This window comes from Tachysurus fulvidraco, chromosome 22 (genome assembly GCF_022655615.1).
Source record: "Tachysurus fulvidraco isolate hzauxx_2018 chromosome 22, HZAU_PFXX_2.0, whole genome shotgun sequence".
NCBI lineage: Eukaryota > Metazoa > Chordata > Actinopteri > Siluriformes > Bagridae > Tachysurus > Tachysurus fulvidraco.
The window spans coordinates 4,506,311-4,570,941 of record NC_062539.1 but is presented as its reverse complement, the minus strand read 5'-3'; the positions used below and the strand labels follow the sequence as shown (position 1 = coordinate 4,570,941).

At 39.8% G+C, this 64,631-nt stretch overlaps 2 protein-coding genes, 1 long non-coding RNA gene and 1 pseudogene across 3 annotated transcripts; 1 reads left to right on the top strand and 3 right to left on the bottom strand.

Moving 5' to 3' along the window:
* Nucleotides 1-5,441: 5,441 nt before the first annotated feature.
* Nucleotides 5,442-22,366, bottom strand: LOC113645241 (midnolin-like). The gene is made up of 7 exons (XM_027150744.2): nt 21,793-22,366; nt 20,029-20,116; nt 19,843-19,905; nt 11,227-11,619; nt 10,898-11,018; nt 10,323-10,628; nt 5,442-7,732 (listed from the first exon to the last, which is right to left on the bottom strand). The coding sequence occupies exons 1-7, from the start codon at nt 22,017-22,019 to the stop codon at nt 7,470-7,472; spliced, it is 1,461 nt and encodes a 486-aa protein (XP_027006545.1). The 5' UTR covers nt 22,020-22,366; the 3' UTR covers nt 5,442-7,469.
* Nucleotides 22,367-35,081: 12,715 nt separating this feature from the next.
* LOC113645336 lies at nt 35,082-40,866 on the bottom strand (annotated as a pseudogene).
* A 33-nt stretch (nt 40,867-40,899) lies between these two features.
* LOC113645323 lies at nt 40,900-42,664 on the bottom strand. The gene is made up of 3 exons (XR_007139122.1): nt 42,249-42,664; nt 42,022-42,155; nt 40,900-41,727 (listed from the first exon to the last, which is right to left on the bottom strand). It is a non-coding gene; the product is annotated as an uncharacterized LOC113645323 (long non-coding RNA).
* A 2,707-nt stretch (nt 42,665-45,371) lies between these two features.
* LOC113645321 (voltage-dependent calcium channel beta subunit-associated regulatory protein) lies at nt 45,372-63,846 on the top strand. Its single transcript, XM_027150858.2, has 10 exons — nt 45,372-45,482; nt 49,726-49,797; nt 53,850-53,995; nt 54,826-54,887; nt 55,095-55,260; nt 56,171-56,342; nt 56,576-56,728; nt 57,087-57,360; nt 58,250-58,469; nt 58,865-63,846. The coding sequence occupies exons 2-10, from the start codon at nt 49,750-49,752 to the stop codon at nt 60,432-60,434; spliced, it is 2,811 nt and encodes a 936-aa protein (XP_027006659.2). The 5' UTR covers nt 45,372-45,482; nt 49,726-49,749; the 3' UTR covers nt 60,435-63,846.
* The last annotated feature ends 785 nt before the right edge of the window (nt 63,847-64,631 follow it).

Below are 64,631 nucleotides of genomic sequence, written 5' to 3'. Positions count from 1 at the left end.
GTAAGTGTTAGGTTTATTATTATTATTATTATTATTATTATTATTATTATTATTATTATTATTATTATTATTATTATTATTATTATTGGGGGCACGGTGGCTTAGCGGTTAGCACGTTCGCCTCACACCTCCAGGGTCGGTGGTTCGATTCCCACCTCTGCCTTGTGTGTGTGGAGTTTGCATGTTCTCCCCGTGCCTCGGGGGTTTACTCCGGGTACTCCGGTTTCCTCCCCCGGTCCAAAGACATGCATGGTAGGTTGATTGGCATCTCTGGAAAATTGTCCGTAGTGTGTGAGTGTGTGAGTGAATGAGTGTGTGTGTGTGTGCCCTGCGATGGGTTGGCACTCCGTCCAGGGTGTATCCTGCCTTGATGCCCGATGACGCCTGAGATAGGCACAGGCTCCCCGAGACCCGAGAAGTTCGGATAAGCGGTAGAAAATGAATGAGTGAATGAATTATTATTATTATTATTATTATTATTATTATTATTATTATTATTATTATTAATGATATTTTATAATATTTATACATTCATAATTCAATTTAATGTTGTGGAATGTATCGCTTACGTTTTAGCAGCTATAAAGCCTTTGTACCTCACCAGCATCTTTTAATTTTTCTCCTGATATTTAATAAGTCAAAAAAAAAAATCAATTAATACTTAAAAATAAAACAATAAATGAAACAAAACAAAAAACACAGAGATTATATTACAGAGACTGTATTGAAACATTCGTTTGTTTTATTTAGTATTTACTGTTAAAGGGTGCCAATAATTCTGAAATCATACGTAGCAGGGTATTAAATTTCAAATTTGACAGCACTAGGTTTAAACATAAAGATTTCTGATGATTTGATTGCTGCTGTTTGCGTGCAATGATAAACACTCCATGGTCCCTTTATAAGCCGAGACACCTGAGAGCTGTAATCAGTGTCCAACGTTTATCCAGATGGAAATGATGTTCATTCAGTATCGGTGATGAGGTCAGCCCTTTTGGGTTGAGAGCGATGATGAAGGCAATAACAGAACACGGGTTAGCCTGCTTACCCTGGAGCTCATCAGAGAGAAGTAGACACACGTACACATCAATATGTAATATCAGTCCAATGATGATGTGACCCGTATCGATCATGTAGGGCATGCTTTATTTGCGGTGCCCTCCCATTTTGGTTTGGTTTAGGACTCAATATGAAACAGGTTAGAGAAGGAGATGGACATTTTCCTGTGCACCACTTCCTATGTACCAGTTTTTTTTTCCTTTTATCTTTTTTCTTCTTCCTTTTTTTTCACAAGCACCAAGCTCGAGTCATTACAGCCAAAGCGATCAGTAGGGCTCGAGTGAAATGGTTTACGACTGCTTCAGAATGCTCTAATGATTTCACTTATGTCCATGTAAACACATTTTCGAGGTAGAAAAAAAAAAGTAATTATATAGCAGACTTCGAGAACGCTTCAATAGGGTCGGTCTTTGTCATTAACATTGGCTGATCTGGTCCATAAAAGTGGTTACTTCAACACAGAAGGCAAGCTCAGCTCATTGCAATAGTAAATTGCTGTACCTCTGAATTGCTTCATTATACCCAGACTGTGAACTGCCTTACAGATAAAGTGAGCCGAATGGTTTATGGGTACACCTTGGTCACTGCTGTGTGATAAACCCATCGATGGTGCATGGTGATCCTCTGGTGTTCTCTCCTAATGTAGTCTAATTATAAAGCGCATCTCTGGCTATTGATTACTGAGATATCTCCAAGGATCTCCACACCACATAATTACATTCGACCCCACCCAAACATCACCCACCCCCCACACCCAGACACCCCGAAAGCCCCCCCCACCCCACCCCACCCCAAGTTACCTTCCTTATTTTCACCATCTTAATTGGATGTGCTTTTTAGAAAAGGCAACTTGGACTTGAGCAGGAGATCTGTTGTCCCCTGTGGGAAATGTCTGGACCGACTGGGGACTATTAATGATGAAGGAGGAAGAATGAGCAAATCCACATTATATTGAACATAGTAATCAGAGGCACTTCCCAGTAGACAGGAGCTGGCTTCAGGAGTTATTGTCGGATAACCTAGAATCGATTGAAACACACACACACACACACACACACACACACACACACACACACACACACACACACACACACACACACACACACACACACACACAAAGATATGTATACTGGACATAAACTTTATATATGCAATGGTGTGTGTGTGCATGCGTGTGTGTCTGTTAGATAGTGGAACTGAATAATGTTGACCAGGTTGTACAGTTACAATCTGTATACACACACACACACACACACACACACACACACACACACACACACACACACACACACACACCACATGTCTAAATGCAATGTGCTGTATGCAGAAATACATGTGAGAAATTGATGTGAGGCTGGTGCCTGATCCTAACACACTGCTAACACACACATTGTCCAGTCTGTTTACTTCTGACAAGGCAATGGTGACTCAAGTGGTTAAAGTGGCTCAGGGTTGTTGATTGGAAGGTCAGGATTTAAGCCCCAGCACCACAAAGCTACCACTGTTGGGCTCTTGAGCAAAGGCCCTTAACGCTCTCTGCTCTATGTGTGCTTGGCATGGCTGACCCTGCACTCTGACCCCAACCTCTAACGCTGGGATATACAAAGAAAACAATTAAACCGTGCTGTAATGTATCAGAGGCTAATTCTAACATAATACAAAGATTGATATAAAACAAAAATTCAAGATTAATATTAGACTTATGTTTAAATGTGTTTGTATTTATCCCCAATGAACAAGCCTGAGGTGACTGAGGTGACCGTGGTGAGGAAAAACTCCCTTAGACGGAAGAGGAAGAAACCTTGAGAGGAACCAGACTCAAAAGAGAACCTCGTCCTCATTCGGATGACACTGGAGGGTGTGAATATGAATAATGTCCTTTCTACAGTCATATACAGTCCGACGATTGTATATTGATTCAAAGGCTGTTGTTCTCAGAGACCACATGAAGTTGGCTTTGTTCAAAATCCTCATTAAGAGGAGCCCAACTGGAGCTGGTACAACTCTAGATGCCTCTGGATCTTCACAGCTTTAAAGCATCTTCTCACTGAACGACCAAAACCTTCATGATGCGGAACACAACTGGAGCTGCTACAATCTCTGGATGCCTTCGGGATGCATAGAAGAAGAGAAGCAAGTGGAGAGGAATTAGCATAGATGCTATTCATAATATTAACCAGAACTAGATACTGGTACTGGATACCACGCTCACTGAACATCATTACAACACACTTAGTACTCGTTGTATTTTTACTCACTCTTCGCCGTCACACAGAGGAGGATGAAGTCGGATGAATCTTCTTTTGATTCTGGTTCCTCTCTAGGTTTCTTTCTCTTCTTGTCTCAAGCTATTATCACCTCTATCAAATCACGTTAGAGATTACAATCTCGATCCAGTTTTCTGTAAAGCAGCTTTGTGACAGTGTCTATTGTTATGTATGACGTTCATTTAAAATTGAATTGGAGAGGAAGTGCTATACTTTGTATGTATGTGTATTATAGATGGATAATGGAACCTTGTGGATTGTTAAACTCTCGATGATCCAGATGTTTGTAAATTCCCATGGTCTTTGTGTCTAAATGCAAATGATTTTTATAAATTGCATGTTTTCTTTGCTGTCTCACTCACATTTTATACAACTGAATGTTAAGAGCCTTGCTCAGGGGCCCATCAGGGGCAGCTTGGTGGACCTGGGTTTCGAACTCATGACCGTCTGAGCAGTAGGCCAATGCCTTAACCACTAGGCATCACATCCCTGAGTTGGAATGAAATAAAATTCCCCTCTATGATCCCTTCATTACTGCAGCTCGGATTAACGTACCAGAATTCATTCATTCATTCATTTTCTACCGCTTATCCGAACTTCCCGGGTCACGGGGAGTCTGTGCCTATCTCAGGCGTCATCGGGCATAGAGGCAGGATACACCCTGGACGGAGTGCCAACCCATTGCAGGGCACACACACACTCTCATTCACTCACACACTACGGACAATTTTCCAGAGATGCCAATCAACCTACCATGCATATCTTTGGACCGGGGGAGGAAACCGGAGTACCCGGAGGAAACCCCCGAGGCACAGGGAGAACATGCAAACTCCACACACACAAGGCGGAGGTGGGAATCGAACCCCCAACCCGGGAGGTGTGAGGCGAACGTGCTAACCACTAACCGCAACAACTAAGAGCAGATTTGATTAAAGACAAATATTATATTACACTTTCAACTTCACTAACTAAATAATAACTGAAAATAGTGTCATAAAATATGAAAAATTGTAGATCCTGTACTGCACGAACCCTGGAGCTCCTTTAACGTGTTTGTATACAAGACAGTAAATGAAATAAAATATGTACATTTAGATGGACACCTGGATTGACCAGTAATAATATTTTTATGGATTAGATTGGCTGTAATGTTTAGGCAGGATCAGACAAATGAAAAATATTAGCTTAACCACCTGGTTAGTAAAAGCTCTGATTTGCTGGCCAGTCCTATGTTTTTGGTTGGCTGGAAACCTGATTAGGCTAAAAGCATGGGACGCTAGCTAGCTAGTTAAATACATTAATACAGACTAAAGGACGTGACCTGATGTATCACACTGGAGAAAGTCAGTAAGTTACTGGGCGAATTTTTTATTGTGTTTTGTCTTCATATGGAACATTTTATATGGCAGCTTTGTGCCGTACTTTATGTTGCTCAGTTTTTATATTTCCCTGAAAAGATGATCAGTCACCGTATTGTAAAAAAAAACCCGCTAGCTGATGTGTAGTGCAGCAGGTGTGAACATGTAGTACGATGAAGTGTAGTAAATATTAACATAGAGCACATACATGATAAAAGTCAAAGAGACGTAGGATTTTTTTTTCGTGGATGTGGAAACTACTTGTCTGTCAGGCAAACTATAAATAAAAACCTAGACACAAAACAACGGTTGGCCCCAGGCAGTCACATGGGCTTACTGATTGTGTGTCTTAGTGTTTTTTGTATTAGTGCTCACGCTGCGAGTTTGAAGTCATTCTCTTGGTAAATATGTGAAGCTTTTACTTTCTTTGATTTCATTCCTCTTTTAACATTTAGCATTTATGCTACGTGGTGACACCAAGCCACGAACAACCACACTGAGAGATTAACCAGCAACTGACAAACACACCTGTGTGTGTGTGTGTGTGTGTGTGTAATAGCAACGGCTGAAATCCACAGCTGTGTGTACGTCTGAGCGGATTATTTTTTTTAATGAAACAATTACAACCGAAATAAAAAGCAGTTGATTTCATCACCACAGTCTTGCACGACTGAAGCGTTTTTCTTCTTCTTCTTCTTTTAATCCTCATCAGAAATTTAGTCAAGTCAAGGAACAAGAACAAGAGACACCAACATTATGGAATTAAAATGAAAATTTATTACCTAAAGAGAAAAAAAAATGTCTACAGCAAGCCACAATGAAATGTATTGCTTAGGAACAAAGAAAATCGGTTGTTTTAGTTGTTTCCCTTCTTTTACAATACCAGGTTTAATTTTTTTTGACAAAACACACACACACACACAAAAAAATGGAAATAAAGAGAAAAACGACGACAAAAGGAAAAAAAAGAAGTGACGAGAAAAACATCAGATAACGTTTCTTCACAGTTGCGAGATCGGCTTTATAAATTAAAACAGTTATAAAAATGTGCTACACAAGCAGAGGCTCCTCACCTGTGAGATCACAAGACGGTACAGGCAACGAAAAACGCAGCGTTGACAAAAAAAAAAAAAAAAAACCCCACTGTCGTCAACTTTGAAAACAACATCCCAACCAAATGCGTATATTTCCTTATGAACTACTCGTATATTCATTTCAAACCTTAAATAAATTATATCATATCCCATGCATCCAGGTAACAATATTTTGGGAACTTGGTGCTGAAACAGAAGACGTACAGTACACGTTGTGACATTTTATGAGTATGTTTACAGGGTAATATTTGTATATTTGGACCTGTTCCTCTTTTTCCATACGTTTGAATATATATTTATATATCTATATATTTACGGAGAGATTCCTGTTTCAAGAAGGAAAGACAGGATGTACACGAGACAAAAGATTCACAGAAGATACACGGGACAGACGTTACATCATGAATGAAAGAAAAACAAAAAGAAAAGAAAAAAAAAAACAGAGCAAGTTTTCTTTTTCAGCTCTGTTTCTGAGCGACTTATCAAACGAGGAAAGAAACGTTTGTCTTTGTTCCGTTTGTCTCAGGCACATTGTTGAGGCACAGGAGCCATTCACTAATGCTCTAATGGTGTGTCCTTATTTATTACAATAAAATAAAATAATAATAATTAAAAAAAAAAATTAAAAAAAAATCACGATACATGTCAAGGATCCAGAGTTTCCAGTGCCTGCACTTTTTTTTTTATATATTTTTTAAAAGATATGTAAGGCCACTGTACACAAGGTCCACCCATATATCACATTTCCAGTTTTCTCTCAATCCTATAAATGTTGAGACAGCGATGGTCCATAGTGTAGAAGATGTCAAGAACTCGTCTTCTCCATGGGCGTATGTGGAACGAACAGCAAGTGACATAAACCTAAAACACTACACAAGTCATCGTCTCTTGTAAAATGGTGCTACAGAGCCAAACCGTGAACGACTCCACCGAACGGGTCCTTGTACGTTCGAGAAGCATGTGAAATTGTACGTTTCTGCAAAATCGGGTCCTGTGTAGAACGAGACGGACGATCGAGACGCGACTCCTCGCTTTCACACGTCATCCTTCGTAGCAGCAAAAAGAAATTTAAAAAAAAAAAAAAAAAAAAAAAAGAATCCACATTTGATTCTTCGGTACAATAAAATGGTAAACAGAGGCACTGTGATATGACCTTAATACTTGAACCAGTAGATAGAGTTACAGATAAACGTGTGAACAAGCAGAGAAATGGGGCTGTAATAAATGCTTTCTGAAGCTGACTTTTCCATTTGAGTTCGCTTGAGTTTCTTCTTTGAAAGAAAAAAAAAAAGGAAACCTTAATGCTCACAGGTCAAGAAGTGTGCAAAATGTAATAAACCAGAGAGAAACACCTGAATTTCTTGCTTCATAATGCTACATGACGCATTTCGTAATGACAACTCAAACCACCACCGTGTTCAGATGGTCAAGTGAGCAAATGTCAGAATGTCCGGTTTGAACCAGTGAGTCTGGAACATGGTGTGTATCCAGAGTACAGAGAGACGCTCGCTCGGTTCGCTTCATGCTGTGGAAGGTGAGTTCTCTTCCGAAAGCAATTGTGTGTTTCAAATGGAACGGTCGCTAAAGATTCCAGCATCACACGTCGTTACGAGTGTAAACCCTTTCTCTTTCGGTTTCTTCTCATCCTCTCCTCTTTCTTTCCTTCTTTCTTTCTTTCTTTTTTTGTCCGTTCAGGCCACGACGAACTCGGAGCCGATGTCGGCCTGGACGTCGTTCTTCCACAGCGCCTCGTCGTAGTCCATGTCGATGGAGCCGTCGCTGCTCAGGCTGCTGTTACTGTGGCTCCGGGTGGATTTGCGCTCGCTCAGCCAGTGATACGGGGCCCGGGGCTCTCTCCTCGCCCGCCTGCGAAGCCTCCTCTGCTGCAGCAATAACTGCAAACGCTCCACCTTACAGCGCATCACCCTATTCTCCGTCTGCCTGGATGGCTCTCCTGTAGAACAGAGGAAAAAAAAAACATAATCCGTGATTAATCTCCGCACACATTCACGTGCCCTTGTGAAGCATCAAACAAGAGCAACTGCATTAGGAAGTGACTTTGTGGCCCTCATTATTTCCCTGTACATTGTTTATGCTCACTTTCTGAGAATAACTAAGTACATGTAAAGGATGTGGTAGCTTAGTGGTTAAGATGTTCGACTACTGATCGGAAGGTCATTGGTTCGAATCTCAGGTCCACCAAGTTGCCACTGTAGGGCGCCTGAGCAAGGCCCCTTAACCCTCAATTGCTCAGGTGTATAAACTGAAATCTGGATAAGAGTGTCTGCTAAATGCTGTAAATGTAAATGAATAACAGTGTTCAGAATCGTCTCTCCGTCTACTGCGTGTGTAAAAGGCGTCGTTTTACGAATTTAGAACTGACCCAGTTTTACATTTACAGCATTTACAGACATCCTTATCAAGAGTGACTTACATTTAACTCTTTTTATACACCTGAGCAATCGAGGGTTAAGGGCCGTACTCAGGTGGAGCTGGGAGTCAAACTACTTCCAATCAATCGGTCATCCATCACCTTAACAACTAGGCTACCATAACCGCGCTGACGAGACAAGTGTTCACAAAAGAAAAGTCGACAGAATCGACGAATATTTCAGAGAGAAGAATCCGCTTCAGTTCCCATCTGACTGAAATATTCCTTCACTATTACACACAACATATAAAACCGGTCCATTTTTATATGAAATGACCTCCAACTGTGCCCATGGAGTCAAGCATAGATGTAGAGGGAAATCACAGAGGAAATATTACGCAATAAATGTTGCGAGTTGCAAACAGTCTAACACGAACTTTGCGTCTCGTTTTGCCATCAGGCTGCCGTTAGTTTCGATTTGAGAAACAGCTTTGCTTTCATTATTAACCACAACCTAGCAACAGAAACAAGACTGTTGTCCATCAGCGGTGCCTCCGTCATGAAAGAATTATGGGAGTGTCAATAATTCTGCTCACTTCTGCTTGTTTGTTTTTTTTAACATTCTTTTTCATGCTAACACACAATAAGGTATTTGTTGTGCCTCCAAGCCGAGAGAAAACAAATTCATAATGCATGCTGTAGCACTTGTCTTCCGTTAGCATGGCTAATCTAAGCAGTGAAAGCCACACGTGAGCGCTGAGCATGCTGGGAAAAGAAGCGTGCACTGGCACAAGAGTGGCATGGAAGCGAGTGCTGAAGTCTCGGGTCACAGGAGGAGGAAGAGGTCTATTCTTTCCACAGCCCTGCGGCTTGGCTCTGCTCATGCATCATTTAAACCTCATCAGCATGTTTCCACTGAACACACACACTCACGTGAGTGTACACAAATACACCCGTATGACCTCTGACCCAGATGCCCAGGTTCCCTCAGCCCCTTAGAGCCCCAACAGATGTGATGTGAAGACTAATTCACTTCGGATCGTTCTTAGAAACACATCCGATGTCAAATTTGTGTGTGTGTGTGTGTGTGTGTGTGTGTGTGTGTGTGTGTGTGTGTGTTATTGGAACCCGATTAATGTTGACCAGGCAGTACAGTTGCACTCTGTATACACACACACACACACATATATATATATATATAGTATGTGCGTGTGTGTTAGGGGAGGGAGGGGGTAAAGGGGGGTATGGGGCCAAACGTCTGAATGATAAAGCGGTGCACTAAATGAGAGGAATGCAAACTTAGAAGTAAGCCTTCTAACTCGAGTCAGTCCTCCGTCTACCCTTTAATGTGCATGTATGTGTGTGTGTGTTTGTGTGAGTGAGAGAATCTCTGAGTCAAAAGTCGGTCATGAAGGCTAAATGCATCGTTGACCACAGAGCTGCTCGAACGCAACCCAAACACTTCAGGAATGAAGCTTTATGGTGCTCTCCGCTCTGCTGTCGACGCCCACACAATGCACAGCCTGTCAGCAACGAATGTGTGTACGTGCATCTGTGTGTGCGTGTGTGTGTGTGTGTGTGTGTGTGTGTGTGTGTGTGTAGGTGTGTGTGCGCGTTTGAGCTCCATATAAAGGCAAAAGCAGACTGGTCGGGAGGTTGTTAGAGCTTTACAGATGAGCTTAGAGATTTGAAGCAGAAAAGTGGAACCAGGAGGAAACCTGGAGGGAAACCATTTAAAACACAAACACACACAAACATGTGTGTAATGTGTACACCAGAAGTGTTTGTGTTCCTTTCATTAGACACTACGGCCAACAAGCCAGGGTTGTGTGGGATGTAAAAAGTAGTCGATGATGTAATATGGAATTACTGAATCATTTTTTGGCATTTCCTCAATATCGCGCTCGATCTTTAGTGATAGCGTCCTGGCCTTGGACTAACAGCTGAAGAGGCCACGCCACCTTCCGAAGGACTAAGGGGAATTAAATCCACGGCTACTTTCGTGACGCTGACAGATGAAGAGGCCACACCTCTTTCAGGGAGACTAATGAGTGTTCTAGCCATGCCTACTCTCATGGTAAGGAAAGATGCAGTGGCCACGCTTCCTTCACAGTGACTGACAGACATGAAAGCCTATTTCTGCATAAGGAGTGTCGGTGTGTCTTGTACTTACCAAGCGGTTTGCCGATGCGGCCTTGGCTCAGTGCCGGTCTGTCTGAGGTAGGTGAGGATGATAATGGTGACACAGGTGCTAACGGAAGCTCCATGACAGTGGGTGAGGGAGGCGGGCACGGTGAAGCAGGCGGCGTTGCTGGGGGAGACACAGGTGTCTGAGTATGGCAGCGGAGCTGGGCCAAGGTGGGAGGTGTGCCTGGGTAGTGGCGCGTGGCACTCAGTAGATCATTGAGGATCTGCAAGATGGTGCTAATGTCACGGCGAGGGCGCCCGGTGCTGTCCTGACAGTTCGGGTGAAGGGTGCCTGAAGAGAGGGAGAGATTTATCTAAGTATACGACAAAAACACACGCAGTCGAGTTTGCAGGGGTGTGAACTTATAAACATATTTTTATGTGTATTTGAAGTATTTCCAGTGGTATAAAAAAAGTCAGGTGACAGAAAGTTATGATTCTGACAGTGCTCAACAAATTATTTTTAATACCGCTGCATTTTAGTAATACAAACATTTTATGTCTTATTTTAAGTCGAAAGATTTCCAAAGAAGGAGTCGACTACATGAGGGAGCGTAATACCTGAGAAGGTTCCAGAGAAAACCCCAGGAGCGTGGTTCACAAAGCTCTCGATCACCGCACCTGCTTTACGACTTGGCCATGAGCTGGTGCTTCCACTTCCACTTGAAGACCCACACTCGCCCTAAAAAAGACACACACACACCCACACACACACACGTGTTACACTGCAACTTCTTCAAACTGTCAAAAGTGCAAAAAGGCTGAGTGTTAATGTGAGAAAATGCCTCAGTGGCAAAAAACTAACTTGTAAAACATATTGTTATAATGTTTAATAAGCAAAATAATAAATTCAGAGATGATACAAATCTCAATAAGATTTTTGACGTTACCTGTTGGAAAGGTGTGGCTGCTCTGGGGGCAGGACTACAGGCACCCGTGGGCAGGTGAGGATAATGGACAGAGCCTGGGGAAAGTGTCGGACTGGACGGGGGTGACAGGTATGAATGTTGGGTGTGGTGGGCGTGGTGAGCATGGTGAGCGTGGTGTCCAGCTGATGCCCTCGGGTTGTTCTGGGCAGGGGCTGGAGTAGGTGGTGTATGTGGCTGCTGACTGCTTCCCCCACTGGGCATCGCAGGGTTCCTGGGTGTGTTCGAAGGACCCCTAGTGTTGCACTGCTGGACCCCTGAGTTTTGTGCGGCCAGTTGCAGCTGCACGAACATCATGTGATCCCCAACACGAAGGGCAAGCGTCAGCGGAGAGCGGCCTGATAGGAAGTCACCAACCTAGGAACAGGAAGAGAGCAGAGAGGAACATTAGCGCCACTTCTCTTCTGTTGCGAAATGTGTTAGGAAACCAGAGCGCTCACTTCCCCACCAAAAAAAAAAAAAAAAAACAGACTGAGATAACGGTAAGGACAAATAAATCATGGTTGTTAAGGCAACAATATTAGAACATGTTCCAAAATGAAATGCTCGGATACGGACATGTCGGTATCATTTATGTGGAAGAAATGCCCCAGTAATTTAGCTAGCTTCAGTGAAATGAGGTTATTTTGGAATGGCAGAAGAACCTGGTGCTGTTTCCAGTTTGCACATTAATGTATATTTATAGATCTTAGCATTATTATTGAGTATAAAGGTGTAGAGATGTTCCACAGCAAGTTACAAAGAAAACATTACACAATTTAGGTTTTTAGCCAGACTGCGATTATCGCGTCAGTATTACACAGATGCTCCACATCTGCTCAATCTCCTCCTCTGCATTCTTGTCTAATAACTACCAGGCCTTGTCTGGATGAAACCCCATCCTCAATAGAGCACCCTGTGTCCATCCCTCCTACTTTAATCAGGTCAAGGAGGCCTCCAGGCGTGGAGGGCAGGGTGAGGGAAACCCGCCGAAGCGCCGATGTGAATGACTCACGAGCCACTGCGGTGATGTCAGCGCCAGCGAGCGCTCATAAATAAAAGGTCTACTTCTCGCTGACGCCTGACCACAGCACGCTAAATGCACTGAGAAAGAGACAAAGAGCATATGCACGCCTAATAAAGCAGACTGCACGAAGAAAAAAAAGGCCACTTCAGCTAGAACAATGTTCAAAGGTTTGAGGGCTATGGTTTTGAGAGCGCAGAGAAGAAGCGTGTACTTTCAGGGCTGAGAAAACGGGGATATGAGAGCATGTTGGGCTAACACTAAATCGCTCACAGTTCTCTATAGAATGAAGGAATTATGTAAATATACATGTGATACCTGCTGCGTTACTGCTGCGTCTTTTTAAACGTGAGGAAAAGGTAAACATTTGAAAATATGAAATGATTCTGTGAGATTTGTGCCATGTCCGGCTCACGTCAAGCGTTTCATTTCCTCAAAGACGTAAACGTAGGCAAGAAAAAAACAAAGAAGAAGAAAAAAAAAAAGACATGAAATGCTGAAATACAAAGCACATAAAAGTTCAAGCTTCTGACAAACCTGGGTATATTTTTGTCGGGAACCCCGAGAGTAAAGGTTACCCGTGTGTAGGTGTGCGGAGTATGCGTTTGGGTCTAGTATTTGAGCCGGGTGTGTGGGCAGGTGGCCTTCTGGTTTGATTGATGGCTCTAGTCTCTTTGCTAAGCGTCAATCACGGTTGTGGGTGGAGCGTGACAGCAGAAGAGACAGAGAAATCCAGAGTGACCTTTTCACATGGCGGACTATAAACCTTCACAGCCGTCGCTGCGTTTTATCTTCAGCGCTACAGGGCAATCTTACGAACCTGAATGCTATCCAGCTACAGCAAGCAACTGCAATAAAGAATATCTCATGTTGCCAGGCCACTCGGTTACTGTGCCGTAAGGAAGCGTATGAACGGTAGATCTTAGAACGACGTTGTCAGGCTTTATCATTTGGCTTTCAGGAAAGTGTGAGAAGTGTGTGTAGTCGTATCGGTGTCAGCTCTGCAAGCTGGGGAATCTGGGTTGAGCGGGCTTCTTTAAGGCGGTACGTCAGTATTCAGATCACACAACATGATAGAAGCAGATGGAGGTGAAGGAAAATACTGTATGTGGGCGTATGCATATGCGTGCGAGGGAAGGGAAGCAGCGAGGAGAAAAAGCGATGGGGGAGGGGAAGGGAGTCTGTAACTTTAAGAAAGCCTGAAGCTCAAAGAAATCGTTCGCAGCCATGGCATCCCTCCCTCACCGGGAGCTTTTTAAAGAAAGGGGGAGGGGACGGGTGGGGGGAAGACGTCGAGAAAAAAAAATACCACAGAGATGAGATGGAGCATGGAGCGCTGACTGTTTTTCGACTCGGCAGATGGAGCAGAGTCTCTTTGTTTGATGCGAGATAAGAGAGGCGCAGGAAATAAAGGGCTGCGACCATCAAACATCATGATACGAACACCGAATCTCAAAGTAACGCTCCGCTTCTGATCTGCCTCTGATCACTTCCCTGTAATCAAGTGAAAAAAAAAAAAAAAAAAAAAATAGATAAAAGATCCTCGATCCGCACCCATGCAGAGGGAAGTTAGTAAAAAAGAAGGTCACCTCAGCATGAGCAGCACTTGGTGAAGAGTAAGCTGGAATTAGGGTTGGATAAGGATGTTTCAAAAGCCTCTTAATGTTAGTCCTCTTCCTGTTGTTTTATCTCAAGGAGCCTTGAATAACAGAATTATACATGAGCTCTAATCAAGAATCAAACATCCCTCTGCGGATCGTGACTCCTCGTCCTGTTATGAGACGAGAGGAGAGTCTTGCAGACAAAGCAGAGTGTTTGATTAGCCTCGTGAATGCGGCTTGACCTGAGCGGTGCAGAAATCTCTCTCAGCTGCCCGGACGTGAGCCGGCTTTCTACACATGGAATTATTAATCAGACGTCTCGTGAGCATTTAAACCATGAGCTCATGGACGGGTTCGTCTTTACCCGGCTCGGAGGCTTGAGGATAGAGAGATTTCTCAAAGCTCTCTCACCCCCCACCCTCTATATCTCACTCACGCTCTCGGTCTCTGTTTGGAAAAGCCCAGTCACGATGCCGACCACTTCAAGCACAAAGGCGAGTGGCGAATGAAAGCTGAAAGCGATCACGACACAAACGGTAGCCTTACTATTTATGGAAGTCTAACCCCAACACCAACCTCATTATACACCCCCATTCGTTTACAGCTAGGAATGAAATCACACACATGGAACTTATACTTTATTTTAGACCATATATGGTGCAGAATCGACCACAACACCAGTTCGTTATTAAGCTTTTATACACTCGGAACCTTTCAACAATACAAATTGTGTACTAAGACTCTGATGCTATATCTGTTACATTTAAAAGAAGGCGAATACGACGACGAAGAAAAAGAAGAAGAAGAAGAAACTCCTTTCAATTTCGCAAGTAAATAGTTTGCATTATTAAGCTCCACCCAGGGTGGGAAAGGTCAGACCCTCCACCCGGTCGTTTCTCCATTGATCCTGAGGCCACACAGATGGCCCTCGATTCTCCCTCCCTGCACAGTGCTATTAAGAGCCAATGATTTCCAATTATAGCAGACCAGGGCTGCAGATTACCCCGTGAGAGCGAAAGAGAGAGAAAGAATGAGAGGAATAGAGGAACAAGATACAGTCTACTCATTGCCGGAGTTGTGTAGTAGATGTAACGATAGGCAATAAACAGGGTGGTGCCTGAGAGACCAGATGTCACGCCTTTCAAATTCTGAAGAAGACCACGATGAGGAAAGAGCAGTAGTGGCCACCCAACACCAACGCTATTTACAAACCCAACACAAATTCTCTTCTGGCCAACATCAATGCTGTTCAGATGAACAAAATCCAATACTGTTGCTGTTAAGACCAAAAAGACCGACATCTTTGTAGTTTAGGGCAACGGATTTAACAATATTGATGTTCGGACCGAAAGACCACTTAGAACAAATGACTCTCAGAGAGAAAAACCCACAGAAATGTTGTTCAGACTCACAGAGTAGTGGGAAAGTCAATAGTGATGTTAGTCAGACCAACAAACCCAACAGTGATACTGTTCACCAACTGCAACATGTAAAAGCAAGCAAACGCTACCTGACGTGTGTGTACAGAACAACCACAACACTTTTGAAGAGTTCTAACAAAAAACTAGCTAGCTATAACAGTTAATGTTAAAAAACAACAACAACAAGCAGTATTTAAACCCCAAAATTCATGGAGGCACGAGATCTTTATTGGACTTATTGGATCTTGAAGCTCATAGTGATATCTATACGGCCTGGAGCACCAAAAAACTCATCAGATCATCCACAAAAACCATCAGGGAGAGGATGTAATCAGCAAAAATCTATTCAGCTTGTCCTAAGGTGTGATGTGTGTGTGTGTGTGTGTGTGTGTGTGTGTGTGTGTGTGTGTGTGTGTGTGTGTGCTGCTACAATGATCAAATTATCTTTGCCCTCTCTTTAGTTCACCTCGGAAGCAGCGTGTCCATCTTATCAGCTTGGAAAAGCATCTCTGTTACGTCTGGTCCTCCATATGGTGATCAATAAGAGTAAAGCCTTTACACACACACACACACACACACACACACACACACACACACACACGCACGCACGCACTAAATCGAAGCAGAATGGAGCATGCCTGCGTATGGACTGAAAGGAAAAGTCGCCTGAATACAAATCACGCCTTTCCCAATTTGCACCTCTCCAAGCTTTCACAATAGCACTATTCTGACACAGGGAACAGACCGAGGTGAAAAGGACTCTGTGTGTGTGTGTGTGTGTGTGTGTGTGTGTGTGTGTGTGTGTGTTTGGGGGGCTGTCAGTATTACTGACGAAGGGGCAAAAAAAAAAAAAAAAAAAATCCAATATCAGGCTCAATCACCATCCATCCCTGTAAGACATGCAGTTCTGGCTAAGAGCTGAGGGCTGCAGATTATCCAGAGCGTCTCTTTATTTCATCAGGAGAGCGTTGGTTCGATATTTCCGGAAATCTTTTTAGACACTCCACACACTCCACACTCCCTACTGTGCTCGTTTTAGCTGCTCGCCTTTTGTGAATCAATGAGATTCTCTGGCTGAATTAGTAGCATAGGCAAAGGAGGAAGGCATGGGGGGGGGGGTGTTTGAGAGATAGAGAGAGAAAGATAGAGACAGATGGACGGACTGCTATTTACAAATTATGCTCTTTCTTTCTTTTGTCAAAAGAAGCTAGAAATTTGTCCTATGTACGTAACATGTAAGTAAATAAAAGCCCACGTGTCGTACGGTTAGGAGAAAAGAATCAGCAACAGCTTTTTGGTTTGTAATCCAGAAGCCAGGAAATACTCTGCCATAAAGGCTTCCATAAGGCATTCAGTTAAAAAAATGAAAAATAAATTAAATAAATAAAGAAAGAAAGAACAGCTTTATTACTAAATATCTGGTACAGAACACTGACAACGGAGACTCCTTCCAAAAAAAAAAAAAAAAGCTCACCAGATGGAACTGCTGTTCTAGAAAATTACCGAAGAGCATTACTTCTGACCAATCAGAGTCATACGTGATGTGGTATAACACAAGTGTAGATACAAAAGCAGGACACTTTTCAGTCACACAATTTTCAGTACTGTCGCTACTGTGACCTGCGACTCGGCCTTTATGGCAAGCGTGACTCAGGTGGTCTCAAGCGTGACTCAGGATCAATTCAGATTTAAAAATATATATACACCAACACCCCCCATCTCTCTCTCTCTCTCTCTCTATCTCTCTCTCTGTGTCAGTAAGGAGGATCACGATGTCAGTGCGAAACGCTCTGAGCCGCTCGTCTCTCTCAATGGAAAAAGCAGTCACAAGGTAACAACAGCAAACACTGACAAAAAAAGGCGTGCTTCCTGAACTCCCCACCCCCGCACACGCTCACACATCACACACACATACACACTATAAAAAGCAAAAACAGGAAGGAACCTTTTCTCATAGACCCAGGTTTGCACAAGTGGTTTGAAATACACGTTTGCACAAATGTCCTTACAAACACACACACACACAGACACACACACACGGACACACACACACGGACACACACACACGGACACACACACACGGACACACACACACGGACACACACACACGGACACACACACACGGACACACACACACGGACACACACACACGGACACACACACACGGACACACACACACGGACACACACACACGGACACACACACACACAGACACAGACACACACACACACACACACACACACACACACACACACACACACACAGACACACACACACACAGACACACACACACAGACACACACACACAGACACACACACACAGACACACACACACAGACACACACACACAGACACACACACACACACACACACACACACACACACAAACACAAACATGCACACAGCTTCCACAGTCTGAGGTAGGATTTCCAGGTTATAAATATCTGCTGCAGTGGAGCATCTCCTCAGAGACAACGCCTCAGCTGTGTGCACATAACCACATCTGTTAACACACACACACACACACACACACACACACACACACACACACACACACACACACACACACACACACACACACACACTCTCTCTCTCTCACTGCAAACACCATCTCTATTCATTTTTTTTTTATTGTTTACATGGATGTGTGCTTCTGCTAATGCCAATGTTAGCGAACGTTGACTAATGAGGCCAAAGTCCAGTGTGAACATTAATAATTAGTGGGACTTAATCATTAGCTGCTTCTCTGCTTTGTTTTCATTGACGGCACAAATTTGTTTAGTGTTCACCCGGGTGATGCTGATTGGTGAGAAACGAGATGAAAAATACTTATGAAAGCAAATTGTCTTTCGCATGTGCCGTCCTTTCCCACTGAAGTCTGAAAGCAGGCTCTGGTTTTCACCAGGCGATATTTATTCATGTTCTCGCTGACTGATGATTTACTGAGTGTCAAGATTCCTGTGGGAAAATTATAGTTATGTGAATGACAGGTAGCGTACGAGATGTAAAATCATGCTGAATATCACTGTGGGTGAATAAATAAAATGTGTGTGTGTGTATTTTTAAGAAACCAAGAAGAGCGGGATGAGTAAAAAGCAAGTGAAGGAAGAAGCGGTGGCCTAGGTTTATTAAGAAGCATTGTGATGCAATTTCTTGTAAATCTTCTACTAACTTGACTGTTTGACCACACACACACACACACACACACACACACACACACACACACACACACACACACACACACACACACACACACACACACACACACACACACACACAGAGGATGAAGCAGATCTCACTTCAGACAGGGAAAAAACTAAAAAAATTTAACACTTCTACATACTACACACAGGGTGGAGTTCGTCTGGGCTTGCATGGTGCACACACACACACAAACACACACACACAATTTCACACAGTGATTTAAATGGGCAGACTGCCAAATCTTCAGCAACATGACTCACCCATCCTGTGTGATTTGCTTACATGGAAATACAGCACTAACTTTAACACACACAGAGCTGTGTTCATCAAAAGCACAATCTACAAAAGCAATGCATGCATAGCCCTGGTGTGTGTGTGTGTGTGTGTATGTGACGTATCTAGATGTATGTAAGTGTATGTGTGCGTGGGTGCTTGCGAGTATATGCAAGTGTTCCTGCCTATGTGTGTACATGCGTGTGTGTTTCAGTAAAAGCCAGCAGGGTGGGGAATGCCAGCTAACAGGGTGTATTATGGGTGTGTGTTCCTCAGAACTGAGCGTATCCTGTCGCCCTGAGTTGTGTACGCGGTCATAGTGTCTAGAAGAAATTCATCCTGTGCTAAACACCTAAATGACAAATACTCTGTTCGTGTGAGATACTTTTCTCCAAGAAAAGCCAAGTTTAGTCTGGTGCCTGATGCGGTTCATCACACTTCATCCTTACACACGAACCCTGAGTAGTTCTCCGAGTTCTATAGGTGAAGTTTACTTACTGCATCCACACCTTTCAGTGCAAAAGCAGCTTGATTACTACCTTACTTACTTACATACATTAATACTACCAGGTTAGCTAACAATTTAGCATTTATCTTTCACCACTTCTGTGTAAAATGCTAGCCGGCTCCTCTTATTAATTAGCATTTCAGCCATTTATGTTTAACTATACTTCACTGACAACCTCTCTGTGTAAAGCTAGCTTTATTTACTTTAATACTTAATTTAACAAAGTCATCTACTACCTACCAACCATCATAACTTAGTTTTATTTAACATCTTAATTTATAATAGTATCTGCTAGCTAGCTAGATATTTACGTTTATGAAACATACTAAAAGCTAACGCCACACAGCTAGCAGCTTCTTATTTTAATTTCTGAAACAAACATTATTTCAGTGTTCCAGAAAAGTACAATACTACATGCCATTTGTGTAAGCTGTAAATTTTTAGATAATTACACAAAGATACAAAAAAAAACCCCAAAAAAACAATACGCAGCCCAATATAATAGATAGCTATGCTGTGTTGTAGCATCGTTGGCGTATTTGTTTTAACTACCTCTTATCTATCTCTTACCTGAGTTTCTGTCAGACTCTCCAGCGCTTGCATGATGGACTGCTCTGGTTTGGAGACCTGAGACTGGATTGGGAGAAAAGAAAGAAAGATCAAACAAAGAAAAACGTCACCAACTCACACAATCTTGATAACCTCAAGTCGAACCCTTAAGAAAAGGTAATGGCAGATGTGTCAGTTAAGGCGTACCATCAATCCTGCCTCCACCGAGGGCACGAGGGTCAACTTAGTCCCGTCCGTAACACCAAAATCCTGGAGTCGACCTGAGCTTAGCCGCCTGTACAACAAGGTTCACAACCGTTACTTATCACAGACAAGTTTTGCATTTAGTTATACCATCAATGCTAAATTCTGATTGGTCAGAAGCTGTTGATTCATTTTATACTATAAACATTATCTTCATTTACCAAATTAAATTATTGTTGTTATTGTCCACTTACTGTTGTAGAAAAAGAAAGAAAATAATACTAAAGACTTTTGTTTTGACATGTATTCATTCTGAAAGTGAAATAAACAATCAGCAGTTTTTATAACACTATTGCTCAACTTTCTAAGAACTAAATTTTTTATTGTCACAATTAAATTTAACAACTCACCGAAACTCAGAGATAATTAATCAGTAATAACTACTATGAATGAGTCATTAATGACAGGGGAAAAAAAAGAGAAAGGATGTGAAGTTTAAGCAGTTCCTGGAACAGTTAAAAAAAAAGAGGGAGTCGAGACCAACCATCTCTCAACTGGAAAATATGCTTGAATAGAATCTTACAATCTGGATCACTGACATAAACCACGGCGAATCCAGATGCTTTCCAGGAGAAGCTACGAAAGTTTAAGTCTGGGTTTTGTACAAAACAATGTCACTTCTAACAGCACTTGGCTGTAATCCTGCACTCCTCTTCCTCTCTGTCTGGTAAAGCAACCCTGCGTTTATGATAGTTCATGATCGTTTATGATAACCCCTCCTGTGAAGTGTCTGTGTCAGAGCATCGTACGTCATCTGTACTCTTGACACAGACCAGCCCGATTGGGTTTTTTGTAACAGCCATGAGGTCAAATGAGCAGGTGTGTGCTTGCTGCTTAGACATAGACAGTTGCAGACTGTTCCTGTACACAGCAAAAATACCCAGTGTTGACTAAACACCTGCAGCGCCGAACGAACTTGCCCTGCACCCGTTTCTGTGCAGCTGGACTTCTGTAAACAATGGAGGTGTTAAGTCTACACTAAAGATTCTCTTCAATATACAACATGACGTTCTCGAGACGGTCTACGTTGTCTGTAAGCTGCGTCCATGCACCTGTTCCATCAAGACTCCTTTTAATGCACATTTTAACAAAGTAAAATCTCGTCTGTTTTTTTTTACTGCTCAAACTCCCATTCATATGTAAATTCTTGTTAGTAGTTAGTGATGTGATGGGATGTGGTAGCATAGTGGTTAAGGTGTTGGACGACTTATCAGAAGGTTGTGAGTTCCCACATCCACCAAGCTGCCACTGTTGGGCCCCTGAGTAAGGCCCTTAACCCTCAGTTGTATAAAAACGCGCTGAATAAGGGTGTCTGCTAAATGCAATGTGTTTTAATAGGGATAACTAGATACATAAACAGGATTGAGTCATAGTCTGTTGATTTCTGAACCAGGAATGGAAAACTTTAACCAAGTCTCAAATGATCAACAGTTTAATATCAACAGCTTATTAGGAAACACACCAGAAAAGCACTAGTGAGCTCTATGCATATGCTTTCACACACATGCACGCATTGCATTCACTGTTATCAAGTTGTACTGCTTTCTTTGACCATGTGGTTTATAGCATGTGGACGTGGCACAGCTGAGCATGCAGTTTTCATAGGCTCAGTTATATAAAGATACAAAAAAAACTCCACTATGTTTAATTCACTTCAAGCACGCGCGGACTAATTAACACCGGATACGTTGTACTGTAACGACTCACGTGTCTTTGTGCAGGAGCGCGAGCCTGTCTTTGGACACTCGGAGCTTTTGTGAAAGCCTCCTCTTCAGTCCGTCCACTGTCTCCTCTGCAGGGAGTGAGAGCTCGAAGCGTGTGCCAGTCGTCGATTGAATGGACAAATGCATGCAGTGCTCGTTGTGCAGGAGCTCTGTACACCGGGATCGCGATCCGTGACCGGTGCAGCCTCGCGCTTCTGCGTGCTGCTCCATCCGAGAGCTCGAGCCCCCCCCCGGAAAAAAGATCAAAGCAGCGGCTCCACGTGAATATTCCTCTGATGTGTGATCTTCTAAGATTTTATTTGGTTATGTATATTTTTTCACAGCCAGGACGATGCGATTCAACTTTAATTCTATTTAAATCTCTAATTCTATTCTAATTTTATTTAAATGTACTAAAAAGTCAAAGTAGATATGATTTTTTTTTTTAATCAGAATACAAGCCAGAACAATTCTGCGCTAAACTGTAACCAACACGATCGTTAAGATAAACAGTCTGTGTTTAAAGCTCTTTCTATCCCGTCCCTTGTTCGACGCGATGTCGCGCCGCAAGCGCGTGGCGAGCTCGATTTGTTCCAATACCAGATCCTTAAACCCCGCCCACTGGCCAATCGCAGCGTTCCTATTGCTTTTTCAAGTCACAATTTGTCCAATCGTCTGGGTTTGCGTAACACCCAAATGTAGGGAACGCCACGCCCCTTCCCACCTTCTCCCTCCCACAAGGAGTGTCGTTCCAGCCAATCAGCGACGTCCTTACAACTTCCCACTCTGATCATTCATAACAGTTTAGCTCTGAGACCGTAACCTAGCAACCTGAAAACGCTAATACTGCAATCTGAATGTTTATGCAGTTTGCACCTGACTACAAAATCTAGTTAAAGCCGATTAAAATCTATTTTTTTTGTTATACAGTAACTTAAGATCTTTGAGGTTAATCTAAGGTCTGAAAGCACTAATCTGAAAGCACCATGTTATATATAGATATTCACTCAAAATGGGGTAAATATTATCTTTGGTAGATATATATAGATCCTGTGCTCTCTTTACATTCATATTGTTCACAGAAAGAGGGAAAATGATTATGGGTAGATCCATAGATTTTATATACTTATGGTTCATCACAGCAAAGTAAGGCTGATTTTAAAGATTATATAAATTTTATATCAAGTGTAAATCGATAACTTTAATCTCAAGGTATAAGAAAACATACCCTGTATTCAGCCTTTCTGAAGAGTCCGATTCAGGAAGAATTTTATTGGCTAAGTAGAATTTGATGTACAATCAGTTTGACAGGGTGTCAGTAAAGATACTGTGCAGTACTTCAGTAATTAAGGACTCTGTTGAGCAGGGTTACAGAAAAAGAAAGAAATTGGTGGGAAGGAAATGTCACCATGTCTAAGTCTTTTGTTTATAATCTTATAGTTCACCACCGAAATTTCTAAACAATGATGATTTCTAGGTGGCTGTAAGGTCACTGTTTACAGCTGGGTTATGCAGTCAGGTGTTGACAGGATGGTGGGACTGTTGTGCCTGTACAGTCACAAAGCACAGTTCCTCTTCTGTAACACTGAGTTTTAGCACAATCAAGAGCAATGAGTCATGTGTCCTGAACCCAGGAGACCTCTTGTTTACTCACCTTGTAGCTCCTAGCTAATGTATTTTGGTGATGGTGTCTGTGTGATGCCAAACAGGGTGTGTCTTTGTAGCTGACTCAACTTCCTTGTGACAAAGTGGCACACATTGTCTGGTAGTTACTAATTGTCTTGTAAAGCTGTTATTCACCCTCGTCCTGCCAAGTTCGATCATATTTCAGTTTCCATCCAGCTCTGTGTGTGTGTGTGTGTGTGTGTGTGTGTGTGTGTGTGAGAGAGAGAGAGAGAGAGAGAGACAGAGTGTAGGCGGACTTTGAAAATCTTGCTAATGGAGCCAAGTCAGCCAGGCAGGAATTTGTGTGTATGTGTGTTTAATCAAAACAGCCTGACCCATGGAGCTTTCAGTCAGGACATTCTGGCTTTATGAAATAGCATTCTTCTCATTTCTGTCATACAAACTGGGTGTAGCAATCACCAGGTTACAGTAAAGTGACTCACTTGTATACCACTTTGTACATAATTTACCCTGGAATGGGGACAAGGAAATAAGGATGAAGTTTGTCGCCATACCATAGATTATAGGCTTGATGTTTTTCTCCACGCCCTTCACTACATATACACAGGACAGGTTTGTTTTGTAGGTATCATAATGCTAGGGTTGGTTGTTTATGAGCCCTGTGCTGATCTTTGGAGTGTCCCGAGACTTTGATAACAGGTAGGATTCGTGAAAAGGGAACTTTTGGTCTAAACGTTTTTCAAAACAGAACGCAACCAGAAATTCAGTTCTGAAATTAAAATATCATGAAATATCACAAATCTCGTTTATATTGTATTTATTAAAGCAAAACAATTACATATCACTATCACTATTAGGTCATCAAATCAAAAGAGTCAAATTCTCTATAAAACTGTGATTAATCCTTTTGGAGTATCTCATGATGTGTCAACATGGGCACCATGCAGTTAGAAAACGCCCTGAATGATTCAGTGTGCCAGAGCTGGAGCATTTGAATTAAAGGAGAACTCCAACATATTTTCAAAAAAATCTATATCCATCGTATGTATCACGTGTGACATTATCATGGACAATAATATTAAAGATAATGTAGAGAAAAGAATGCAAATCTTGTTTATTTACTTAAAATGTTTTACTGAGCTAAAAATCCACTTTCTGAAGACACTTGTAAAATTTGAATAATAGTCAGTTAATATAAAAATAATTCATTACAACAGCTTCAGCTTCATCACAAAATTCCTCCCTGTGAAAAAAATCTCTGAACAATGAAGGCATGATTATATATATGTGGAGGTTTGATTGAGCAATTCATGAAAACATCGTACAAAAAATACATTTTTACAAATGTGTATTAGCGAAATTCAACAAGCAGCAAAAAAGACGTTTCAATCACAATCAATTTGGGATTTTTGAACAAAATCAGTATCAGTATCAGTCACCACAGTGAATCATCCTTTTTGTTCAGTAGCAGCTAAACATTTTTTTCATAAAAATTTAAACGCAGATGATAAAAATCCACAAATCAACAGATATCTATAACCAGCTTTGTTCATGGATTGGATTGTGTTCATGAATTGTGTAATTGTTTGTAAGCCATGATCACAACTGTGTGTATGATAAACCCTATCCGTGCAGAGTCAGTGAATCGCTTGTCTTTCATTCAATGAGTCAGTGTTTGAATCAGCAGATCTTCCAGTCACATATGAGATTCACTCCTCTCTGATTCAGTTGTGTCACGGAGTTCGTGCTTGGGCTTAGAGATTTCCAGTATATGTGTTTGTGCATGTGTGTGTGCGTGTGTGTGTGCCCTTTGTGCTGGGCCATGAAGCAAAAGCTTCTAAACACAGACATGCAAGCATGTTACATAATACCGCAAAATAGCTGTTCATGTTCAGACAGTTGTGTGATCAGGATACACATTTGGGCAAAGCATGCTTTTGAAGGAATCGGTAAATAAAACAGAATTAATCATTTAACTCGAATGACGTAAATGACTTGAAATAGATATTGAAAAGACTCCAAAATTCCACATGCTCCTTCTCTGAGTGTGTGGTTTAATAAATATATAAATTAGGGTGGGTGGGAATTGGCAAGTGACCGAATTGGGAAGAAAAATGAGAAAAGAAAATCAACTAATGTTTTGGTTGCTTAAAATGTATAGCGTTTGCTGCATATGCAACCTGTTAACGAGTTAATGTCATTACTGATAGAAAAGGTCATGATGAGTTTTGTGTTTGTGTGTATTTTTCTGTGCTCGTGTGTATGTCCTGTATGTTCAGTGGGGTTAGCCAAAGCAATGACGTACTCAGTAGCAGACACATAGCAGCAGCAATCCACTACTCCCTGTCGCAGGCTTAAAATAGCCTCCTCTATCCCCCCCTTCATCTCTCTATCTCTCTTACTTCCAAAGGCTGCGTCATTGTATCACTGCCCACATCTTCATCTTTACTTTCCCCTGTATTTTTCTTTTTTCCTTTCCTTCTATGTGTGTGTGCATGCATGTGTGTGTATCCATGTATCTACTCTCTCTCTCTTTTCCCACAGTGCTAATTACCTCCTACAATGAGCTGCGCAGTTAAATCGAGTAACTCTAACTGTGTAGGAGTATCTTTAACACTGATTTTACTGTTACTCTCTCTTCCTCTGTGTTCTTTCATTTTCTCAGGTTTTATCTCGTCATTTCTCTCTGCAACACAATTTGGAAAATACCAAAAATAGCCTTGCCTGAGGAGTGAGGAACTAAAGGTAGTTTGATTTTATGGTGTGGGCTTATTTTAGGTCATAAGAATAAGACAATAATTCAAATAGGAATTTAATTCACATCCAGCCAAAGCCACAGTGCTGAAAGTGTTGAGAAAACTACAGGCTTGATACTATAAAAAAAAAAAAAAAATGACAGTTCTGAAGCAACATGATAAAGAAAGGGGTTTCTGTGGTTCCGTTAATAACCAAGAAATTATTTACCACATGTTAGCATTAAAGGTGAGGGAAAAAATCCTTCAACAAATGGTTCTTATTTTTATTTTAGGATTATCAGAGACTTTTAAACTGCTGCTCATGCTGCATCATAAGGCAAAGAATTACAGTCAGAGTAAAGTGCTGTTTGCCCTCTTCCACATACATGAGCTCACAGACGCACAGGATTGGCTAGTGTCAGTAGTGTCACTAGCCAATGGGAATGAAATATAAACTAAAACCAACAGACAAATAGACACCTAAAAAAGAAGTTCAGAATATACAAAGGCAGTTATAAAGCAGAACATGGGCATAAAAGTAATTAGAAAATGTAGATCACAATTAGAAGGATAAGCTTTTGAACTGATATCGAGTGTCCATAGTTCTAAGTCAGAAATACAAATGAGTGTTTATCTGCTAACACTGAAAGAACACCTGTGAAAAAACAACACTAAATGTCTTCTTGGTATAAATTTATCATTTATCTATGGATTCGAATTCCGTCCATCATATTATATTTATCTTTCGTCTCTTGAAGCAGCCCGCTTTAAAAATCTAACTCATAGCTTCTATTTCCAGCGTTATCTTAACAGGATTAGCCTATATTTTCTCGTTGAAGCCATGACCCTGTTTTGCCCTCCGGAAAATTCGAGTGCACATTGCTTACACCGATTGCGTCTAATCTGATGTCAGAGGCATGTAACATCTTGGAACTCGACCAGCGCGAGATCAGCGTTTCTGGCAGAAACTGAATCTTTGACGTCAAAATAACCGGGACGAGTCGGATTCTGTGCCCGATCCTCACGTGTTTGCATTCCTGCTCCCCCCCCCTCCCCCGCTTCCTGTGCCGCTACGCTCTCCTCGTGCCTCACCAGTGAGGAATGTGCAGGAGCTCGCACTGCCATGCTTCTCAGCACCAACTATCACTCAGACCTAAACACAATACTACACAAAATTAATGAACAAGAAAAGACTCACATCCTGCTTCGGTTCAAACAGAACTGTAGCGAGCCGTCTGGACTAGCTTGCTAGGCTACAGTGCCACAGGAAACTCTAAAATCTAGGACAAATGTTAATAAACACTTAAGCCAATATATATATATATATCTCCAAGATTAACACATAAGCTAAGACTTCTGTTTTATTGTTGATTGTTTATTGAAATATTAATTCTTGTAATATTTCTGTTACATCCATCATCCAGCAAAAGATTACCACAGTGTATTGAACAGAAGACTTTGGCTTAAATAATAGTGTACTTAAACGTTTTAAGTAATGTTCATCAGGTAAAGCTGTTTTAAGAGACTCAGTGGAGTTTATTATACATTTTGTATATTTCAAGAATGGCTTCATTCAATTTCTATTCTTCAATTTTCTTTTAGGGAAAATGTTTAGATTGTACTTAGCATAGGGGAAGTTAGGAGTGAAGAAGCATGGCCACTCCTCTGGCCACCCCAGTAAGATCGATCGACCAGAGGAGTGGCCATCCATCCATCCATCCATCCATCCATCCATCCATCCATCCATCCATCTATCTATCTATCTATCTATCTATCTATCTATCTATCTATCTATCTATCTATCTATCTATCTATCTATCTATCACCAATATCATTGTATCCTATGACACGAAACTAAACAATAAATGACATTGTAACAGAATAAATGTCACTTGAATAATAAAATGTGAACATTCATTTGATTGTTGTACACATGGTACAAGCTAGTTAGCCTAGTTAAGAGAGAAGCAAACTATTCCACCTTTTCACTGAACAAAACAATCAAAACAACTTTTCATTAAATTGTATGCAATGGATTTCTTTAGTTTGTTATTATTTGTTGAATTGATATTGCTAGCCTACTTCATAAGACTAATGTTATGCTAGCTCTGACTATTTGTATCTAGTATTATCTTGTATCTAATATCTAATAAAACATCTAATATTTGGCTACATGTTCTTAGCTGTAACTTTGTCACTTCATTGTTGAAGCTGTTAAACAGAATTCCACACTCATTTAGTGAAGTTTTCCTATTCACCATTCACTGGCCTCAATATTAAAGGAATGGAGCCTCACTTAGCATTTAATCTGTGTTAAATGAAAATCCCCCCATTGGTCTACTTAATTTGGTTGAATTTGCCTCCTTAAGGAGCCCAATGACTCAGAACAGCTGTTTATTTTTAAAGCTTTATTTCAGGTATGAAAATCTCAATCAGGCTCAAACTCTCAAGCAATTTGCTGTCAGCTGCCAAGTTAAAAGTCAGTGGGAAGAGTCATGGAAACAGCTATCACAAGGCCTTAAACAGAAAATATTGACCTTTCATAGAGCCAGAGATGGAATAAAAAGTGTATCAGTGTTGTCACTAAGACAAGGGAGAAAGATAAAATCTAAGGATATAAAAAAGAATGACCAAAAAAAGTGAACAAAAAAATTCAAAACATACAGTAGGTTAAAAAAGTAAATAAAACGTGGAGTAAAAATCCACATTTGTTGCAGAATTAAATAAAAAAATTGAATAATTATAAAGTAATTCAATAATTGTAAGTTATCTTATAATAATATATCTAATATTACATTTACTGTTTATTTAATATATAAATATATTTTAAATATATTTTATTATATATTTTTTTATAATATACTATTTTTATATAATATGCAATCAAGTGTTGGATGGTTTTCATTTCTTCTCTATTCTCTTTCATTTGTCACTATAATTAGATACGTGAATGAGGTCATATTCTCCACCTCTTATTAAACCCCATGAGACGAAGCGGTGGATATTAAGTGGAACCATAGAGTAACATGAAAACTGGAAGTGTGGGTCACATAAGCAGGTTAATTTCTCAGAGACTTTCTCTTTTAGCTCATGTGATTACAATTTTATAAAACAGGTTTAATTATACACAATTATTTAAATAATAAAACTAAACGACTGTGTGTTTGCTGTTTTGCTGTGATAGGAACATAATCCATTAAAGGATGGTGATTTCCTAAAACATGCTCTGAAGTGTTTCATTCTCTTTATAGGACAGAAATTGACCTATTTCTTCTTACCAGTCTTTTTTTTTCTTTTGTCTTTTGCGTTAACTTAGATACCTGGAGACTTCCCTTTAGCAGAAACTGTAAACAAACTCATTCTGGAGGTACAATATAAACCTTCAACACAGCAAGGTTTCTTTGTTCATTAACTTTTAGGGTGGCTGTTCTGGAAAATTAATCAACCTCAGATTATAAAATGCCACATGGCCATAGTATAATTATGATTATTTAACAGATAGTGATACTTAAAAAAACCCTAAGAGACCAAAGCCTTTTAAAGTTTAGTCGTAAAGTATAACAATATTAATATTAAAAAAATGAATGACATTTAGCAGGAAAGTCCAGAAATACAATGCAGAGGTCTGGAAAACTTTGTGTTTCTGAAGAGGTTCTCATAAATTAAAAGGCAAATCATATATGACAAAAGTTGTGCATAATTTTGATATGAATTCACTCGTAGAGTGTCACATACACACCCAGACTTCGTTAATCGCCAAACCAGTGTTTGTACAATTACAACTTGAAATTTCGTGAGTTGAGAGAGTGAGAAGAATCACACAGTCTGGTGTGTCTGACACACCATCAGGCTATTTAATAAATAAATAAATAAATAATAGACCAATACACTGGCCAAGACAAACAGCACAACAGATAAACACACATACATTCTCTCACACTGTGACACAGTGGACATTAAGAGGATTGTACAGAAACACCTGGCAGGAAGTCAAGGATATTAACATGAACACTTGTGTTGTTGGGGTCAGATGTTTGCTTGGACTCACAGTTCTCAAGCCTACAATAAGAGAGAATGTTTCAGACTTTAAGATTAAATCCGGAAAGAACATCTAGCAGAATGTTCCTCTTTCAGAGCTCAGAATGTAATACAACCCAAATAGGATTTTAATCCTAATATCTGTGGAGAAAGAAAGTAAAAAAGAAAGAGAGGAAGAAAGGAAGAAAGAAAGACTTGATGTTTCACCAGCTCTTCTTCCACCTGACAAAACACACGCTGCTTTTGCTGTGCAGTTGTCAGAGCTGTATTTCACCTCCAGGACGTGTCTGACATCTGAGTTGCACTAATGGCACACAAGCTGCTAGTGTGTGTTCAGACACAGTGCACACACATGGTCAAGTCCTTACTGAAATGGAAACTATGCCACTGAGCTTTGTGTCTGAATGTGTGGAGTATGTAAAGATTTTCCAAGCATGATTCCTTCCACTGTCATTGAACACACACTTCTGACTCATGTAACAACTTTATGATGTTGTGTAACTTGATATAAAAACTACACAAATACAAAGAGCCAGAGGAATGACTCTCACATCTGGTTCTGCAAAAAAAAAAAAAAAACATTCCTGGACATACTTTCTTCTTTCTCGTAAATACACTCTTGGAAATAAAGAGTTCCATATGGCACCTTTAAGAAACCTTTGTTCCAAAAAGAACACCATAAGAAAAAAATATTTCAGAGTGTGTGTACATTTCTTCTTCTTCTTCTTCTTCTTCTTCTTCTTATAATTATTATTATTATTATTATTATTATTATTATTATTATTATTATTATTATTATTATTATTATTATTATTATTAATTATTAGCTTCACTGCAGTTACTGCAAGGAATTAAACATAATAGTTTTTGTGGTTGTAGGAAAAAAAATCAACAGCAGGGTTGTGTATTAAGTACAACTTAAAGTGTTTTATTCCTCTTATACCATATCAGTTTGTCCATAATTATTTTTTTTATGAATCGACAAATGGTAAGCCATTATTTTAGCAGTTTACTGTTGCATACTAATGTTGTGAAATGTCTGCAAATATTTTTGGATCTTGTTCTTTGATCTTTTTTCTGCTATAAATATTTCTTCATCAAGACCTTTACTGGAGACTCCTTCCATTAATTCTAAATAAACATCTCCATTCAGACAGCTTCAGTATATCAATGTATCTCATCTTTTTGGGTTTTATTCGGCTCATTAATAACCTTTGACTATTTGAAATACTGCAAAGAGAAAGTCCCTGTTTAAGTTGCTAATATGGGAAAAAATAGCATGTAAAGACAAGCAGCTGTTTGTAGCTGTAGCTGTTAGAGCTGCTGTTAAAGAAAAATAAAATCAACACCTTCTGACTAATTACATTTGAGAATTTAAAAGCACTGTGGTATAACCGATCATTTTAATAGCTGAATACTAAGATGAGATTAAAAAGTTTACAATTTAACTCAAATCAATTAAGGGAACATTTATTCATATTGATTTTGATGGAGGAGAATGTCAGGGAAATTTCGATGTGTATTTTTGCGTTCCAGGCATTTACAGTAATGATTTAAAAGGGATTAGTATAGGGATTTCGGTGTGTATTTATGGCCTTCTCAGTAATCCAGTAAATGTGAGATAAAACTTATTGTGAAACCATTTTTTGTGATTCCTGTAATGTCTGTATGCTTTGCATCGGCCCACCTTGTTTTTCTTTTTCCAAACAGTGAGATAGCAACTTTCAAGACCTCTTTCTTTCTCACCTATGAGAAAGTCCAACCTCTTTCGGTTCCTGTTGAGTTTGAATTTGGGCAAAATAGCAGTAAAGGTTTGGCAGATAAGAGAGCATCTTAAAGACGTATTATCATCCTGCTCCAAATGTGAAGCAAACAAATGATAGATAGATTTGGAGAGAGAGAGAGAGAGAGAGAGAGAGAGAGAGAGAGAGAGAGAGAGAGAGAGAGAGAGAGAGAGAGAGAGAGAGAGAGAGAGAGAGAGAAACAAAACGTTCTGGGATGTCTGCAGTACTTATTTTTTCCCCTGACCCAACCATCTGTTCATCGTACAGTGTGCTGTATATGTGTGTATCTGTGGGTGATGTGTGAAAAAGACATAGAATTAAAAGCTTGTGTGTGTTCTCAGACATAACATCCTATATTAGACAAGAACTACACTCAGGGCCAGGGCCACATGGTATCCAACTAGCATCCAAATTCACAAATCTGCGAGTTCTGTTACTCGAAGGAGGTTTGCGAAGATGCGATGAATCATTTCCAGTCCTCATGAAGCCAATCTTCTCTGCACCAACAAACAAATCAGATATTGCACAACCTTATCCTATACATGTCCATAGCTGGATTCTCTCCCTCACATTTGCCACCTAATGTTTCAAATCCTGTACAGATCACTGGCCACACATGAACATGGTTGAAAATGTGTTTTGTGCCCTATCTTTATGCCTGGCACAGGAAGTTCACAGGAAACAGCCTTATCTAACAGATAGGACAATTTCCTGGAATCATCATATGGCTGACTGATTAAGAGAACACACACTGATGAGCATCTGTTCAACAAAATGGTAACACTATGTGAACTCCCATTGGCTAAACAAGTAGAGGAGCAAGATGCTGAATCTCAAAGTGGATTTTTTTTATGCTAACCCCAAGGCAACTACAAATACTGTTACAATACTACACATTCTATACGAGGTGAACAGAAAACGACGTAGATTTTGTGGAGACTAAACATTTATTATGTCACAGTCCTTGGTTTTAGTTATGAATCCATTCTGGTGACGTACGAAACAGGGTGTTTGATTATAATCCCATAAATTATCTATAAAGCAACATTTCTTCATTCAAACCGGAATGTTAATGTCCAAAGCAAGTGTAATGAACAAGACAGGTTGGGAAAAATATAGCTCATTCAGTTACTTATGCGTTTCACTTATTTCGCTGGAGATACTACTAAACTAGCTAGCTAGCAAGTTGGCGAGTTCAAGGGAAATCTGTGGCTATTATATAAAAAAAAAAAAAACCCGAATACAACACTGACCTCATCTGGTCACAAGATGTATTTACAACAGAGATCACGTGGCGTTTATACAGTTTGTACATAAGAAGACAGGAAACGGAAAAGGGGAGACTTATTACAGGCTTTATTATAACTCTGACTGGATGCTATTCATATGTAGGCTTCTCTAAGCATTTATTATTATTATTATTATTATTATTATTATTATTTTGTATATATATTTAATATTGTATTAATATATTATTGTTGTTGATTAGGCTTAACAGGCTTTCCTCGTAGTGTGGGTTAGGGTTAGGAAAAAATGGGCTTAAAAAGCACAAAACAATATGCGGTTTTTAAGCATTTAATTTCACGCTTTCTTTTTTGAATATTGACCAGACGATAGCGCAATGCAACCTTATATTTTGGTGGTGACTTCTCTTACGTAATGTCTTCTCTTACACAGCCTACATGTTTCCATGACTGGACAAAATCCACAACGAAAACAAATAATCACAGGGTTATTATCTGTTATTTAATTCATCCTGGTGTAATATATTTCATATAATCTATTCATACTTGGAGTACATGCTTGGATTTGAGTTTCCTGAGGAAGATTCTGTGCGGTTTTTTTTTGCCTCTTGCGTAAAAGGTGACGCAGTCTGCAAATCACAGCAGTTCAATCATAAAGTGAACTGATGCATACAAAACACAGCTGTACATTACTACTACTACTACTACCATTATTATTATTATTATTATTATTGTTGTTGTTGTTGTTGTTGTTGTTGTTGTTGTTGTTCGCATCGTATACTTCTAGAATTATAACTTCCCCAAAACACCAAACTATTAGTCATCCTTAAGCTGCATGCCTCAAACTTGACTAGCTAAATATATCTAGGAAAGCAGGAAAGAATTCAGGAAAGAATTTTTTGCATTATACACACACACACACACACACACACACACACACACACACACACACACACACACACACACACACACACACACCCCACCTGTCCAACTGCTCGTTAACGCAAATTTCTAATCAGCCAATCACATGGCGCAACTCAATGCATTTAGGCATATAGACATGGTCAAGACAATCTGCTGCAGTTCAAACCGAGTATCAGAATGAGGAAAAAGGTGATTTAAGTGACTTTGAACGTGGCATGGTTGTTGGTGCCAGATGGGCTGGTCTGAGTATTTCAAAAACTGCTGATCTACTGGGATTTTCACGCACAACCATCTCTAGGGTTTACAGAAAATGGTCCGAAAAAGATATCCAGTGAGTGGCAGTTCTGTGGGCGCAAATGTCTTGTTGATGCCAGAGGTCAGAGGAGAATGGCCAAACTGGTTCGAGCTGATAGGAAGGCAACAGTAACTCAAATAGCCACTCATTACAACCGAGGTATGCAGAAGAGCATCTCTGAACACACACGTCAAACCTTGAGGCGGATGGGCTACAGCAGCTGAAGACCTCACCGGGCGCCACTCCTTACAGATAAGAACAGGAAACTGAGGCTACAATTCACACAAGCTCACCAAAATTGGACAATAGAAGATTGGAAAAATGTTGCCTGGTCTGATGAGTCTCGATTCCTGCTGCAACATTCAGATGGTAGGGTCAGAATTTGGCATCAACAACATGAAAGCATGGATCCATCCTGCCTTGTATCAATGGTTCAGGCTGGTGGTGGTGGTGTAATGGTGTGGGGGATATTTTCTTGGCACACTTTGGGCCCATTAGTACCAATTGAGCATCGTGTCAATGCCACAGCCTACCTGAGTATTGTTGCTGACCATGTCCATCCCTTTATGACCACAGTTTACTCATCTGGCTGGCTACTTCCAGCAGGATAACGTGCCATGTCATAAAGCGTGATTCATCTCAGACTGGTTTCTTGAACATGACAATGAGTTCACTGTACTCAAATGGCCTCCACAGTCACCAGATCTCAGTCCAATAGAGCACCTTTGGGATGTGGTGGAACAGGAGATTCGCATCATGGATGTGCAGCTGACAAATCTACAGCAACTGCGTGATGGTATCATGTCAATATAGACTAAAATCTCTGAGGAATGTTTCCAGTACCTTGTTGAATCTATGAATCTTAGGATTAAGGCAGTTCTGAAGGCAAAAGGGGGTCCAACCCGGTACTAGTAAGGTGTATAAAGTGGCCGGTGAGTGTATATATATATATTATAGGGAGGATCTGAAAGAGGTTGTGTCCAGGGGGCACCAATTATTTTTCTGTTGTTTTTACTGTGCATTGCAGTTTGTTCTTGTCCTGTTTTGTTGCTGCTCCAAACCAGATGATGATGGATGCATGTGCACAGTACAGATTCAATGACTGCAGTGTAGAACTGCATGAACAGCTCCTGGGGCAGACCATACATACTTCCTTTTAATTTAACATTAAACATTTTACTCCTCTCACTCTTCCTCTCCCTCAATAGAGTCAACAACAATTTCTTCATAATCCTTCTCTAGGGCAGCCATGTCCTCTCTGGCCTCAGAGAACTCGCCCTCCTCCATACCCTCACCCACATACCAGTGCACAAAGGTGTTAATGAAGAAGATTTTTTGACAATTGATCCAGGATTATGGCCAGAGAAGTTCACAGGTTGTGAACGTGAGGTGATCGTAAGAAAGGTAGCCACTGCCAGTCAGTGAAGGAGAGAAATTTCCAGAGTATCTCCAGTTTAGTAAGTCAGCAAATGGGTGAGAGAAACAGAAGAGAGACTGGTTGACATACAGTCCAAGCATGGATTCATTATACTGTGTGCCATGCATGCTCTTTTCACAAGATGACCTCAGAAAGACATCAACTAGTGCACTGAACTCTAAAGAAGCGTACAAAACAGCAGATCTAAAATGGCAGAGAATGTACAATAAACTTCCTGACCATGAAGCAAGTAAATCACACAAAGCATGCTACCTCAAGTGGAAAAATCTGAAATATTTTTTGATAGAAGCAAAAGGAATAGATAGCAGCTTGCAAAAACAAATACAGATGGAAGTTGAAAAAACCAAAGCAATTCTTGAAAGAATATTAGATGTTTTTTGGCATCAAGAAACTTACAATTCAGAAGGAACACAGACAATTTAGGTGATGTTCGCAACGGTTTCTTTCGTATAATTTTCATAGTTGTTTAAAAGTTCATTACTGATTGAAATTTGTTTATTGTTTGCTCTCCATTAGTTTTTATCTATAATGTTGTATTTGAATATTTTGCTTTAACTGATGTTCAGCAAACACCTTTATTTACATTTTTATATGTGTTGTGTTATGTTTTAAGAAACCCCTATTAGATTACATGTGGGCCTCCATGCCCATACAGTATATTGTACTTTAAATTATATTAGTGGAGGGGTGTGCGGGCCCACATCAATATTTTTTCAGGGCACCCTGAATCCTCTAGCTATGGCCCTGGTGAGCATTAACGTTACTAGTATGTTATTACGTGCCTGTGGCCTGGCATGAAATAAGAACTGTGTTAAAATGGTGTTTGTAAATGGTATAAATAATCGTTATTAGCTTATCTTTACGTTACATATGTGAGCATTAACATTACTAGTATGTTTTTACGTGTCTGAGCAGAAAATGTGTTTTAAAGTTTCGTGATATGAGATACTATTTAGGCTGGTCAAGCTGTACTTAGCTGGTCAGACCAGCTGGCCCACCAAATTGACCAACTTTGCCAGGCTGGGAGGACCAGCCCACCGCTACCTGTTTTTTTTTTTCAGCATTAACATTACTAATTACCATGTTTTACATGTCTGAAGCCAATGAGGAAGTTTAGTTTAATATTAAAACGCAGAGTTAGCCTGTAAAAATTAGGTTTTTCACACTGTAAAACAATAAGGCTGATTGCTTCCATTGTTTATCTGCTCTTTATCGCTTCACTGAAGTTATATCATACTCATATTGAGTGAAATATTCAAACCCAAGACGTATTTTATGGCTGCTTGGTATTTTTGGAAACCTTTGGATCTTTACTAGAATGTAGAATAAAGTTCTGTGGGTTTGAACAAAGTTGCATTTAATCCCACATGAGGAACCTTAGGATATAATAATGTTAAGTTTAATCCGATTGCTGCTCTACTATTACACCTGTCGACTGTGAGTGTTAGATTAATGCTTATAATTACATGCAAAAGACGAACACTTATCTTTTAGAAATAAATAGACTTTTGTGTCTCTGCGTCAGAAGTCTCTCACTCATCTTCTACTGCTTATCCGAACTTTTCGGGTCACAAGGAGCCTGTGCCTATCTCAGGCGTCATTGGGCATCGAGGCAGGATACACCCTGGACGGAGTGCCAACCCATTGCAGATCACACACACTCTCATTCACTCACACACTACGGACAATTTTTCCAGAGATGCCAATCAACCTACCATGCATGTCTTTGGACCGGGGGAGGAAACCGGAGTACCCGGAGGAAACCCTTGAGGCATGGGGAGAACATGCAAACTCCACACACACAAGGTGGAGGTTGGATTCGAACCCTTAACGCTGGAGGTGTGAGACGATCGTGCTAACCACTAAGCCACCATGCCCTCAATGAACCAAGCAGTGATCGGATATATTTTGATTAAATATTATATATTAAATATTGTATGTATTCATATGTATTAATACATATTGACTAATCATGGTTCAAGAGTACAACTAAGTAAATTTGTACCATGTTTTTATTTACTGAATAAATTATTATGAAAATTTAGACCCTGCACGTGCACAAAATGGCTCAATGGAAAAAAATTAAAAAAATCTTCTGCGTCAGAAATGTAAATTTCTAGGTACAAATACAATAAAGTATTAGTTAATATTTACTTTAATTAATTAATATAACAAAGCCTAGATTCAAACTTTTATTCAATTTATTTTGAAATACTTTAAAGAGCTTTCTTGAAAGAGATGTATTATTATTATTATTATTAGTATTATTATTATTATTATTATTATTATTATTATTATTATTATTATTATTATTACAAAAGTAACTGACAATAAACAAAAAATAATAAATTGCTGACTCATGGTGGGACGTTATAGTATTCCATAGTCACTGATTAAAAAAGGCCCCAAGATTGTGGCGTCCTAAACTTTGCCTGCTCAGAACTGGACTCAGAAACGCTACACGGGATAGTAACTTTCCAGCACAGGTAGAGAGGAGACACAGGAGTGATGAACATGGGAGAGAGAAGAAGAGATGAGGAGGAGGAGGAGGAGAGCGAGAGGAAGAGTGAGGACAGGGACTGGGTCAGGAAGAGACACGACTGAGGAGACGACAGTCATCAGCATCTTTTAATGGCAGAAGGTAGGAAAATGTCTTCTTATAACGTCAGGTAATGACGGACATTACATTGCACCTGTTGTCCTCCCCTGCTTTTATATGCAATTTACAGACATCCTAAACTGCAAAAAAGTATTTTCCGGGAGTATTCCTAACACCCAAAAAAAAGTTAAAGTGTTAACACGTTAGTTAATAAAACGTGTACAAACTTTACAGCCAGCGTGCAATATTAGGTTTAACGCTTATAAGACAGGGGGACACTTTCGTGTAGTCTGGTGCAAAATGTGTCGTATACTGTGTTTTTTTTGGGGCTTGCTCCCTCTGCCATAGGCCATGATGGTGTAAAATGTGTATTATACTGTTTTTGGGGGCTCTCTCCTTCTGCCATGGGCCACGATGGCGCTTCTGTTTCTAGATAGTCTGATTAATTCGGTTCGGGGGAGAAAAAAAATCGGTTCGGGAGAAGAGATAAAAGCCCCGCCCACACTGACAATTGATTGGTTGACTTACCGAAACAGGTTGCTCTCTGTCTTACATGCGTTTAATGAGGCACACGCGCGCACTAGCACACACACGCAAAGTTTCTCTCTTCCCCTCCCCTCCTTCCTCTCCACTGCTTATAAAAAAAAAGTATATATGATTTTTGTTTGTTTTCACCTTTTTAGTCTAACTTGTTTCCAACATAACATATATTTTGCACCAACTTTAGCAATATTTGGTATAGTAAACCTCATTTGTTTAAAAAAATTCATTCTTTTTTTAGTAAAACCAGAAATTCAGAATTATTTAGAGATTATTTTAGAATTAATTATTACAGACATGTATATTTCAAAGCCAGGACATTGTTTTGAAACCATTTTTACCATTTTTAGCACATCCCCAGGTCAAAGCTGACTGCAACTAAATTTATAAATTAGAGAGAGGAAACAAATATGATTTGAACATGAAAACACAACATGTGTGTTTGGGTGGGTGTGTTAGTGGACATCGTGTGTGTGTATGTTCATTGCCCCACTAAATGTGTCTGGTGGGAACACGGGTGTTACTAAATTATTTTATAAACACATAATTCAACAAAAATAGACAGAATTAATTGCATTTCAAAAACAAAAAAGTTGGGGGGCACGGTGGCTTAGTGGTTAGCACGTTCGCCTCACACCTCCAGGGTTGGGGGTTCTCCGGCCTCCGCCCTGTGTGTGCGGAGTTTGCATGTTCTCCCCGTGCCTCGGGGGTTTCCTCCGGGTACTCCGGTTTCCTCCCCCAGTCCAAAGACATGCATGGTACGTTGATTGGCATCTCTGGAAAAATTGTCCGTAGTGTGTGAGTGTGTGAGTGAATGAGAGTGTGTGTGCGCCCTGCGATGGGTTGGCACTCCGTCCAGGGTCTATCCTGCCTCGATGCCCGATGACGCCTGAGATAGGCACAGGCTCCCCGTGACCCGAGAAGTTCGGATAAGCAGTAGAAAATTAATGAATGAATGAAACAAAAAAGTTTATAATTTGTACCAATCTTGATGATCATCAGGCAAGTATATGGAAGAAAACACAAGTTATGACACGTTAACCCTTTAAAACGATGATATGTAGCTGTATTTAGATAGCCAGTGACTCAGCTGTTCAGATATCTAAGGGGAATTGATTTCACCACCTCAGTGCCAGCAGAATAATACACAATGTGTATTTTAAAGCCTGGCTGCTTCTTTTTCAGTAATGTGTTAAATATTTATTTGGCTACTAAAACTGTTTTGTGTCAAAAATTTAGTTTTTTTTTTCCTGTTAGAATTTTCTTGCACAATGCAATTAAAGACAAACGTGTGAACTTGAAATGAGATTTATTTTTTATGTTGTTGCACACTGTTTTGCATACACGTTTTAATACTCCTCTCCCTCTTCCTCTCCCTCACCTTCAACAGAGTCACCTTCAACTTGCCCTCCTCCATACCCTCACCCACATGCCAGTGCACAAAGGCACTTTTGGCATACATCAGATCAAACTTGTGATGGAGACGAGCCCAGGCGTCTGTGGCCGTGGTGTTGCTCAGCAAGCACACAGCCTTCTGCACATTGGCCATGTCTCCACCTGGAACCACTGTGAGGGGCCTGTAGTTGATGCCCACCTTGAACCCAGTGGGACACCAGTCTACAAACTGATAGCAGCATTCACACCCTTTGGCACCACATCGCAATGGTACAGCAGGCAGCAGGTACTTGCCATGATGTAGGTCACATTTTACCATCTGATTGCCCGGCTCAAAGCAGGTGTTTGGCATTTTGGACACAGAGAGCTGCTCGTAACAAAGCATCTCTGCAGAATTTAGTGGTGTATAGGAGGCCACTGGGAAATGAATATGGGGGTAGGTGTTATGGCCTAAGCCTTTGTATTAATAATAATAATAATAATAATAATAATAATATTATTATTATTTTAGTGTGGTGTGTGTTGTCTCTCCGTATTGATTTGGTCTCTTCTCTTTTCCCAAGGTTAAGCTCCTCCCTGTCCACCTGCTGCTTGACGAGAGTAGACATGCGAAGGGGTGTGCCAATTAGTGCTGTTTCCATCAGAACTCCAGTTGCCAGGCCGCCGCTGCCACTGTCTTTAGGCCTATGTGTGCGTGACGTACAGTTGAGGGGACACTCTTGCCGTCTGAACATATGCTGACGACCTGCTGAGCTTCGTGTGCGTCCTGATGTCCAGCCGTCACTGATGATCTGTTTCTTTTTGTTTAATTTGTATTTTATTTTCCTGGGTGTTCTGTGTGTTCGTCTGTTAAAGGTTTGTGTCCGTGAATTGGTTCTGCTGTATCATGTAGTTGCCTGTGACACGTGAGTGCAGCGGAATTAATAAACACCTAAACTGTCTTTTTTCACTCGCATGTCCTTTTATGTTACTTGCCCCTTTTTCTAACAAGCACTTTGAAAGTGGGGTTCGTAACATAACTGGGGGCTTGTGTCAGTTTTGTTTCCCGAGTGTTCAGCTGTCTGTAATTAATGTGATTTGGTGCAGAGCGAATTGGGTTTGTCCTACACATTCTCTGGTGAGTCAGAGTAAGCCAACAGGACTGTGCTTAGTGCAAGAGCACCATATATCATATATGACTTCATTGTCATATATGACTCCATTGTTGTGGATTCATTTATTCTTTTCAGGTCTCTGTATCCTTCACAGATGTACAACCTGTCTTATAAACGTCTCTACTCTTCAGAAAACATTGTCTATTGTACCTAGCTGTAGAATCCTCCTGGAAATAAAGATCAGACCAGGTGACAAGCACATACTGATACTGTATGCAATTATTTTTCAAATGCAACTAATAATAAGTACAAATTTTGCATTAACATTATAACATACCATGGTCCCATTCCCATGTTGGAATGATGACTCCATTTACTAACTGCTGAATTATACTGAGACACAAAATCATACCCTTACATTGTATCTGAGACAACAGAGATATGGTTCCTAAACCTTAAGATGCTGAAAAGGAGAGAGAGCGAGAGAGAGGGATTTAAGATTCCAGGATCTTTACACCTACTTAATTTCTCACTGCGGGTCTGTATGAAAACATGGCTGTAGCTGAGAGCAGAGAACTTTCTGGAACCCCATAATGATCATCCGAACAGCATTAAAGCAGGAGTCCTCGTGCCATATAACGGTCAATCATGAGAGCTGACAGACACACAGATCTCATAGCAATTAAACATCTCTTACTAACACTAATTACACCCTAGGGTTAGATATATATATATAATAAATACATACCAGTACACTGAAGAGCCACAATGACACTTTAATAAGCCTAAGCAGACTTCTCTGTTAGGACTAAACCAAATCATAACATTACCGTTTACACGGATATATAATTTTATAAGATTTTATTTCACTTCTAATAAATTTTCGTCTAGATAGAGTTATGATTTAACGTTCTGAATGAGTATGAACTACTAACAAGCTCCATGTTTCCAGCAAAGAGATAATACGGTTGTTGTTGTTACGGTCTTAGCTGGAAGCTAAGCTAAGATAACTAGCGTGTACTCGACCCTAATCGCGCACGCGCAGCAATACATTCAGTAATATTCAGTCAAATAAAACGTCAAAGAAGATCTTTTTTCACAGAAAATTATTTAAATGATGAAACAATTATATAATAATTATAATTTATATGATTACTATTTATATGCTGCATAATTATATTCATGATTTATTATTTAATTTGTAAATGTTTAAATATTATTTTCTATTTTTATAGAATAAATAAAATAATATTTAAATATTTAAAACTTTAATATTTATATAGTATTTTATACAATAAATAAAACACATGTTATTTATTTTAAATATTATAAAATAATATGTAAATATTTTATTATATAAAAATATAAAATATTAAGAAAAATAATTAAGTAAGAAAAATACATCCTCCTTTTTATTAATGTAATAAAATCAGATAAAAAAACAACAATTCATTAAAATCTTAAAATTATTTCAGTAAATAACCTTATAGATATAAAAGTTATTCATTGAGTATTTTAGGTATTTTCTATTGTGGAATCCAAGCTGTCTGTGCAATTTTGTTTGTTTTTTGTTTTTGCTAGTTTGTTTACATGTTTGTTTGTGTAAGCCATGACCAATCAACAGGCATTTAAACATAATTTTGATGTGTTTTTATAGGTAGAAAAACACTCAGATTATAAGAAATAGAGAAAATACACAGAGGAATTTAAATACACTTAAAATGTGACTTTTTTTTTTTTTGCTTGTGAAATAAATCTGTACATGCTTTGTTTGCTTTTGGTTGTTAGTGTTATTTAGTTAGTTTGCTTTACAATTAAATGCATTGTTAAATGGAAAAACTTTGAAACAAATGAATACTTAATTAAAAGTATTGGCAGATTATTATTATTATTATTATTATTATTTTATTTTTTTATTGTTATTATTATTATTATTTTATTTTTTTATTGTTATTATTATTATTTGGTGGTTTTACTGGTTTTTTTACACAAACTAAGATTTACATATTATCTCTTTAATAAGATAAAGAATGGTAGAAATCAAGGACCACAATGTAAATTTTAGCCACCCCAGAAATAACACAAAATATTCTTTGTTAAAAACATTTAATCATATAATTTACTTCAGCATTAGTTGGGGCTTCTTTAGAAGTGTTGTGAGCTTAAATTTTAAGAAGTACATTAATACCATAGATTTGGATATTTGGGAACATCAGTGAACTTATTTATTGAAATGATTATAATAAGCGAAGAGTATTAAAAACACTGAGTCTATAATGTCACTACTCTTATCAACATAAACTGCATTAGTCACTGGTGTCTTCAGGTCTGAGTACAGCAATAAAAAACAAAGTACATAAACTATAAGAGTTAGAAAAAAGAAAAGAAACTCCACAAATAGGCCTGAAGATGGCGCTGTATTACCCACAATAACCCTCACATCTGTCTGCAAACTAAAACTCAACCTAATATTCTGAACAATGAAGTTATTGAACTGTACTGTTCTTTGTCACTGGGGTGGGCAACACACACACACACACACACACACACACACACACACACACACACACACACACACACACACACACACACAGACTTACACACACACACACACACACACACACACACACACACACACACACACACACACACACACACACAGACTTACACACACACACACAGACTTACACACACACAGACTTACACACACACACACACACACACACACACACACACACACACACACAGACTTACACACACACACACACACACACACACACACACACACACACACACACACACACACACACACACACACACACACACACACACACACACACACACACACACACACACACACACACACACACACACACACAGACTTACACACACACACACACACACACACACACACACACACACACACACACACACACACACACACAGACTTACACACACACACACACACACACAAACACAACGCCCCAATCCAATACAAAGTATTCATTCAATTTCCATTTATTCTCACTCACTCATTTTCGTATTCATTCAATTCCATTTATTAGTTTGTGTAAATATATATAAATATATATATATATATATATATATATATATATATATATATATATATAGAGAGAGATTTACAGTAACTTTACCATATATATAATATATATAACATATATGGTATAATATATACCATATATAATATATATAACCCAGAGCTAATATACTGTGTAGAGGAAGTGGAATGATGCTGTATAGATATTTGGCATGTACATCACCTTGAAAACGCTGCAATTCATAAATCTATATTTAGATTACATTGAAGCAATTCTCATTCAGACCAATTCGCCTTTTGAATCAACCTGAACAAAGAGGCGATGGTGTTTTTCATCATTTGACGAGTGCGGCTCTGCTTTCACTCTCTGACGCACATCGCGCCTGGAGGCTGCGTCCCAAACCGCACAAAAGAGCACTACATAGTAACCCTTGTTAAAAAGCAGCCTACCTGGTATCCCCGAAGCCACCCATCATTTAGTGCATCATTTCATTTAACGTTTATTGTGGATTAAATCTATTTCATTTATAATTATTAAATGATTTTTATTTAAATTTTAATTATTTAATTTAAATGAAGCAAACTTTTTTTTTCAACAAATAGTAATCTGATCTTTATAGCAGCACTAATTTTGCCTCAGGTATTAGGCTCATATTTTTGGACGTTTATGTGCATTTACATTTAGATGACTCCCTAAATGAGGAATAATACAGACACTACAATAATATGAGGATTGGGACACAGCCCTAGTCCTATGGCGCGGAGGAATCCCGCTGTTTGCGCCACCTCCTCTGGTCACATGGTGTCTATCCACAACCGGCTGGTGGGCGTGTCCTAACGAACCCGAGGTTCATTCATAACTACGGTCAGCTTTAGGAGGAAAATTAAAGGCAGCTAGTGAAGAGCCGCATGAATCCCAACTAGGTGAGTGATTCCCTCTTTATATTTAAGACAGGATTCTGTTTACAGGCAGATTTTCATTTTCACTTGGCTGTGTTTGTAAAAGCTGGTAAAAAAAACAAAACAAATCTAACTGTTTATTAGAAGCTGCATGGACGTAGAAATAGAGAATAAGTCAGGCATGTAGCGAGATGTGAGTGAGGCAGATGTTTGAAGCTGAACAGCGGTTTGCAGCTGCAGCTGTGCTTCAGTGATGCTGATGCTGATGCTGCGGCCCGCCTGATTACACGAGGCGCGATTTCAGCATCGGCGCTGATATTAAGGGAAAACGCCAACACTGTAATGTGAACTATAATAACAGGGGGCGGGATGGACGTGGTGGTGAAGCTGGAAGTGTTCCGAGGTTCAGATCATCACATCTCGGCTTTCTAAATCCGTCTCACTTTATGAGCTGTTATGGCGGGTTTGGGGATGTGCAAGTGCTTTTCTCCGTGAGGAATGGGGATCCTCATTCTCCCCTAAAGCAGCCAAATGCGGTGCACACACACACACACACACACACACACACACACACACACACACACACACACACACACACACACACACACACACAGAAATTTCTGCATGCCGCTGGACGGTTGGAGCTCATTATAGAGTGATATGGTGTTATGACCCATTCCCTTATTCAAGACAAGGTTATTATGAATTCATGTGTGTGTTTAACATTTATAATATTTGAGAAATGTTCCCCTTTCAGACCTATGAGATGCAGAATGCTGCCTTGCTCAAAATGTGCTTTAAGTGAGGAGTTCCCAACCCTGAGTGAAATCCTGGGCTCCCCACCCACCCCCGTGCAACTGTCTCTACCTTAACGGAATATTCCTGCATGATATCAATCTATATTAATTATTTACACAGTTATATAAAGAAAATTGGGGCACTGGGTGGGGGATGACTGTGAAGTGCTATGCAAGTTCTCCCAGTGTCACACTGGTTTTCTGGCAGCTTTAGAGCTGAAAAAATAAAGTGTTTTAAAAATGATTTGCATTAACATTTACTGATACGTTAAAAACAAATTGTTTACAGTGAATCTTCATGTGTAATGATTAAAGGTATAACATATATGCTACAGATGTAGATAATGATATCCCTTTAACTCAAATATTTCAGGGTCACTCTAGTGCTTAGACTCCCTTTCCATTTCAAGGCTCTTTCTCTGATCCTAACACACCCCCTTTTTGGTTGGTCGTGATGTCTGGACTGAGAATCTCTGACCTTGGTGACTCTCTTCCAGCCCTGAAGCATGGTTACATAAACTTGAGCTCACTCAACACACACACACACACACACACACACACACACACACACACACACACACACACACACACACACACACACACACACACACACACACACACACACACACACACACACACAGACACAGACACACACACATTTACATACACAACTTTTTGAAGAGTGTACTTGTTGAGCATTAGCGAGGAAGTGTGTACATGTGTAGCAGAGAGAAAGTGAGACAGTTGCCCTGGAGGTTCTTTACTGCACCCTGGAGATTTCCTTTCCTCATGAATACACATCATCCAGAAACAGGCCACTCTATGTCCGGAGCTGCCGTACATTGTTCATGTTCAGGAGCCATTACAGCCTGGCTTAATGGAGATTGTATGCGTGGGGGTGAGCATGGGGACATGTTAATGCCTCTTAATGGTCTTGCCTGAAAATGAATTGGATGTGTGCAGTACATTCAGGTGGAGTGGTTTTATGGCTGGAGTGTAACATGCGTAGGAGGTTCCCCACAGTCAAATAGTCAGATGTGTGTTTAGTTGTAGAGTCAAGCTGTTCCCGAGGGATTTGTTTATTTTAGTTGTACATAATCTGTGGGTAAAGTTGTGTAGATGAAAACGTTAATCTCTCTTTTTTCAGCCTTTATTTAAAAGCTCTTTTACTATGAGAGGAGATTATGATATTATGTAACTTGAGACCAAAGCTTAGAAAACAGAATGAAAGATAAATGTGTGAGATGATTGTAATCGATATGGAGTGTATTATAAATCTGTTGCAGCATTAATCTGCGGTATGGTTTAAGTAATTTATATTAACATTGCTTGGAGTTGTCATCCTGCCTCGCATTGAACTGAATGTAGCTGAAGAGAGGACCTAAGGACTGCCTTTAACTTGATGGTTACTTGAAAGCACACAATTAAAATGTTACTAATTATGGTGCACTTAATGCTAACTCAGTTGCATGTACCAGTGTGTAAAGGGAGTAGCGACTGCTGTAAAATCCTGTAATAATGAATAATGACTTTTTATCCATTTAAACTTGTGAGTTTTCACAAATTTCCTCATATTTTAGAATTTTATGGTTTTGACAATAAGGGTTTATGGATTTATATCTCAGTTTGTAGTGTATATTAAATGACTAAGGTGCAAAGCATGAAATGGATTTGAAAAGCTTAAACAGAACCATTAAAAGGCTATGGATGAAAAAGTTCAGCTATTTTTCTCCTTTCAGGGTTTCCTCAGTGACTGGTTTTAGCATGAATGGTTGAAACCAGCCAAAGAGCAACAGACTTATCATTAGGCATCTCAGAGCACTATTGCCTGCCTCACATCTCCATGGTAAGAGGGCAGGATGGAAAGAAAATACTAGATTGAGAGAGAGAGAGAAAGCGAGACAGACGGGAGAGAGTGCATTTGTGTTTTTTAGAGATGAGAAAATGAGGACGAGGGCAATCATGACAGGTGGGCTTTGAAGTGCTCTTGTTGTACAGAGCTTTGTTGTTTTCCATTTGCACTGTGTGTGTGTGTGTGTGTGTGTGTGTGGCAAAACCAGACACATTAAATGAACTCCTACACAGAATGAACTCAGCAGATGATTTCTCTATGTGTGTACACTGCAGTGTAGCTTGCTAAGCACTGGGCTACGTAGGTGTGACATGGGTTGTCATGGGTTGGGATGGAAATAAGGAGCCAGGAGGGCAAGCCTGGGACAGTTCGACAGGCTCTTTATGTCCCTTTAATACAGTACCTTAATTTTACAGTAATTACACACACACACACACACACACACACACACACACACACACACACACACACACACACACACACACACACACACACACACACACACACACACCTCTCTCTACCTTTTATTCTCGCTGCCACTCACATGTTAAAGAAATCCGTCTGGTGTTAACCCTTAGCGCTCACTTTTCCTGGCTCCGCCCTTCCATTCACAAACTGGCGTATGACCACACCCCTGCCTCCACTGTAGGACTGTCATAGATGCTGTCACTTACAGCAGGGTTACACACCAGTGAACATTACATGATTCCGGAGACCTTGGACACTGACTCATTCACATACACATCTTTCATAGTGTACCTGCAGTATTTACAGTACCATATCCTGCACATTTAAACGTTCAAATATACAAAATGACACAACAATAATAGTTTTATGGGATTTGTCTGTGAAATGTCTGGCATGTGGAACACTAGGTATTATATAAATTATGCCCAGTTCTGTAATATTAAATTAAAGGCCACCCATGGTTAGTAGAAGGCTTCAGAAATACAAACAGCTCCTTTAAGCTTAACCACAATAACCAGCAAGCCTTTGTTGCCTTTTATACTTTTGATTTTTGTGGTCTAATGAAGCAAAAATAAATTTCCCTGCTTCCTGACAATGCAGGAACATTTGGTCCATAAAGAGTAAAATCAAACATAGCACACAAACTTGTGAGAAAATAAATGATGATAAAAGAAGGAAAGGAAGGAGTTACATGATCCTCAAGTATCACTCTTCTCAAGGCATGTTTTGTCTTCATCATTTAGCTATCTAAATCCTCTTTATATTGTATACCCCCTCTCACTGCTGTCACTAGTCATGTTTAATCATCCTCATCATCATCATCATCATCATCATCATCATCTACTTAATCTACATTGACAAGGCTTTCAGTTTGTGTGTTGTTTAAGCAAAGAGAAAAATGTGCAGACCACAAAGCATCACACTTATATCTCGGATGTTTTGGCACCTTTTCACATCCGTGTCCCTGAAGTGAAGCCAAAACTGGGAAAGCTGAGAGAATGGAGAGGAAGATGTGAACATCCGAGCCAGCTCGCAGTAATGCAGCTGCTGGTAGATTAGCCTAGTCAGCAAGACACCCGGTGGGCCTGCTGAATGAAAAGTAGCTGTCTATCTGATTGCCTGTCATGTCTGTGTCTCTTCTTGGCTCCAGGAAGCGCACACTCTCGCCAGGACCATGAGCGATGAGCCACCTCTGCTGACCACCCTCACGGAGAACGCCACTGTGAGTATCTTCACCTTCACACCACACAGACACTAAACAACAAGAAAAAAAGCAGATAAAAGGAACCCATATAGGTTTGAGGTAGAAACTTCTTCCCTGTAAAAATGTCAAACATCTAAAAAAAAAAAAAAAGCCTCGAGGAACTAAAACTTGGCTAAAACTTTCTTTCATCAATAATAAAATCAATCACTTTTATATTTCTGTTTTTTAATTTTTGAACTAAAATCAGAACAATACTAAATGGATTTTGTTTAACATATTATTCTTAGTTTTGCCCTTTGAATATGTGGAGAAGTTAATTGAGCATATTTGGAAGGAGTCTCCACTGTCGGCATTTCATTACCGGTCAGAGATCTTGCATTTAGAAGTTGCTGTTATTCAGTAGTGTAAGTAGGTGGGCTGTTGAGAGAACGATTGCCTTTACACAGAAACAAACTCTTCATTTGTATTCTGCTCTGCTCTCAGCTTTCAAAGCCACAGTGCTATATGGAGCTGCATCACTCGGAGGCAGCGTAGCTGAAAGTGCAGCAAAATGGCCTGGAAGATTTTAGTACGACTTAAGAGTACTGACTTAACAGTTTGCGTTACAGGGTATATTAATGAGCATCAGAAAGCATCGACACAGTGCAAACCATTAGACCATTAGACCAATTTCCATTAGCATTTTCAGCAGTTTTTTTTAACCAAAAGTTCACAAAGTGTAAAATAGTGAAAGAGCTTAAATAAAAACAACTCAAACTTTTCTCTTTTTAAAATACCATAGCACTGTTGAATTCTTTATTTCGACTCGTTAGATTAATTAATTTTCTCTATTAGCAGCTCTGAAAGTAGATCCAGCTGGAAGTCATATTACACGCATTATATTGCTCTAATAAATAATTGTTTATGTAATAACTTACACAGGGCCTTGTACATGAGAAGACGTTACTTTTTGTTTGGAAGGAGTCTCCAGTGTCAGGGCTTTCTAACAGACATAGAACTGTTTCTTTAAGTTTCAGGTACAGTAATTTAAGTTTAAGATAACAGGAGCTAACTCGTTCCATAGACTGCCTATAACATTTTAATTGCATTGGATAATTGCTATATTGTAAAATCGATAAAACATTTCAGCATATACTGTTAGGAAAATAATCAATATCACCCAGTCTTGTTTTATTACTTATTACTGTAAGGAACATTCTGTTTCAGTCCAATGAGTGTATTCAGTTTTTTAATGTATGGCACATGTGTATTAGCTGGTTTTATGCTTTAGGTGTGTACACTATAGTATTAAGGGACAAGCATCCATGTGGAAAGACTTGTTGCCTGGAGACCGACCAGTGTGTAGGGGAGTAGAAAAGTTTCTCTGAAGGACACAAGCATCGGTGTTCAAAATCATAACCTGTACAATAGGATTAAAAGCCCACTGAATGCTTCAATAGCTGGAGAAGATAAATAACTGCCTGGAATATGATGAAGAGAAATATTCAGCATACTCACTGATTTATGCTCCAGCAGCAACAGCAGCAGCACTTTTTAAAATATTTCGACATGTTCCCACGCAAATTTTCTGCAACAGCCAGATTTTTTTTAGTAAGTATATTTAGGCACCTAATCCTAATCATAACCCTTACCCTAATGGACATACTGTATTTTTAAGCTCTATTGCTCAATTCTTTTTTTTAATACATTCCAGTGTGTGTCTGATTCTTCCAACTCCCCCATGTTTTTAAATAACCCACACAAACTCATGTATAACTCAAGTCAGCTATGAGATTTCCCAACTATTTCTCCTCTATTATATAACAACTACCAACCAGGTATGGTGAGGATTAACACTTGCTTCATCAAAGAGACACAAGAAGCCATCCAAACAATTTTTTTAAACATCTTCTCTTGCTGCATCATGTAGCAGCGTATCATATTTGGAGGAATGCACTATCTGCTCACATGGGGATACATTAGCTCACCGACGCACTAGATTGGCTAGTATTGCTGTGATTGAGATTGAGAGATAGAGTATGCCGTCCCTCTCTCCCAGAGATCATGGTCCATTTTTCTCCCAGGACATTTCTGACTGGGGCTTTGTGGGATTTGAACTCGTGATCTTTCAACAGAAGAATGAATGCTGTTCTGTTACACCGCTCGGGACGCCCCTCAAGGGATGCAAACTTTTGCACTCACTCAACTGCACTCAACTGCATTTCACATTCTGTAAGTCATGCATTGGCCATTAAGTATCCATATTACTTTAAGCTACATACAGTAATTTGTATTCACACAGAATAGTGCTTAATTGCTTACGGCCAGCAATCAGTTACATAAAAAAGTAAAAGATTTCACTACTGATTAAAACATCAGTTGGTTGATAAGGCCTGCTCTTTATGAGACTTTATCTTCCATAATGACCAAAATTAAACTTGCATCCACTGGGAAATATCTGCTTTTAAACACTCATGGACCAATTTAACTCAAATATCATTAGCATTAAGCGCCGGAGTGGGAGATAGTGTGAATACTCTCCCTGTTTAATTAGGAGGATTTAAAGGAACAGAGTGACATTACATACACCTGGTCTCTTGTTTTACACCGAACCCTGAATATCACCTTCATTACAATGAGATTATAATGATTAAAAAAAGGAGGTCTTCCTTATGATGGATTGGCAATCCAAATTTGCAGACAGTGTTCCTGTGACAGACTGTGGAACCATCTTAACCACAACCAAGTTACAGCAGTTGCTGAAAGATTTTCACAACTCTAGGTGAGAGATACACTATAGGGCCAAAAGTATTTGGACACCCAACCTTCACACAAATACGTATATGGTTCTGCCCCAAACTGTTGCTGGAAAGTTTGTAGCACAGAATAGTACAGAACGTTGTTGTTTGCTGTAGAAATACAATTTTCCTTCAATGATACTCAGACAAACAAACTTGTTCCAACATTACCATGTGACATAGTGAGCTCCAGGAAGAGGAGGATGAAGCGGTCCATGGTTTTCCAAGGTTGAAAGGGAAGTGGCCAGTTAACACCTCAGGGATAAACTGGAATGCTGACTGTACACCAGACCTCTTCACCTGATATCAGTCCTCAGCCTGACCTTACAAATAATCCTGAGGCTAAATTGGCTAATTCCTACAGCCACACTCTTAAAATCTGGTAGATGGATTACGAAAAGTAGTGGAGGTTAGTAGAAGTTCATTTTGCACATATGAGTGTGATATTCAGGTGCCCTAGGGCTTTTGGCCATATTGTACTTGAAGTAAGTAGTAACTTGAAGTAACACCCCAGTAACATGGGTAAGTGAGCTTACTCAGATCATAAAAACTACATAACAGAGCAAAGAACATCAGCTTAAGCAGATATGATGGCAGTGAAATAATGGGGTGGGTAAGTTCGGGGGATTTGGTAGAGGCCCAGAGAGGGTTGTAGAATAGGGTCAGCAAAAGTTCACCAATGTCCATGATGCAGGTTTCCATTCACCCTTCTCTCTCCAGTTTAAAATGCCTACCTTCGATCCTGCTGATGCCAGGAACATGTCAGCAGCCACCTTTAGTCCACACAGCTGCTTCCCTACTCTCTCTCTCTCACTCACACAAACACATGTTTATAATAATACCCTTGTGAGGACCTTCCATTAACATAATTATTAACACAACCAATTAAAGCCATCGTACACCTACATCTGACCCTAAACATCTAAACTCACCTATCAAAAGGAAATCTATTTTCTTTCTTTGACTCCAGTGTAAAAAAAAAAAAAAAAAAAATTAGTTACCTCATGGGGTCAAAACTCTCAGGGTTTTTTTAAACTTAGGGAGAACTTTGGACTCCAATAAGATAGAAAAACAAGCACCAAACACACACCATACCTGAAATGTGTTTCCACACAGACTGGTGCCATCGCAGGATAAGAGTTAAATAAACACACTGATAGACTGTATTATCCTGTGTTCTTTGGTATCAAGGGCAGTGATCGAAACTGTATGTGTAGGTGGCAGAGGAACTTGTATGCCCTCTAATCTGTAATTTTAAAATTAATCACATAAACTGTGTGTTTGTGTGTATAGGATGTGCCACTGGCATCAGCCAGGCCAGATAACTATGTGCTGCTGTTGGTGATGCTGTGTGTTTTTGCTGGTGGAACGCTGGTTCTGCTCTCTGCTCTCCTCATCTTCTGCCATCGCTGCTGTCAGAGTGGACGGCGTTACTCGAGGTGAGAGCTCCTGATCTTACGACGCAGATTTCTGCATAGAGGTTACAGATTTTGTGCTCCATCATTTTACGTAGACAGATTGTATAATTCAGCCTGATCGTGAGCCCTCCACAAATAGATCCCAGAACCCACGCACGTACGTGTATCCAACGCACGCAGGTGTGCTATTATGCTAACATCGTAAGGCTCTTTTGATGTTCAAGAAATAACCATCCAAAACAGAGCAACGATAAAGCTATCTTTCATACCAATAGAGAAATCAAAGCCCAGCTGAAGAATAGAGATGAGCTGGTCTGAATTACAGACTAGGAGCCCTGTATGCCTTCGCTGTTCTGCCTGCATGAAGAGGCAATCTGATTCGTGTGGCAAAAGCCGAAGTGACACTGTGTTTATGAGCGATGGAAACCTGTCCTGACAGAGAGAGCAAAAATGACAGTTACACGTATTTCAGGCTAAGTGGAAATAACAGGCATCAGAGTCGTCATGATCAACTGGATTATGAGTGCATTTCTGTTAGCGTTTGTTAGAATATATTTATATCACCACTTCATATTTTCAGTCAAATAAATTTACAGCTAAACATTTAGTGTGTTAGGTTTCACAGGTGTTTGTTTGTTATTAAAGTAAATGGGAAAAAGCCACTTTTAGCCACTTTCAGATCCTTTTTAAAGCTTTGGGATCACAGTAATACGCTGATTTTTATTTTACATCTAAAAATATGGGGAGTGTAAACTTTTGCATTCAAATACATATGCACAAATAACATACTGTTAGTCATGTGCTGGTCATGAAGCATATTTCTTACCCCCTCACACCCCCTCACTGCTTAGGGCCAGCGATGACTTGGAGAAAACCAACACCACATATGTGGAGGAGAGTCAACCTACTCAAGGTAATTAAAAAAATAACATATTTTAAGAAATTGTAACTTTCATTTTGGGTTCTTGCACGTATTACCTTTAGCTGTGGTCTAAGTATAAGTATAATTGTATAGGAAAGTGATAGCTGATTCTAGAGTAGCATTCTTACTTTAGTATAACTGATGTATGTAATAGGAAATAAATGCATTCAGTTAAGTGGGTCCATGTTTGTCTGACAGACATCATCATCAGGATGGAAAGCACAGATACACTGTCCACCTCCAGCTGTCACGGCGACGAGAACACAGAACGCTTCCAGTCATCTGTGTATACGGGCCGACGGGTCTCCTTCAACGAGACGGCTATCTACGAGCAGAGCAAGAAGAACCAGGAGAAAGGCCGAAGGTCAGGGAATATAATAGGTGGGGTTGATTGGTGTGGGTTGTTTTCCGTCACAAACTGAGGTCAAAGTCGAAATAGAAATTATGTTTGTTCTATTTCCGCAAACCTGGATTAGCATAGCAGAAGTGCCAATATTTCTTAACAGGCAGAGATAAAGGACAGAATCACAAAAAACCCTTATGTACATCAGTGTTTGAGATGAGAAATAAAACATCAAGACCACACCATACACCACAAGCCTAATAACTTTGTTTCTTCTGTCTTATAATGCTGAGGTTCATGAATATCACCCAGCGCAATCAGCACAAAAGGACAGTAATCACTACCAGATGCAAAAAGGGCACCTTTCACTTCTTGCATTGTTTCCCCTTCAGTGAAACTGCATTTGCTCTGACTGCTGCTTTAGCTGAGTTTTTAGCTTGATCCCACTGATCACTGTTGCAAAGGGGTCAAAAAATAAATCAGAAAATCTATAGTTAAAGCAGAGATGTTGGCACATCTAAGAAAGCCATGTTTGTTTCCAGTAGGATGGACCACACTAACTTTTTTTTTCTTTGATTTCTAAATGAACTAACGACTAGACAGCACAATCATCTTTTAAAATGTAAATACAACAAGCTTGGCTGATGATTTTCAGCATAGTAAAGTATAAATAGAAACTCTGCTGTTGATGTTACGAGGTTTCTTATGTCATTAGCATACGTGCTTATGACTAACAACAGGCTTGGCATATTTACCTCTTGTTTATCATCGTGCTCAAAGTGCCTTTAGTATTTTTACAATTTTCTTCAGTTTGAATTCTTGTGACATTTTGATGCTTTTGAATTGAACTTCAAGTGACGTCTGTGTGAAATAAGAAGTATGTTTAAAAGAACAAAATCCTAAGCTGTTGGACACACTTTCTCTTTGACAGGTATACTCTTACAGAAGGTGATTTCCACCATTTGAAGAAGGCTCGTTTGACCCATTTGCACATTGCACCTCCAGCACTGAACATCCTGACCATCATGGAGTGTGATTCGCCTGAGAACAGCATCAGCCTGCGAGAGCAGCTGCAGCACAAACCGTCTCTATCTATTTTTCAGGTAATGCAAATACAATCTTGCTCTTAGGTCATATAAACAGTCCATTTTATAACCATCTTGAAATTCAAAATAAGATTTATTTAGGTGGTATGGAAATGATGTTCACTGAGTGCACTGAATTTCTGGGCTCACTCCTGCACCGGATGGTCTTTCAATTAACACCAGACTGCTGCATTAAATAAAACACACCATGAAATACTCAAGTTGATATGATCTGTGTGTCTGTACTGTAGCTTGGTGAGGGCACCCTGCCTGAATCTCAAGTGCCCTGGAACAACCAGAGTCCAAGCTGTGCTCTGCCTGGAGATACACTAAACTCTGTTCTGGATACCAACTTTATTTCCAACACGAATGAAGGAAGCTTTAAACCACCTCGATCAAGAACAGTGAGTATCTCATACACTCTCACTCGGTTCTGACAAGGAGGTATAAAATGGCACTTAATATGCCCAATATAAACCAGGAGCCTTTTCAGTCCATATCACTCGACACCAGAGACACTGCACTACTCATAAGAGATCACTACCTCAGGACTCACGTCAACACACCATCATTCTGTCAAACATAAAACCTCAGCATAGTTGTCGTAATGTATTGGCAGAAAGGCCTTATGAACCATTTTTCACTTAGAGGAACTGTAGAGGAACTTTCAGGGCAAAAGTTAGTTCTTAAAGTTCTCAAAGACCTCTTGAAATTTATTTTAATATGCTGGCTGAACTCCTGCTTGTTTCTCTCACTCTGTAGCAGTCCCACTCTTTGTCTCAGATTGAAGCAATTGGAAGTGCTGCTTTAAAAATGGAGAGCAACCCAGGATCCTCCCAAATGGCAGGAGCCTGTGGAGCATCTGGAGGAGGAGGAGGAGGAGGAGGAGGCAGCTCATCTTCAGGGCAGGGCACCATGCTGCACTTCCTGTCCCGACTCAGGCGACATGCGAGTCTGGAGGGAGCCAGCAACTATTTCACCATCAAAAAGTGGAAGTTAGACAGCAGTAACAGAGCAGCCAGCTTGGACCTGAGAGGTGAGCTGTAAGCAGAGAATGCTCACCATGTTACAAAATCAGTAGCGTTTTCAGATGGAAATCAAATACTGTGATAGTGAATCGCTGTCACTATTTCAGATACATGTACCTTGAGTAGCACTATAGTGCAGTTATTTATTTTTATGCCAATAAATAAACCAATAATAAATGACAAACTGGCATAAAGAAGGGAAATTACCAGACCACAGAAAATCCAGGATTCGTGTAAGAGCTAAATTGTGGACTGGGGTTTCTTGATGATTTTTTGAGAAAAAAATTCTCTTGAGTAAAACATTTCCACAGCTACAGGAAAGGCAGAATTAAGCACCATGTATGGCTTAATGAACAGGCCATTGGAGACCAATCAATCCTGGATCAATAAGTGTGTTGTTAGAGTAGCCGAGTGAAGGCTGACTGAGAGCTCAAAAGTGGCTTCAGTCATAACACGGGAAGATTCAGCCTGCTAAATTAACGATGTAATAATTTTGTTATTCTTCACCTGATGTGAAAGGTCAGCAAGTGTGGAATGTTAATTTCCTCCTAATGAAGCCTAGATCCAATTACATACTGTTATTACTGGTGCACAGGAGCATAGCTTGACCACAAAGTCTGAACTTAGTGACCTCTCTTTGGCGCATTGTGTACATACTTTCTTTACATCAAGACAAAGTATTATGTAGCTGAGAACACCTACGTGAAAAATTGAATTCCAGTTCAGAATACAGAATAGGTGTGCTCAAGAAGTTTAAAAAAGAAATCATTCAAATGTCTAAGCCACCTACTTCTGTTAGAGAGCTAATCTTGAGTAAAATAGACTAATTTTATCTAATACACCTTTAAAGATTTCCCTTCCTACATTTCATTCTTTTGTGCTCGACATCTCTCTAAGGTTCTCCACGGAGGCGAGCATTTCAAAGACAGAGAGCAGCAAGCGAGACTCTGGAACAGGGGGAGGTGGACATCCAACAGCCAGGAGCAGGTGGAGGAAGTGATTTTTTGTTACATGTCGAACCCCCTCAGCCACAAGGTGACACCCCACGACGACTCTCTGCTGGTTCTTTAGAGTCATCAACTACTGGCTGTCCACCCCCACCGGCCCCGCTCAGGAGGTACAGACCTTTCATCTTCTGGCTTACTTTAGGGTGTACCTGCATCCTTTGCTTTCTTTATGCTGACATTCACTACATGCACTACAAAAAGAATTTCTTTGTTCAAATCACTCAAGGATAGACAGCATTTTTTCCTGTTATTTCACAATATTCTCTACAATATTTCACTATATGTTGAGAGAAATATTCGATTTGGAAATGAAATCTTTTGTTGGTCCTAGTGTAAACTCACCGATCAAATCTTTCCCACAAAATTTGCTTTTGGATACAATTCCAATTGAACAAAAGGTTATACTTAATGATAATGGGCCAAAGGACTGCTAGGGCTTACAATTTCACTGACTAAAGACTGTTATGACTCAGGTCTTATTTGTTTTCACTTTGGTCTCCTGTAGGTTAGAGATGAAGGCTGTGTTGGAAGCAAGTCCAAGGGCTGAAGAGTGCAAGACTCAAACAGAATGTAAAATACCAGAATCTCTTGGCCCTCAAGGGGAGAAAGAAGTAGAGGAGGATGGAGATAATGGGGAGATCATACTAGGAGCAACAGGAGGAGAAGGGACTAGAAATGGAGGTGCCTCTGGATTTGGGTTCGTGAACAGACAGGAAAGCCTGGAGCAGCCCAACATGTACCAGGACATCTGGAGCCTACGAGCATCACTAGAGCAGTATGCTTCTTCTGACCTGAGCAGCAATGACAGAGACTCCACACGCAGTGATGCTGATAGTGTTTGTTCACTAGGGGCCCTTGGTGCCTCCAGAACAGGCATGATTATTTACCAATCGCAAGACATAGACGATGAGATTGATGGGGATGGTGACCTTCCATATGATGATGTCAGAGAGCTTAGCGGAAGAAGGAATGGCAGGGACAGTGTGGACTCAGAGAGAGGCAGCGACAATGAGGCTGGAAGCAGGAAGCTTCTGCAAATGGACAGTGGCTATGCTTCCATTGAAGCCCCATGCAAAGCTCCAGAGGAACTACGGCTGTTTGGAAGCACTTCTGGCAAGACAGCGTCAGAACGCCGCCGGTTCTTTACAAATGCTGGCCGCAAGGAGACAGTGTGTGAAAGTTTCGAGACTCGACTGTTCAAGGAGGAGCTTGAAGATGAAGCTTCAGAAAGCAGTATTAGTATAGAATCAGAGGGTCCTTGTAACACACCACAGAGGGAGCCGAATGTCTCACTTAGAGAAACACCAGTAATGGCGGCAGAATCCAAACCCAGGCCGCGTTTTCGTCGCAGAGACTACAGCATCGATGAAAAGACAGAAGCCCTATTTAATGAATTCTTACGGCACGATCCACAGTTTGACCAGCAGGGTTCACCTTCTCTACGGCACAGACATCGCTCTCGTATTCACCTGCGCAAGCAATGGCAACGCACCAAGCAGTATAGTGACCCCGGAGCTGCTCGCTACTCACCATCCCTGGAGAGACAGCGCAGTTATGCACTGCGGAGAGGAGACAGTGCCAACTATCCATTGGATACACGGTACCACAGCACCCTACCGCGTATTGCTAGTGCTGCAGATGAGGAGGCCAGTGAGGGAGCAGCCAGTGAAGGCACTGAATCACCCAAAGCACAGGGCACTGGTCCAACTCATGAAGACAACTCCAACAGCAGTAACAACAGCAGTCCTGTGGTAAAGTTACAGGAGGACCATCCCACCCTGCTGTTTTCCACACCCTACTTTACAGAGACACAAAGGTGGTCAGTCACAGACCCCAGTGATATAGAAACAGCTAACAGCCAGTGGAACACGGGCATTCACATTCCAGAGAACAGGTATCAGCATAAGGACCCTATGGACAAAAGCTACACGCATAGTGTAGTGGAACCCAGTCCGGCCGATAAACTGGTGAGCAGTCTAGATGAACGACTATATTCCAGCCTGAGGAGGACTCAAGGCAGCCAGGAATGCATGGTGACTATGAAGCACACGTCCCCAGATCTGAGCCAGCACTGAGTACAGGAGAGAGGAATAATATGAATTTGTGATCTTAAGGCTAACCCAATTACAAACTACCATAACCTCAACCATTTTTGGATAAATAATGCATGTCTGTTCCTTCATAATGCAGGGATAAGTGGGTATGGTGCAATCTCAAACTAGGAACATCTGAAAATGTCTGAAAATGTAGTAAAATCCATATGCAGAAAATTATGATTAAAAAAGATGGCTAGTTTTTTCCTGAATAGGTCAACGTTAACACCACTTACACACAACACTGTGAAACTAGGTAAAATAGGGTGTTTTTTTGAAACAAATTACAGGGCAGTTCAGAGTAATAATCACAAGTGTCTACTGCACTTTTGTTCATTACAAATTCTGATAAAAATATCCAGCGGTTTTCTCTCAATGAAAAACATCAGACAGGATTATTTCTTCCAAAGGAAGTCAGCAGTTCTTGATAAGTTAATTACTCTCAAATATGTTTTTTTTTTCTTTTTTCTTTTCAATCCAATGCTATTCTGGAATTGTAACCATACTGCAATCCTAGCACTCCATTCTGTTCAATCACCGCTTTCATGTATTGCTGATTCATAATCCTCTTTCCTCATTCATGTCTGAGATTAAAGCATTTCATCCACAAATTATTTCCCCCATTTGAAGATGAGTTCAAAATCAGTCTAAATATTAATCCGAAACAACCGAAGCTCACCACTAACCATTGCTTTTGCCGTGTTGATGATAAAGGCTGCATTACAAATACAATATTTCATGATCTTGTGGTTGCAGACCAAAATCACTTATATAAGAATTCTTTGGCTGAGAGTTGGTAAAACTAGATCGCTTAATATCATGTACTTACCAGCCAGTTTGCAACCAAAGACACTTGATTAACAACGTCTACTACTTGCTGTTCAGATCTGCATCAAAAACTAAACGTCATTAATAATAGTTTTCACATTATCAAATTGTAGGATTATGATGTGAGAATTATATCAGATATTGCAGAACATATGAACATGATTAAGAGAATTTGACCAAGATTTAATTGCCATCATCGCAGTGTGAGACAAGACTACTGTTATCACACAGGGTAAAGCAGTCTTAACACAGCATGTCATATTGGTGAAGGGCAGCCTCATAAATAAAAACATCAATAATACATTGAAAATAAGGAGCAAGGGAAATTAAACAGCAGTTTTTCAGATGTCCTTGATGGTATGATACTGGCATCAATCTTAGGAGGTGGGCCAGTGGAGTCAGACATATTTCATGATTCTGGCCAAGTTGTCAAATAGTACACTTTCTATTTTATACCCTAATGTTATTTATTGATCTTTTTTTCAGTTCTAATTATCATATTTATTAATGTCATATGTTCTATTAAGAAACCTAATAGAGCTAAGCAGATGTTATTCATGACTAAAGGGATGAGTAAATGGCCCAGAGCTTGGAGAGTGATTTCTGAAATCGATTGTCCATATCAAAAGTCTCAACATAAAAAAACAAACAAACAAACAAAAAAGCTTGACATTTTATTATTTTTTTTAGAAAATCTTGCACTAAACTTGAAATATGCTAGAAGTATTAGCTACAGTAAACTGGATGACTTCATAAATTACCAACTTTAATGAACATTAAATTACTACAGGGGTTTATATGATGGAAATCTAGGCTGTTTAACAGATTCTCCATTGAAGCACCTTAAACACGCATGTTCGTTGCACACTAGTCCTTGTGGACATAAAACTGTCAGAGATCGATGATAACCCCCCATCTCTCATTTTCCTTCTCTACTAGCTCTTTGTTCTCATATTACATATTGATTAGCAGCAAAGAAAAGACAGCCCTTAAACAGTGAGGAGACAGAGTATGTTTCTGCTGCCTGGGTTAGATAATGTAGCGATAGGAACTTCAGAAACTTACATTAAGGAGACTGGAAATGGTCACGTAAGGGTTTATAAAAGATCTACAAAAAATGATGCATTACATCACAAAGCACATGGCAGATTTTAGTTAGCTGTACTTCAACCCCTTTAGAAAAAAATCTTTTCATCAGTAAAAAGTAATTTGGGGTAAAGCATTTAATTGAAAGTGAATATCCAGCCAGTGTAAAAAGGACTGAGTCCGTATGTACTCTAAACTAAATGATTACTATATGTAACGTTACATTTGGAAATGAATCTAGCTTGCATTTGAAAACATGAATGTGTCTAAAATTTAACAGAGTCCGAAATGTAGAGCAATAAAAGTTTGAAGTATATAAATGAAATACTCTAAATATGTACTGAAGAACCGTAGTCATGTGTTCCATGATTTCGGCACTATTGTCTGCGTAACACTTACAAACAAAACATTGTTTTAGAAAAAAGTATTTAACCAATCAAATTGTGTCTGGCAACATTTCATTTTTACAATGTTAATCTGTTGATGGCTACATTTTGCTAATAAATAAGTACGAGGGTTGAATAGAATCCATGCAACCAGCATGATGACGTTCGGGATTTGGAATGATTTGAATTTCAAATGATTTAGGTTACTATTCTTTTACGAAATACGGTTTTTCCTTCAATCATTAATCTGGGTAAGAGCTACACTTTAAACGTGAACCCATCAAGTCAATATCAAAATATAAATATAAAAAATTGCCAAATTTCTTTACCCCAATAATCATTGAGGAATTTGGATGATGCAACTATTAGGAACTAAAGTGTCCATTTTTTTTAATACCTATATGAATGACTCACGGGAAAGTGATTTTTAAGCACTATAAATGGATTCACACAGTTGTACAGCTGACACTTTTATCTGTGTTTAAAAAAAAATTGTTACCTGTACGTCATCATTTGTAAATGTAATACGAGTGATAAGTGCGAAAGGATAAGTGAAAAGATCATTGCTATGGTAACAGCAGTAAGCTAAGAGGTCACGGCACCAACTCTGACACTCCCATCTGTTTAGGGAACAGTAGTCCCTTCAACTCCTCCCAAAAAAATGATGCTTAATCCATTTAGAACATAGTCTGATGTAACCTGCCTCCTACATTTGAAGCATTTACTGTTCATCTCATTGTAGACTAACTCTTCTAACAAAAGCCCAGGTAGACATCTAAAGCAATACTTCATTTATACCATGTGTCATGTCAGATATTTCTCTGTCTGTCTCTTTCTCAAATGGAACAAATATCTGATGTATATGTGCAAGTTCTGACCTGAACCCCATGTAGGTGCTTGAAGACGATAGAATATCAGCCGGTCTTCATGATACATGGATGAACGAACCCACTGCTGCACTCTTGTGCAGTTCTGCATGTGAGAAGAAAGGAAATCATGACATCGGTGTTCTCTGTCGATTCAATGCTATTAAAACTCCTCCCCTCTTAATTTTACCAGAATAAATGATCATGCTTTGATCCTTCATTTGCTCAGAGGGTTTTCTTTAAGTCTGTGGTGTCGATCCAAAAGAATGGATTAGTGCTATGTAATTAATACTTACCAGTTCAGCCTAGTCTCAGTATTTTCCAGGCAGGATTTATTCGATTATTTGTCATGTGTACACAGGGACAGAATCCTATAAACTTCTAAAATAAAATAGTGAACACAGTATTGTCTATAACAGCAGTAATTCAACTGAAATTCCTTCCAGACTAAAAGCCATTACACACGCACAGGTTTGGTCTCTCATGAATGTCCCAGACTCTTTTTTTAAACCTGAAGCAGAGACTAAATTCTTGCTTCTATACTTGCTTATTTAAAAATTTTACATTCTTTGTAAAGTCTTGTCACTAATTAGACCGGTAAAAGTCTGTAAAAACTTTTGCTTTTCTCTTTGCTTTTTACTCTTTCAGGTAAATAATCCATATAATTTTAACACACCATTGCCCACATGACTATCTGCTCCAGAAGCCACAATTTTTAAGGCCCTGAAACAGTGAGCACTTTATCCCATACACTGATATGTTTAGCTACAGTAGTTTTGAGCATTTGGTTTGCTTGTAAACTTCGCTTGCTTTACAGTCAAAATGGACCCAACTGGTAACATCCCTAGTCTAACATTACTTTGTTTTGTGTGCTGGTTTATGTGAGTACAATACTTGCAAGTTAAGTGCTTAGTGTTTAGGGGATAGGGAAGTAAATATACAGTATTGATGCACTTTACATGTACAGCTGTCAAGGTATTGTGAGAAAATGTCAGTTCTGTGTATTGGATACA

Bases quoted from the DNA above. Each gene is read 5' to 3' on its own strand.
- LOC113645321 (XM_027150858.2), top strand. From the start codon at position 49,750: ATGAGCGATGAGCCACCTCTGCTGACCACCCTCACGGAGAACGCCACT. The intron at 55,261-56,170 runs GTCAGGGAATAT...TCTCTTTGACAG, and splicing joins AACCAGGAGAAAGGCCGAAG to GTATACTCTTACAGAAGGTG. The intron at 56,729-57,086 runs GTGAGTATCTCA...CTCACTCTGTAG, and splicing joins AACCACCTCGATCAAGAACA to CAGTCCCACTCTTTGTCTCA.
- LOC113645241 (XM_027150744.2), bottom strand. From the start codon at position 22,019: ATGGAGCAGCACGCAGAAGCGCGAGGCTGCACCGGTCACGGATCGCGA. The intron at 20,117-21,792 runs GTGAGTCGTTAC...CTTGTTGTACAG, and splicing joins GCGCTCCTGCACAAAGACAC to GCGGCTAAGCTCAGGTCGAC. The intron at 11,620-19,842 runs GTAAGAGATAGA...TCCTGTTCCTAG, and splicing joins AGAGTCTGACAGAAACTCAG to GTTGGTGACTTCCTATCAGG.